The 70,715-nt window shown below is 48.5% G+C and overlaps 3 protein-coding genes across 8 annotated transcripts in view; 1 reads left to right on the forward strand and 2 right to left on the reverse strand.

Annotated features, from left to right (window-relative positions):
* The first annotated feature begins 371 nt into the window (after positions 1-371).
* atl2 (atlastin GTPase 2) lies at positions 372-15,726 on the forward strand. Of its 4 annotated transcripts, XR_007396803.1 has the most exons (15): positions 372-460; positions 6,788-7,101; positions 9,635-9,769; positions 9,855-9,959; positions 10,438-10,488; positions 10,970-11,026; positions 11,430-11,522; positions 11,979-12,117; positions 12,257-12,384; positions 12,477-12,533; positions 13,033-13,104; positions 13,183-13,614; positions 13,808-13,822; positions 13,919-14,131; positions 14,291-14,427. XR_007396803.1 is itself a non-coding variant. In XM_049007224.1 (14 exons), the coding sequence occupies exons 1-14, from the start codon at positions 388-390 to the stop codon at positions 14,027-14,029; spliced, it is 1,782 nt and encodes a 593-aa protein (XP_048863181.1). In that variant the 5' UTR covers positions 372-387; the 3' UTR covers positions 14,030-15,726. The 4 variants fall into 4 exon arrangements, 3 of the variants coding, with proteins under 3 accessions (XP_048863181.1, XP_048863183.1, XP_048863182.1); XM_049007224.1 differs by having other exon boundaries at positions 13,919-15,726; XM_049007226.1 differs by lacking the exon at positions 13,808-13,822 and having other exon boundaries at positions 13,919-15,726.
* Positions 15,727-23,431: 7,705 nt separating this feature from the next.
* Positions 23,432-45,712, reverse strand: srfb (serum response factor b). 3 transcript variants are annotated; one of them, XM_049007222.1, is made up of 8 exons: positions 44,554-45,712; positions 38,689-38,955; positions 29,277-29,526; positions 28,288-28,446; positions 27,879-27,992; positions 26,518-26,703; positions 26,214-26,269; positions 23,432-25,220 (listed from the first exon to the last, which is right to left on the reverse strand). In XM_049007222.1, the coding sequence occupies exons 1-8, from the start codon at positions 45,208-45,210 to the stop codon at positions 25,116-25,118; spliced, it is 1,794 nt and encodes a 597-aa protein (XP_048863179.1). In that variant the 5' UTR covers positions 45,211-45,712; the 3' UTR covers positions 23,432-25,115. The 3 variants fall into 3 exon arrangements, with proteins under 3 accessions (XP_048863179.1, XP_048863178.1, XP_048863180.1); XM_049007221.1 differs by having other exon boundaries at positions 29,277-29,529; positions 44,554-45,711; XM_049007223.1 differs by lacking the exons at positions 23,432-25,220; positions 26,214-26,269 and adding an exon at positions 26,276-26,409 and having other exon boundaries at positions 29,277-29,529.
* A 3,151-nt stretch (positions 45,713-48,863) lies between these two features.
* ptk7b (protein tyrosine kinase 7b) overlaps positions 48,864-70,715 on the reverse strand; it is a 24,582-nt gene continuing 2,730 nt past the window's right edge. The window contains 21 exon segments of the mRNA XM_049007753.1: positions 48,864-50,572; positions 51,123-51,301; positions 51,556-51,707; positions 51,948-52,028; positions 52,118-52,350; positions 52,694-52,846; positions 53,522-53,722; positions 54,992-55,119; positions 55,351-55,495; positions 55,971-56,117; positions 56,520-56,639; positions 57,494-57,629; positions 58,107-58,129; positions 58,132-58,242; positions 58,334-58,600; positions 60,474-60,604; positions 63,520-63,581; positions 63,583-63,671; positions 69,296-69,337; positions 69,340-69,479; positions 69,678-69,780. Of these exon segments, the coding sequence (XP_048863710.1) occupies positions 50,412-50,572; positions 51,123-51,301; positions 51,556-51,707; positions 51,948-52,028; positions 52,118-52,350; positions 52,694-52,846; positions 53,522-53,722; positions 54,992-55,119; positions 55,351-55,495; positions 55,971-56,117; positions 56,520-56,639; positions 57,494-57,629; positions 58,107-58,129; positions 58,132-58,242; positions 58,334-58,600; positions 60,474-60,604; positions 63,520-63,581; positions 63,583-63,671; positions 69,296-69,337; positions 69,340-69,479; positions 69,678-69,780 (2,804 nt within the window). The 3' untranslated portion in view covers positions 48,864-50,411.

Genomic DNA, 70,715 nt, shown 5'->3' on the forward strand with positions numbered 1-70,715 from the left:
GGGGGGGACCAGAATACCTAGAGGAAATCTCACAACAACATGGGGAGAACATGGAACCTTGGTGAAGACTTGAACATAGCATCACCATGCCATCCCATAAGGAAGGTGTTTCAAATACCACTACACCATTTGGAGCTGCATTCCATTTCAAAGTGCAAGTTAATGTATACTTCCATGTCCCCAAGCGGTTAGGTAAATAACTGATAAGCACTATAACAGATATACACGACAGTGATTATATTATTCAGTAAGGTCACACTATAACTTTTTAACTTGGCTAACTATCCATTTGGGTAGTGCTTTAGGACCCAGGAGAACGCGAAGGTCCAGCCCTGATAAAGGTAAGAAAGCGCTCCTGACGTCAGCTCGATTTTTAAACAGAACAAGATGGCGGAGAAGAGCGGGCTTCGGAATCGGAATCATTTGGAACAGAAATATAAATACGACGTTTTTGACGAAGGTATGCTTCCACATGAGGGTTTTTTGGGCTCAAAATCCCATTATAACCGGGTGATATGGTTCTTATTGACAGACTTCTCACGAAACTGCTTTTTGGTGTGTAAGGTTATGTACAATTCGGCTCTGACATAATGATAGGTGAACCTGTCTCGTTTCTGTAACAGCTCGCTTAAGTTTCACAGAGCCCTGGTCGTTCTCGTTCGGCGACCCGCATGTAATCGGCGACCCGTGGGTTTTGACGGCCATGTCGCCGACTGTTACTCGGCCTGTTCGGATATTCGGGGTTTTGGTCGCGCGGCTGAGCTCGACACGCCGTCTAACGGTCCCCCTGTAATTGCCTGGCGACAGGAGTGTGCGTGCTTTCTGCGGTCACGTGATTCCGCACTTGCTCGGGCTTCCATTTCTTTTAAATGAATGGACGCTGTATGCATCACTTTTAAAATGTATTTCATTTACGCATTATACATGCTATTCAGGCAAATGCACGCTTCTAAATGTCACGTTTCCTCTCTGATGTCGCCTTTTTAGTTGCTGTGTTGCGATTTATTGCCTGTTTGTGTCTGTGCACCTGACGTCTGTTGGTTTAAATGGTTCTGTGATTTAGGTGGAGCTAACGCTGTGTCTGGCCCCGTTTGCTGTTCTCGCAAGTGTACCGTGTAGCTAATCTGAACGTCCGGCGTGTTCGAGTTTCAGTTTACTGTGGTGTGTACTGAAGAGGTATAATTAGGAAACCACTGGCAGCTTTCGGTAGGCGCTTTCCCAGTCTTTTTTTTTTGTCACTGGGGAAATAACGTATTGAACCTGATTTCCCCAATACTGTAATGCTTTCTGACTCCTTTGGTGGGTTTAGCTAGTTATTTCACTGTTCTTGTTATCTCCGTTAGTGTAGGGCAGCACATTCCCACTAAAAGAGCTGCGATCGTTTGCTGTCCATTTGTCAAACTGGGAAAAGTACGATGAAGGTCTGAATAACTGCATGGTTGCTGGTTTTGTTTACCTGGAGGCTCCAGCTGCCACGTGTTTGGGGCAAACATCACATGTTTTGAATCCTGCCACTGACTTCCCTGTCAGGGATGACTCTAGGGCTCTGGGGCGGTGGGGATTCTCAAGGGGCTTTGCAGCCTGTGTTTTGGTGTCTGGGAGACGAACTCTTGTAAAGGCTCCAGGGTGAAGATGTACTTCCGCTCTTGGAGGGAAGAATTGTGCAGAGTTTATAACCAATAAATAAGTGGCTAAACTAATCCCCCTTTCATTCCTTTTTTAGTTTTAGTTTGAAGATAAATAAATTGTCAACCAAGTAGGGAGTGTTACACTTCAGAGAGATATTTATGTTCGTTCCTATATGTAGCTGTGAAAGACTGTCATCTTGTCTTCGGTTTACCCCAGCCTTCATAGTCTATGCTGTGGGATAGCTGCTCTGACCAGTATAAGTGGTTAGAAGATGGATTCAAATTGCATTGTAATTAGTTGGCTATGCTACACTCGAGTTGGCATATATATAAGCTTCAGAGCTGTGTTGTAAGATACTGTCTGTGGTGTTTTAGTGCATGACCTTACAGGTCTTGGCATTTTCAGTGTTGTGCTGTATTTGGGGGATATTTACAACATATTGTCCACTGCTTTTGTCTTTGTGGTTTGATGCAGCTCAGTGTTGGTAAATATTTTGTCTTTTGTCTTGACTTTTTTTTATTTTTTTTTATTCAAGGGCTTTGCAGTCCTGTAGACAGACTGGAGACCGTGGGTGTTTTTAGGGCTGGCCTACAGGCAGGGGAGAGGAGTCGCCTGCTCCTTGCAGCACAGCCGGGGGCAGTGGGATGGCGTCATCTTCTCAAGCCTTCTGCTCGATTACCATGCACCTGGCAGCAAGCATGCCAAGATGCCTTCTGCCTCCCGTTTAATCGGAAACAAACCGGGGAACCTCTGAATGTTCTATCCTGGGCTTGACTTTAGTATATGTGCACTTGACATGGACCCGAAGAACACAATTTTCTCAGCCTGCTACCATTTTATTAATGAATTTGGGATGTTTTGTGGTTAATATGGAAGACGAATGGTTATACTCTAAATCGTTTAACATTTAATTCTGTTCAGTTTCATGATTGCGTAGGTAATTGCAAGCTTGTGCGGCCTTCCTTGTGCCCTAACTGCATTAAGCAGAGTGGTGAACACTGATGGCGTGCTGGGGACCTTGAAGCATGACAGTGCTCATTTCTCTTGACTTTTGGGTCCTTTTCACTGTTTTTGTTTCGAGGGGTGTTGTCCTGTCTTGGGGCATAATGGCATGTCATGATGAGCACATGCCCTTAAGCAAGAGCATAAACGCAAGCGCGTAAAACCAAGTAAAGTTAGTTTGTAAACTTGCATGATTATTATTGGTGGAACACATGTGAAGTAGAATGACATGGAGTATTTGTGGCTTTCCCATTGGACGTTGCAGTTTATTGTATCCCCGCCCCCACGGGAGTTCATGATCATTCCTTGGACTTTGTGCTGCCTGTCATGAACCAGCTCCCCAGGTTGCTCACTATTCGGTCACGGTGGTCGGCCCCAAGTTCAGGCGCTGAGCCAGTTGCTCTGTTGTGAGTCTGCCAGCAGCTGTGCCTGTTGGGCACATTGAGGGCTGAAAATCTGCAGTTGCTGATCAGAATACGCTTGTGTGAAATGCATGAGAAGGCAGTATTCATGAGGAAATGAAATCGTGTTCCTTTGAAGACACTGGGGAAAGTGAAATTCCACTGTAGGAACATTACAGTGAATGCCTGACAATCTTCAGCACCGACTGTGTGCCGCTTTTTACTATCTGTCACACTGGAATGAGGCTTCTTTTGTTCTCATGTCATTGGCATGTGTTAACCTGCTAGACAGCGAGTGTCATGAGGTCAAATATCAGGTGACTTGAAAATGAGATTCTAACCCTGCCTACCCACCATCTTGTATGCTGTATAGTACTGTAAGAGTAAGCAAACACTTGACAAAGTAAAACTAGGTTTTGGTTTTCAGTTTGTCCTCTTCAAAATTATGTACAAATTATGCTTGGTAAACAGTGTTTTTCTGCCTCCATTTTCATGATTGTCTCAGTTGGCTGTCACCAAAGATTTACTCTGGACTAAGTTTTGCTTTCCCCTCACTGAATACCAAATCCTTTTATCAGTACTTGTATCTGCAGCTCTGTGGTTGGGAGAATCTCCATGGTCTTGGTTGAAATCCCACAGCTGGTGGAAACGTTTTTTTTTTTTTTTTTTACTTTTTTTGTGCAGTAAATCCAAAGCCATTTCAAAGTCTACAGTGTTCCCTGTGCTTCACATAAAGGAGGGTGCAGGTCTCTTGTTAGTGATGGGGTGTTCTGCTGGCTGTGAAGTCTTTGGGAGAAGGAACGATGTGTATCTAAACATTTGTCTTTTATAATGCAGAATTTCCTTGATTTTATGTAACCTGTTTCCTTTGTGAGAAACCTCTGTAAATAGAAATGCCAGTCAAATTTATTTCAGATTGTTACTTTGTATTCTGTCAGGCTTCTTCCATTGTTCTTCTGATATCTGTGGTTGGGCTAAATGATTTTTACCCATTAACCAGTTGCTTAGCATATCATTTCAGTACCCTAAGCAAACAAAAAGGTTGTTTTTTTTTTTCTGTGTTAGTTATTACTTAAGCAAGTAAACCAAGCAGTTCACCGATTTAAGGCCAGTCCAGTCTTGCATTTATGCAGATGGATGTCGTAGGGAGCTTCCAAGATGACATCTCGAATTTACAACGATCAAGTTAGTGGTTTCTCTGTAATGGATCTTGAGGTTTGATATTAAAATTTGACCATGAATCACAATTTTAAATGTTCCGCCAAGCATATTAAACAGAATAAGCGATTACGACGTAAAAATAAAATAAAAAAAATAAACCTATGTCGGTCAAATACATCTTTGTGTTTCAATTGTTAAACAGTTATTCTGAATGCTTTGTTATCCAGTGAACAGGTTGTTGGTTTGAGTTGCAGCTACTTGCAGTGTTGTGATATGACTTTCACTGCAGCAGCAGGCTTCTCTCTGTTGGTGTTTTGGGCTGCCGATGGTCTTCTGTCATTCAGAATGGCAGCCGGATTTCCACATGCTTAATGTGACATATCTGTGGGCAGTGTTTCTATTTATGAGTGTTGTGTGCTTTTTACATGTCGTTCTCCTTTAGTGGGATTAGAACCTTAAACCTGCTGGCGATGTGTGTGCGCCGTAACCGGTCCTATTTCCTTATTTCGGCGTTGGACCAGGATCGGTTTCACCAAGGTGTATTTTTAAGCTACCCGTTTAAATGGAGAGTAAAGTGCTGAATGTGGGGCAGAGTGTGGGTTTAATAATCTCCTCCTTGAGGGCCTCTCAGTCCTCAGGGGTCCTGCACGAACTGGAGCGCGTCTATTTTCGCATCGCCTTCCCACACGTGTTCGTAAGGCCGGCAGAGCTGTCCTCTGTAACCGGAGAGGGCTCTGTGTGTTCCTGGAATATACCGTCCTTGGCTTAGAGGAGATGGGGGGGGGGGGGTGGGCTTGTTGAGACGATTCATAGCTATGACGTGACCCTCTGTCCTTCCATTATCCACAGTACTGCTAGCCAAGAACTCCAAAGGCTCCTGCCCCCCCCTCCCCCCCCCCCGAATAACTCTTTTGGCGTAACTTGAAGGGGTAGCCACTTCACTCATTATTGGTCAGTAGAAAAGCTGAGTTCTTCTCTAGCTTGCTGATACAGCATCAAGGACCAGGGCTGTTCCAGCTCATGTTAAATATCGTCAGTGAACATACATAAGTGAAGGCTTTGAATATAATGATGTATGTGAAGAAATGGTCAATGATCTGCTGTGTGTCATGAGATTTTATAGGTGACATCTTTGAATTGCATGCATTAGAATGCATTTGCAAGTTGTATATGTTTAGTGTACGGTGTTTGGGGGTTTCTTGTTTAATGTTGCTAGTTATAGATAGAACTAGGTTATTACTTTCTGCATTGTAATAACAATGTTGCCTCATATATTTTTTTTCCTTCATTAAGTGATTTGTTTAGTGATCTGATTTTATTCAGGGTTGTTGATAGGACGTTTTGTAGATGCAGCTGGGGCTGTGAACATGTGCCTGGTGTCCATGTATGTAAATTTGCTTGGCCTGCAATTTGTTGGTGTCTAGGTCTAATAAGACCTTTTCTACCCTGAGGCCTGTGGCCGATTTTTTTTTTTTACATAATGGCTGTACTTTAAAAAGTGCATTATCAGGCCTCTCCCACACTCCTTAACTCAGATGTTATATAACCTCCCTCCCACGGGAAATCGATCAGGTTGTGGAGTTGGTTCTGTGGCTCTATTACTGACTTGGAGAGAAAAATCTCTGTATGTTTTCCCTATGTATTACATAAGGCAGTTTAAAATGGTTCCCTAGCAGAAAATGTTGATGTGTTGGTCCCCGGTCACTTACGCTGGTTGAGCTGATAGACCTGCTGTAGAGACAAATGGTGTTTTTCCACTGCCACCATGGAGTCGTATCTGAGCCATACTATGAACTGGCTGTTTTCCATTGTGAAGAATGCGAGCCGGACCTGAGCCGTAACTGCACTGACATGGGCCCTGCTTACTAGCAGGGATGGAAGTGTGACCAAACTGAGCTGGATGCGTTACCATCATTTTATTGACTGAAATGCATGGAGATACTGATGTTCTGCAAGTGGATTATCCGAAGGACAAAGTGCATATTCTACATATTAGTAGTCCGGCACATCGCAATGTATTGATGCATTTTTGATAACTTGGAACTTGAAAAATTCCAACCTCCTGCTTGGAAAAAGTACTATAGAACAGTTGAATGGGATGGATTCCTAATGCAAATGTACTTAATGCTAATTCCGTGGTGTTTGACACTTGCATAACACTGTGATTTTCATAGACGTGCTAGTGGAAATTAGCATGCTGTAAAAAATAATAATAATAATAATTGCACATAGTAAATCATGATGTACAGATTGTACACCGTGTGAATGGAAAATAAGTGCTTCTATGGATTTACATCACTGTCGCTCTCCAAACTCGGCAATGCCTTTACCAAGCCAACTCTGGTGCAGTGAAAAACTAAAGCAAGCTGAAACTGCATCGTAACTGGTTGGTTCCTGTATGCCAGTGGGAAAGTGTCATAAGGAAACAAACCCTTGTACTTAGGACTGCTTTTATATGCGCCCCGATAAGGATATGGCCTTCATTCCTGTTCTAATGAGTTGGTTGTTTCTCCACCACATGGGCATAAACGCAAGTTGCTGCAGATACGAGTCCTTTATTGATGAGCTCTATGGATGGATCTTCCCATTCTCAGGTCAGTATGGAGTGGAAGATGTAGCGCTACCCTGGCAAGATGAGGAACAGGAGGAAGATGATGATGAGGAAGAAGAGGAGCTGTTCCTGAATGGTGCTGAGGAGGAGGAGGAGGCAATGGTGGCTGGGCCTGTACAGGTGGTGCTGGCCCATGAGGACAGCCACCGGTTCGAGCTGGACGAGGCAGCCCTGGAGCGCATTTTGCTTCAGGAGCATGTGCGTGACCTCCACGTGGTGGTGGTGTCTGTTGCCGGAGCCTTCCGCAAGGGCAAGTCCTTCCTGCTGGACTTCATGCTGCGCTACATGTACAACCAGGTGAGGGAGGGGATCTTGGTGCCCAGTGACAACTGTATTAATGCAAGTGTTACTCCTGGGAGGACAGGCTGGGTTAGATCTCCCAAATTTATAAAGGTTTTTTTCATGCTCTTTTTAACAAAGTACAATGTATTCCTTTCCCTACATCCTCTAACTGACCTCGTCCTTCTGAGCTTGAATGACATTATGATGTGGTCATTTTTGCGTAATTCATTCAGAGGTCTGACTCCCCTGAATACCTTTTGATTGGGTTTCTTTGGTAATTTCCATCTGAGGGAGACGCGCGTGAGTTGATGGTGATGGTGATGGCTGATGGGGAAAGGCATCGGTGGATTGTGTGCGAGAAGCGTGTGACCGGTGGGCTTGGTTTACGGACCCTGCTGGACAGTTATTCTTGTCTCATCTTGGGGCTGGAGTTGAGCTTCTGCTCCTGTGGCCTTTGAAGCATCTGGCTGTGTCACACTCAACTGGATTGTGAAATGCTTTGTGTGAGTTTGCAACAGTGTTGCTTGTCAGAATCAGAATCGCGTTTATTGGCACAGTATGTGAGCGGACACATACCATCGACCGGAATCAAATGCCTTGTGTCTCTCAAGCACAACAGTATAAAACAACAATCTACAAATATGAAAATGTAACATGGATTTATATTCATAAATATAAAGGTAAATGTTAAGAAAAAATGTGTTATTTATACATATGTTTGTACTATATATATATATATATATATATATATATATATATTATACACATATATATACAGTGTATAAATGAACAATACAATATAATAAGCAATGTAAATCATATATATATATATATATATATATATATATATATATATATATATATATATATATAGAAAATACAAAGATTATAAATATGTACCACAGACTGTACACAGAGAGCAGTTGCAGTGCTGTAGGTGTTTAGCAGTGTGACAGTTCAGCTGTTTAGGAGGGAGATGGCAAGGGGAGAGAAGCTCTTCCTGTGTCAGGTGGTCCTGGTCTGCAGGCTTCTATATCGTCTGCCAGAGGGCAGCAGGTCAAAAAGTCTGTGTCCAGACTGTGTGTGCGGGATCTGTGATGATTTTCCCTGCCCTTTTCCTGGATCTTGAGAGAGACAGGTCCTGGATGGAGGGCAGGGGGGCACCGTACAGTCCGCCACAGTCTGTTCCTGTCCTGTTTGGTGGCTGCTCCATACCAGACTGTGATGGAGGAGCAGAGGACAGACTCAATGACTGCAGTGTAGAACTTCCTCAGTTGTCTCAGGAAGTACATCCTCTGCTGGGCCTTTTTGAGGATGGAGGAGATGTTGGTCTCCCACTCCAGGTCCTGGGAGATGGTGGTACCCAGGAACTTGAAGAACTCCACAGTAGACACCGGACTGTCTGATTTGGTGAGGGGGAGCAATGTTGACGGATGTCTCCTGAAGTCTACTGTCATCTCTAGTCTTGGAAAAAAAAAGTCTTGTTTGTGACTTGCTGGTTGTCAGTTTGTTCGCTTTGAATTTAGCAGGATCTGGACACCTGGCCATACTCTGAGCCCCTTTTGCGGGTGGATAAGACGCAAGGTTCCAGTCAGGGAGTGATTCTCTGCGTGCCCAGCTCTTACTCCTTGGGTATGCATGTCCTGACCCAGTAAACACTGTCTGACTGGTGGATTCTGCTGTCTGCTGTTGGGTCTTTGAGTATAAGCATCTCATTTGACGTGGTGGTTAGCATGGTAGTAATGAGCCTGTTTTCCAATAAGGCTATGAGAATAGAAGTATTAATTGTCTCAAGCATTGCAGGGCACAGGCTGTTAGTCTTGTTTCTGTTTCTGCCTGGTCACGCTCCAGCTCCTGGCAAAGATGAAGCCATTCCTGAAGTCAAGTTGGCGTGCGCTGCATTACTTTCACATGGGACCTGTGGCAATGCAGGTGGCATGAGGAACAACCGGTTTGGACTGGGCTCAGGGTGCACCGTGTATTAATTCCGCTCTAAGAACAAGTCACGCATTCTGAAACTCTGGGGGAGTTTGAAGTGGCCACTGTTAATGCCACAGGATGGCAAATTAGAGGCCTACCTAAGTGTTTGCGGATTCTCAGTGTCATTTGGATAGAGAATGGCGAGCCAGCTTTTTATCACAAGGCAAGGTGATATTTCCAGTGTGAATAATGACTTTGATTCAACCGAGTGCTGGAACATTAAAAAGCCGCAGATGATGCAGGCCTCTGAGGGTAAGGTTGCTCACTGCTGGCTTGGAAAGTGTAGATGAGGCAGCTTGGTATGGAGGCATCGATTTAATTTCATCATTGTGCACCTTGCAGTGAAACCTCTTATCACACCGTACAATGTGGCTTATCTTTAATTCCAGCAAATTGTCTGGTTGATTGAAGCTGTTGTCAGACGCCTGTGCTGGGACTGCTGATCTTTTGAGGGGAAACGTGTCAGACCACTGCCCTCTAGTGGTGATTCTGGCAAATGGTCTGTGTGGTGTTGCGCGAAACATTCCTTTCTCTCTCGTGCTGCCCTCACGCCACTTTTCTTCACCAGTCATCCAGCTTCTGGCTTGGGGGTGAAGAAGACCCCCTGACTGGCTTCACTTGGAGGGGCGGCTGTGAACGGGAGACGACGGGGATCCAGCTGTGGAGTGAGGTGTTCGTGGTGGACAGGCCTGATGGGAGCAAGGTGAGCCTCCTCCTCACTGGCACTGCCCGTGGTTTTATAGTGGCACAAGTAGAGTCCTCAATATTGCACTGTTGCTGCCCAACAGGTGGCGGTTCTTCTTGTGGACACCCAGGGAGCTTTTGATAGCCAGTCCACCATCAAGGACTGTGCCACAGTGTTTGCCCTGAGCACCATGACTAGCTCCATACAGGTCAGTTTAGAGTAAATGAGGGTTGCCTTGTCTACTCTGGTAACTGAGCTCCTCTTGGATAAAGTGGCATTTTCATTCATCTTTGGCTGGGTGGTTTCCCAGATTGCTGTGTTTGTTAAAGCATCAGCTGTAAGTGTAAATGTGTGATGACCAATGGCGTTTAAGACAGACTGGCTTGTTTATATGGTAACCGATTATAATCAGAGGAAAATCTAGCCACAGTTCGAAAAGAACTTATTTGCTTTGCTTGAAATACAACAGCAGAGGACGGGTGGTATCTCAACTATTAAATTATACTGCATAATAGGCTGCACCCTTCACCAAATGCATGACATCTTGGTAATGGAATTACTGCTGCTGTAGAATTGCCCAACTGCCGCTTCTTTAATCCTCTCACCGTTGTGTTCTGAGTAATAGTTTCTGCACTTGAGTTCTATCACGTAATATGGGACCTGAATGCGAGCTGAATGTTTTTCAGGTATACAATTTATCCCAGAATGTTCAAGAAGATGACCTTCAGCATCTTCAGGTGTGCAGAGTCTGATGTTAAAATGCATTTTTTTTTCAGTAATAGTTCAGAAATCAGCTACACTTAAAAGGTAGATCTAGTGGTTTCTATGCTGTGATTGCTGAGATTGAGGGAATGTATAGTGTATAATTATGAAATATTCAATTGAGAAACTGCTCAGTATACTAGGAATGTATAGATCTATAACCACCACTTAATGTAACTACGGTACTTAATGGGGAGCACAGTGTGCATATAATTCCATAAGGGTGCTAGTTGGAAAAGTTTAGAAATGCCTTTGAAATGCGTGATGTCAGTAGTGTTTGCTGATGTTTGTGTTTTTGTAACATTTTGAGGGAAACTGGTCGTCTAGGTAGTGAGTGATACTGAGGAGTAGCATCTCAGCAGCATGGAGAATGAGTGGCAACCAGCAGGCCTGTGGGCTTTTGTCTTCTGACAAATCACTCTTTTGCAAGTCACTGTTGTCCTTTCCTCCTCAAAGCTCTTCACCGAGTATGGACGCCTTGCCATGCAGGAGATCTACCAGAAGCCCTTCCAGGTGTGTCTCTTACTGTGTTTCTAAATTCTCAAACTCATAAATTCCAAGTTCCTAGTCCGAAATCTCGAGTGTGTTTAGCTTGTGTGTGTGTGTGTGTGTGTGTGTGTGTGTGACATCATTCTGAGTTCTGACTTCCGAGGTAACCGGAACGCAGCATTAATTAGTGCCTTTTGGTTGACCTGAATTTGTGTACTCATGACCTGGTGGTCCTATAGTAATTTTCCAGACAGTTGCGATTGAAACTAACCAACCTCTGTTAGATGACATTCATATCCTACTGAAGCTGGGAGTGACAGGCTGCACTGCCACCCTCTGAATTGTCTTTGAAGATGCTGCACTGTGCACATTGTACTGTTGTAGTTGAATAAAAATCCATCTGAAGTGCTTGTTATCCACTCCTCAGACCCTCATGTTCCTGATACGCGACTGGAGTTACCCCTATGAGCACCCATATGGTTTAGAGGGGGGAAGGAGGTTCCTGGAAAAGCGATTGCAGGTGAGCAGTCGCTGCGAGGGCTGCTGCTGAGCAGGCTACAAAGCTGTTTGATCAGAACAGGGAAAGGTCCCTCTGAGGCAGAAGTAATAGACAAGCAGCTTGAAAAGGCTGGCATTTCTAGGGTCTGCACTAATTGGTGTCTGAGTTTGGACACGGACCCTTGACAACAGTAACAGAAGGATGAATAATGAGTTCTGATAGGCCCATGTGTCTGGGTAGCAGTTCATGGTTTTAGTGTAAATGCGATGGGGGGCTGCTTGTACGTGTGGTAAGGAATATTGTTGTGCATGATATAGTTTCCTGCTCAATCCAAGCCTTGGTCAGATACATCCTTATCAAGTGAAACCGAGCATCCACAGAATCCTCTGCGCTTTGGAAGTGTTTATTGGGTTTGTACATATTAACCTGAAGAAGTAGGTGTGTATTAGTTTTGATGAGCTTTTTCACATGTGCCAGGTTAAGCAAAACCAACATGAAGAGCTGCAGAATGTCAGGAAGCACATCCACTCTTGTTTCTCAAACATAAGCTGCTTCTTGCTTCCACACCCTGGCTTGAAGGTCGCCACGAACCCCCACTTTGATGGGAGACTGAACGGTGCGTAAAGTGTTACTGTTGGGTGCTTGGGGCCTTCTTGAGAGAGGGGTGTTATTTGTGGAAATGAAAGCAGGTGTGGGGCGCAGGTTTTGACCAGACTTCTATATCGTGGATGCTTCAAGGTCTTTTTGTCTTGCAGATATCGACGATGATTTCAAGAAGGAACTGGAGAAACTCGTACCACTAGTGCTCTCCCCGGAGAACTTGGTCGTGAAGGAAATCGGTGGATCCAAGCTGACCTGTAGAGACCTCGTGGAGTACTTTAAAGTAGGAGTCTCTTGAAGAAAGTCGAAATATTGCAGCATGATTTGAGCCACACCTGTTGGAAAGTGCCTAATAGGCTGTTTGGTGTATTTTAGGCGTATATAAAAATATACCAGGGAGAAGAGCTACCTCACCCCAAATCCATGCTGCAGGTATGAGGACAGTGATGTATTTAGCTGTTGAAGGATGCATGTGTATGAGGAGTGAAGCAAGTGTTCCTGCCATCCCCAGAGTTATCAGTGATGAGCATCTGCAGGTTGTCAGCCTCCTGTCTTCAGCCTTTGATGCCCTTGATGTAACATGGCCCTGCTGTGTGTGGAGGCTGTTCTGAATGCTGATGTCTGTTGCATCATGTTAAATGGTTGCATGATGCCAGATGCAATGGCTACATTGTGCTATATTTCTGGGTGAGAGCTTTGATACCGAGGAGTGAAGATGTCCTGCACTTAGGCAGTGATCGTCATTGATATGCACATGATATGGACTGTAGGTTAACATGATGACTGCTGGGATGATAGCAGCTTATTGTGTTGTGGATCACTTGATAGCTTGGGATGGTAGTGTGTTGTGTTATGGGTCCAGCTGAGTTTAAAGCTGTTTTTATGGCCTCATATGAAAGCAACCCATTTGCATGCTGACCTGTCCGTACAGGCGACCGCCGAAGCCAACAACCTGGCTGCTGTCGCTGGAGCGAAAGACCTGTACAACAAGAACATGGAGCAGGTAAGCGAAGTGCCTCTGCTTGCCTGTAATGTCTCCAGTAGTGTGCGTGCGCCTGATGATCATCGCGTACCTCCTCAGTTCTGTGGGGGAGACAAGCCGTACATCGCTCCCGCCGACCTGGAGCGCAATCATGGAGAGCTGAAGCTGCGCTCCGTGCAGCAGTTCTGTGCCGTGAAGAAGATGGGCGGGGAAGATTTCTGCCGCCGCTACCAGGAGCAGCTGGAGTGCGAGCTGGAGGAGGTCTACGTCAACTTCGTCAAGCACAACGACAGCAAGAACATCTTCTACGCCGCGCGCACGCCCGCCACGCTCTTCGCCGTCATGTTCGCCATGTACATCATCTCGGGAGTGACTGGTTTCATCGGCCTGAACTCTATAGCTGGCCTGAGCAATCTGATTATGGGCCTGGCACTGATATCGCTCTGTGCCTGGGCCTATGTGAAATACTCGGGGGAGTACCGGGATCTCGGCACCGTCATTGACCAGGTGGCCGAAACCTTATGGGAGCAGGTAGGTGCCAGCTTGTCACCCCACATATTCACCATGCGTGTCGTGATCCGATGCCATCGTAGGTCACAAGTAGAGGAGGTCGGAGAAAAAAACGAATGACTGCCTGTTTGCAGTTCCCCTTCATAACCCAGCTGACTAACAGTGCTTGCGTGCTTCTCCTAATCTTTCTGTCTGTCTTTTCTTTCTGCCTCAGAGGGCTCCAAGAAAGGTGAGAGGAGATGCACAGCTTGTGGCTTTCCTGCTTCATTCTCCCCTGCCTTGCATCTCGCTAATGCCTTGCTAACTGGTGACACTCCCGTTTCAGGTGTTATCCAAAGTACTAGAGTCGGCAGGAAGTCGAATGCTTTGGCGCCCTCTTGTGGCAGCACAGAGGAGGAGGCTGCCCTCAAACAACAATTACAAGAAGAAGAAATAGTTGTTGCTCTTTCTGTATTTAAGGATTTTTTTTTTAGGATTGTCAGTGTGTGACTGCTGGGGGGAATAAATGTCTACCTGATTCACAACATTTAGACCACAGGTTGGCACCATTCTAAAAGTATTATATCTCTTGTATGGTGGAACGCCGTCTGCAGCTTTGCCTGTATAGCACTGAGCTGCCCTGTTCTCGTCGTCGTCTTTTGGTTTTTTTTCTCATCGTCGCCTCCATGTGCTCTTTGTCCCGTTTGTCACCCTTCAGGTACTGAAGCCCCTGAGCGATCACTTTATGGAGGATAACATTAGGCAGACTGTGGCCAACTCCCTCAAAGCCAGCCTGACTGAGCAGGGCCTGCAACACGGCAAGCTGAAGGCCAGCTAGCAGCCGGGGCCTGTGTAACCAAAGTGTCTTTGTTTTCAGCAACCCTTTCCTCACCTGATAATGTAGAAATACCAACAACCTGATGGAGATGCTTGGTATGTTGTGAGTAGCCTTTCATCTGTGCAGCCCTGTTAAGATGGGATTTGTTTAACGTGGGTATGTCATGTAATTAAAGCAATTACCAGCGAGGTCTGTAATGTTAATCTAGTTCAAATATGGCATGTCTGTAATGATTACAGCCCTCCACAGTCAAAATTCAAGAGTGAATTACCTTCTGTATTGTAGGGAATACAGACCACTTTTGGTAATAGTTCAGTCTGAATCGTCGTCTTGCTAAAGGTTGTGTGTATAAAGGCGTGCCGCTGTTTTGTAAGGTGCAAACGCCATTTATCTGCTAAAAATGGAGCTCAAATGGGGTTCTGGGCTTTTCATATCTCTACCATCACCTAGAGCCTCTTCTGTGCAAGGTTCGCAATAGTTACATAGCAGTACACAACTACTGAATAATACAGTCGGCCCTCCGTATCCACAGGTTCAACTAACGGTGGATCAGAGATCCAGAATTTTATATTTTTCCCTGCTCTGAGGCCTCTGCTGAACCTGCGCAGGTTCAGTGATGTGTAGGCATACCCTGCTGTACTGTCCTGAACCTCTACAGGCTTTATACTGTACCTAGAGAATAATCACTGTAATTAATACATAAATAATTGCTATTTACATGTGAATTATAAGTAATGTGGAGATGATTTAAAGTGTATGGGATGGTGCGTGCAGGTTATATGCAAGTACTACGCCTTTTTATCCAAGGGGCTTGAGCGTTCATGGATTTTGGTACCTGCAGGGGATCCTGGAGCCAATCCCCCCCTGGATACCGAGGGACGACTGGACCCCAATTTTTAAGCTACTGTGTGGCTGTGTTTCCGTTTCATTACTATGTTATGGGATTGGTCACCCAAAAATGAAAATGCTGTAGTTGCTTTAGATATGCTAAGAGACAAAATCTGGATGGGATTAGTATTGCTGCTATCTTTGGTAATTTGGGGACGTTACATGCATTTCTTATCCTGTCCGAATCACCCAGTCCAATCACTACATATTTAATCCTGTCCAAATAGGGTTTAAGTGTCTTGGTCTTTCTGAGAAAGGAGATGGTTGTGATGCTACGTGGTCCTACTGTCACAGTGTAGGTTTGAGCATTGCAACCTGAAGGGTCTGTGAAAGGAAACACTGTAGAAGAAAGACTGTCAAGTCTTGTACAGATTTTGTAGTCATATCAAGCAGGGCATGTATAAATAAATGATTTTGTATGAAATGGAGGGCAGCAGACTGAAGTGTGGTCATTCAATGAATTTGAGGGCAGCCATCCTGGTAATGATTAGGACCAAACTTGATAGGGCCACAAGAGTTGAGGGATGGTGTGCACCATTTTTACAGCACAGTGTCCCCCTCACTGCACTGGGGCATTGGGATGCACACAAACCCCAGGATGGACTAACCTGCTGGCCACACCAATGCCTCTTCCAGCAGCAATCCAGCTTTCCTTGTTAGTCTCCCATCCAAGTACTGACCAGGCCCAAACCTGCTTAGCTTCAGGCAGATTACCAGTCTGAACGGCAGGTGCTATGGCTGCTGCTGCCACTTTGTCTTTCATTGACGTGCTGCTGATGCAGAACCTCATGAACGTCGTACAGGTAAATAGACCTACAGTTTTAGCAAAAGAAATCAAAATGAACCCACTGGGTCAGTCAACATGCAGCAGCCCCTGGAGTTGGGGGTTACAGACCCCAACTTGCCCCCTTGAGGGCTTGTGACCAGTTTGCCAAACCCAGGGCTTGAACCGGCAACCTTCTGATCACAGGCATAGAGACTAAGGCCACCGAGCCACCCACCACTTCAACAGTTCTCCCTCCTTACATGACCAAAAACTCCTCATTACAACAGAGAACTGATGAGGGAATGATTTTACTTCTCTCTCCCCCTAAATATTGTTAATACTTGTTTGACATTATGAACCCTCATTTACAGCGAGGAGTCTGATGGAGGTGTGATGTGTGATGCTCTCCATCACAGTCCTAATAACAGAATTACAGTTACAATTAGATGGCAAGCATCTGTAAGCTAGAATGCATAGACCCCAAACTCGTGACATTACATACTGGAACTTTCTTGCCCTGAATTTAAAATACTTATTACAGAAATTAATGGTAACAGCAAAACCAACCCCAGAGGCAAAAATCGACAATGAGGATGTATAATTTGAGTCCATCTTCAAACTAATTTTAAAAATTTGATATGGTACGGTAATGAGTACGAGAGAATGACCCATATAGTTCAACTGTTTTAATTATATAGTAATTTAAGGACTGAACTGTAAAAATGTATCTTACCTTTTAATGCGAAGTGTGATTTATCCCGATTTAATCACAGAAAAGTTTTTACAAAATGTAATACAAAAATAAACCAGAACAACAATTATTTACTTACAAATAGGAACGTTTAATATTTTTGCAATGCACCCGCCCTATCATCTTCCTTAAACTGCACCGTTGTAAGTCGCTCTGGAAAAGCGCGCCTGCTAAATGCTGTAAATTTAAATTATTGCATTAAGTTCGGCTTTTCCTGTGAAGCGATGCCACGTTTAGGGTGTTTTCACTACCAGATAACCGAGTATTTCTCACTTGCACAGGTCATTGGAATCAGATACATTTCTCTACAAGGTAAGTTAAAATAGTTGCACAAGCTTAAAATAGTACAGCACACTTTTTCTTGGAAATTGGTTACTTTATGATCGGCCATTCTGTCTGTTCAGTGTGCCCGGATGGTCGTGTTCGGTCTACAGTAATTAAATTCCATCAAAGTCATGTCCAGCTTAGGCTAATATAGTGAAGCTCTGGTATCTGTCACAACTGTAAAATGTTAGGATTTTTATGCTAAAGTAAACTTTATTAATTATAAATGCGAATTAGTCATTTCTTCAAACGGGAAATTATGCTTTGTAGTTTGAACCACAAATTTCACATACAGTCATTTAAATATTACTGCAAGATAAAAGATGGAAATGTCACAGGACACAACTTTCGTCGCCATTCGAAAATAGTCATACGTGCCGGGAAAGTCGGGCTTTTGCATCCAGCCGGCACAATTTCATTTGACAGGTATCAGTTTTAGATTTACTTATTATTGGGTGGAGAGTAGAGCTTTTTTTTTGGGGGGGGGGGGGGGGTGGGGGTGAAAAACGACAGTGCTGTAGTTGGAAATATCATCTAAATAGAACGATGTTAATCATGTCAGTCAAAACGAATTGCAGCATATTTAAAATCACTGCCACCTTGTACGTCATGCCGCAACTATAGAAAGCGCAGAATGTTCTCGATGCAGGAGACCCACATGTAGAGCGCAAATGTTTAAACGTATGTCAGTCACTTAAAGGAAGTGACAACTCTTTTAAAATAGTTCTCATTATTACATTCAGACACTATTGGTCTAACACTAGCAACGCCACAGACAGGGAAGACAATTTACACAGCACTCAGTTACAGGCTAACAGAAGACAGGCATTCACGGCAAGCATTACACAGTTACGACATTTTAATATTAACAGAAATACGGGAATGCACATACTGATTTACATTATTTAAAGTGCGGTGCAAATCATGCCCGTAACAACATAATTAGTTATGCTGACCAATCCCGTAGCGATCAGACCGCGTCGTTCTGCGAACCCAAACGCTAAACCGCAAAATATAATTTCCTCCCTGATACGTTCCTTTTTAAACCATTCATTGCCCCCTACTGGATATTGTTACTGGCAACATCAGCAACACAACAGGTACCTGGTCATCACTGGACGTCGAATAAAAGGAAAGTTGTACAAATAAAGGATCTTTAACTACACAGCATATGTAAGGACAAGTAAAGAGACACAAAAAATAATATATATAACATGGATTTTAATTTGAGGGATCACACAATAAACAAATATGTTGTGGTAATTACGGGGGATGCCGAAGTCCAGGGGCGATTTTAAGACCATTGGGGTGTTTCTTTTGTTACTGTAACAATAAGTGGCTCCTTATTGCTTGCCATAAATTGAATATGGACCTTTGTTGCAAATTTCACAAATTATTGCATACTGAACTCAAATATCACAACATAAAGAATATTTGAGAGACATGCAAAATTACGAGATATGCAGATATCTCACTCAATACCAATTTCTGGCAAAAGCAGAGTTTGGAAGCCGTTTTGGATTTCACCGAGAACTTTCCACATGATTAACATCGGCCCTCCGGCGTCTATCCATCCATCCATTTTCTAAACCGCTTATCCTACTGGGTTGCGGGGGGTCCTGAGCCTATCCCGGAAGCAATGGGCACGAGACAGGGAACTACCCAGGATGGGGGGCCAGCCCATCGCAGGGCACACGCACACACCATTCAGTCACACATGCACACCTACGGGCAATTTAGCAAGTCCAATTAGCCTCGGCATGTTTTTGGACTGTGGGGGGAAACCGGAGTACCTGGAGGAAACCCCACGACGACATGGGGAGAACATGCAAACTCCAGACACATGTGACCCAGGCGGAGAGGCAACATGTGACCCAGAGGTGTGAGGCAACAGTGCTAACCACTGCACCACCATGCCGTCCCGGTTTTTTGTATTCAGTTGGTGTAATTACACAAAATTAAGCTTCCCTGATTCCCAATTTCGAAGACTCAAAAATATGAGGGGGAAAAGTGGTAAGACTGTAGTATAAATGACAAGGGATTTTGAAACACTCAAGTTAATGTAGTAATATTTTGCAGGCAAGTATATATTTTAAAATTATATACACAACAGCATACCTCATTTATGTTTTGTTTGCACGCGTACTAACAAACTAACATCATAGGACGCTTATTACAATATACTGTGTGCATAGTAATTACCTTGAACACACAAATATTTTGTTCGCTCGGGATAATTTCTTATGCGCACAAGAAAAAAACTTTATCATCTCGGGCTCCGCAATAATTAAAGTGTCACTTGCTTTGTACACGTTCGTTGCGTTTCTGCTTGTGATTAACCTAGGTGACGTCATAGCGGCGCGACAAGGCTGTCCCTATATTTGCGTTCCAAGATTCATTGCGTGGATATTTAGGACTACAAAGGCGACAGCCCCTAAATTTGGAACACCCCTCCTTTTCCGAGAATCGCTTCTGCTATACCAAAAGGACGGAAAATGTAAACATAGTGTATCACCCTGCCGCCTTGCTGTAACAAATCCAGACACCAAGAATGAACAGGAACGTACCGCGGGGCCCGGTGGCCACGGTGACGTGACCAACAGTGTCCCGCATGCGCCTGTCCAAATCACCATAAATCCCATAATGCATTAGTTATTTGTGCAAAGAGGAAACATTTTTATAATTTAAACTACTAATGACATGCACATGAATTTAATAAGACAGCGAAATAAATCATGGAAATAACACGGGACACTGTTCTCATGAGCGTTTCAAAACCACCACTAGCTGGAACTTTAGGCTTCTGCATCGGTTCCTTGCGCACTACGTTCCGTACTGCAGATGGCGTTCCTTCAGTAATTTTCCGTGAAGGGACACAATTTTTGAGTTATCATAAATTTTTGGATGCCATACGATCGCCGTAGTGGGGCTTAAGTTAGTCAGAATCTATGAAGTAAGTCAACTGTTCATCATTCTCCTTCATTTGTACAAATGCACAATTAATATTTCTCGACATTCTACCTCATACTCTAATTTTTGCACATTAAGCTCTTTTGCACATCTTCCATTTGTACAAATGCACAATTAATATTTCTCGACATCTGCACCCTACACTTCAAAGTATTTACTATTTTTTCTATTATATTGTACCTTGGCATTTTGTGTGGACAGCAAAGACAGAATTTCACTTTTCTTCTGTACATGTGACAATAAATGCTTTGAATCTTGAATTCAGTCAGGGTCGGACTTGTATAAGTCACATCCACACCTTATGAGTCACCAAGGGCTCAATTAAGGCAGTTTCCAGAAATTACAATAATGGCTACACAATCGTTTGAATTATAGCAACATGTATATTTGCGATTTTAACGACAGTTTTCAGAATAGACAAAGTTGTTCCCCGGTCCCAGCTGTAACGGACTACTCGTACTTTGAGATTTAATACTAACCAGCTTTCTTTTCACACCGGAGTGTAGTGCATCGGCATAGCACGCCGTTTAAGCTTTAGCTCTGAGAAATAGTCAGTAATTATGCAATTAGAATTAAAAAATAAACAGATTTATAAATAATAAACATTTTCATTACAGGACGCACAAAATTTCAGAATGTTTAAAAATTCCAACTAGAAACAAGTTAGGCAAATCAGCCACTTCGTATGACAGAAGCAACATTAACTGAGCACCAGCAACGAATTTGAGACACAGCAGCTAGTCTATTAGCTCAGCATCACAGATTAAGAGAGGAAAGCAACAACAAACAACTTCGACAGTCCCTGCAGCTAAATGAAAACCGCGCATCCAAGGATAAGGTAAATCGATCAGCAGTTTACCTTTAGTCGCTTTTATTTGCTTCAGTGTTAATCATGACATTTGAAAAAACATATAATTAACGATATACTCACAGCGGGCTGCTCACAATCATTTTTACTTTCAATGTGTGTGGGTCACGGCTAGTAATTTCTTTTCTCTATTTATATCGTTTTTATTTTGATTTTAACTAAAGTTACTTCGCGTCACTTCGCGCGTACTGAATCTAGCTGCACCAAGATGGCGGCTCATTGCAGAATATTATCGCAGCCCTCCTAGTGCGCCCCTAGTGGTCTGGCGCCCCCCCGCAAATAACCAGGACTTCGCTTGGAATTAGAATTTAGTGCTTAATTGTCATTGTTGACACACCACAGTACAACTGTAGGGCGGTACCTTACTCAGGGTACCTTGCTGGTCGGGGATTCGAACCTGCAATCTTTTAATTAAAAGTGCGCTTCCTTTACCATTAAGCCACCACCGTGAACTTCTGGGCTCTTTTGTTGAGCTTTTGCTCCTGATTACAACTCACTTTACAGGAGGTTCATCGATATACTAGTCTATGTTTTCGCTTGTATTAAAGTCATATTTGACGGCGTCCTCCTTTTCCAAGAACCGCATGTGCTTTACTAAATGAACGGAAGATGCCAACAAAGTGCGTTGTTGCGGGAGGAGGAAGGACCAGGACCCGGCAAAGGCAGGACAAGATAAGCACACTCCGATTGCACCCGCGACAAAATGACAGCTTGAACCCCCCCAAACTGGAAAACAAAAAAGCTAAGCTTCCTGTTTAATCATTTATCAGAATACAAGCACATCTGCTCTGAGAATTCTGATGATTAAGAAACCACAACGGCGTTCCCCAGTCGCCTTTCCGTATCAAACACCGACAATCAACAATAACGCCGCGGTTCTTGGTGAGCAGTCATGTGACCAACAGTGGCCCACCACCGTCTATCCAAATTACCATAATTCCCAACATGCATTATTAATTTGTCCAATGGAGAAACAATTGTCGTTTGAGCTACTAATTTCATAGTCATTTAAATATTACTTCTAGATTAAACATTGAAATTTCATTGCTTCATAAATATCACAACATAAAGAATATGTTCTTTAGCAGAACATATATTTGCAATTTGTTCTCGAGTCTGGGTAACTTTCGTGAAGAGGATCAAATAGTGTAAATTTGTGGACCTTCCATTACTGTTCAGGTGGATAGTCTACGAAGTGGGATGAATCCTATGAATGGATGAATGACCCTATTCTGTTGGGCCCTTGAGCAAGGCCTGCAATTCTTTTCCTGGGTATGATATAAATCTAGGGGCGGCATGGTGGTGCAGTGGTTAGCACTGTTGGCTCACACCTCTGGGACCCGGGTTCGAGTCTCCGCCTGGGTCACATGTGTGTGGAGTTTGCATGTTCTCCCCATGTCGTCGTGGGGTTTCCTCCGGTTTCCCCCCACAGTCCAAAAACATGCCGAGGCTAATTGGACTTGCTAAATTGCCCTTAGGTGTGCATGTGTGAGTGAACAGTGTGAGTGTGCCCTGCGATGGGCTGGCCCTCCATCCTGGGTTGTTCCCTGCCTCGTGCCCATTGCTTCCGGGATAGGCTCCGGACCCCCCGCGACCCAGTACGATAAGCGGTGGAAGATGGATGGGATATAAATCTACATCCAGCCCTGTAAGATCCAAAAACATACAGGGAAGTTTCTCATCCCCAAGGTGGTTCGTCATGTGGTGGCTGCAGTCTCATGCTGTAATCAGCGCACGCCCCTATAAAGTGGATGGTCTCTGCTGAAACGCGACCTGTTCTTCCATGAGTACTATTTATTTATTACTAGTTGGTTAAATTCCACAGTATCACCTACATAATCAAAGTAAATTCAGTCAGGGGTGAGGTTCCTGTTTAATGTCTGGTTTCCAACAGACGACAAGATGTCATTTTAGAACTTGCCGCACCGTACCGTTTTTGCCAATTTCGACATACAGGTTCGTATGTCGAAATAGACGTCTTTTGGAAGGGAACCCAGTCGTAAATCGGGGACACTCTGCACTCTGTTACTGGTTCAAGCAGTACCGGGAAAAGTACTGTACTGGCTCCACTCCTCAGCACCGTTTCACACTTCTTCCACAAAGGAATGAACGTTGATCTTAAAGCACAGATTATTCTCATATTAACAAGCGAGTGTCAGGCCGAAGCAATACGGAGATATAACGGGGTGGTGGAACAGCTGGTATCCACCAATAGACCTGGTAAGAATGATCTGAGGGCTTTAGTGTCTGAAGGACAGGTAGGCAAATCAGTGTTAAATCTAAGGTGACCATTTTAGCCAAAACGTATTCATCAGTCAACACACCACAGCCAGAATCCTACCATGCTGGAGTAGGTCACTCGCACGCATGGGATGCCTGCTGCAGCCCGATCAAGTTCCTCCCAAAGCACTTCGCACAAAGACCGTAAAATATCATGTGCCTAGTAAAGTGAGCAGATGTTCAACAGTCTTTAATAATAATAATAAAAAAAAAACTCAACAGACAAGGGTTAACAGTCGAGAGTCCTTTTCTGGTATGATGTCTGAGCAGAGGGTGATCTGATCGATCAAACAGCCGGCCGAGGACAGCGCTGACCTTCCAGAGCAGCCTCTGGCTCTACTCAACAAATTACATCGGTACGGCGGCACCTCCCACACCTGCTTCCTGGGGCCCTCCTGATATATTATCACAAGCTTCTCTATAAACAAGCTGATGACCACAAAGATCAGCAACCACGAACAGAAGCTGAGACTAACGGTGTGTGGAGGAGCAGCCGGTGCCCAAGGAGCAGCTGGTCCTTCAGAGGATCACCTCCACACTGACTGGGGTGCATTTAGTAACAGAAAGTGGGGAAGTGTTCCTTTGCATCGGAAGGCTCTGGAAAGCCACACACAGCGTGGAGCTTTCCAGTAACTGCAAAGAACACTACCTTTACAGTATGTCCAAGGCATATGCACAGAATACATGACAAAAATGGCTTTCCTGAGTTGCTCAGCAATTATTCGTGATACATTTTCTACAATTTTGCATCCTTTAGCCCAGCCGGGGTCCCCCAGAGTCAGCCCAGAGGCCGGAGCAGAGGATGAGTGCGCCATAAGCTGCTGTAGAGTTGCATCAGGTCTCAGTATAACGCCTGGGGATTCCTGCAGCAACACACTCCTGGGAAAGTATTCCATGACGGGGCTGAAGAGTAAAAGGCACAGGGACCAGATGCCCACATGAACATTACCTGCTGAGAACATTAACAGAACGTGCCGTACCGAAAGACAGCTGCAGAAGCGCCTGCGGACTGGCGAGGGCAGGATGCCGACGCTGCAGCCACAGGAAGAGCAGGTCCACGCTATATTACCCAGGCGCCTTTCCTGTCACCCGAAATGCCACCGTAATGCCAGTGCCGGAACTGCGGGCAGACCTTTGACGGTGCCTGTGTGTTCATACAGCTCTCAGTGTAGAGACGGTGAATGGGTGTGTGTGCGTGCGTACACACAAACACACACAGAAATGGATGAAGCCGAGTCAGAGAAAACATTTTGGCACAAAGTTTCACCCAAATTCAAGAGGCAAAGGGGAGAGAGAGAGAAAAAAAAATTGGCTTGACATTGTCTTCTCTCCCCATTAACACGCTGCTCAACATAATATAGAAATATATTACATTCAATTTACATACCTGTGTAAATTACATAGAAATGAGTCACGTACATACAAAAACATTAAAAACTGCCACATGCCATTGCACAGCGTGCTAAAAATACCAAATCTTTCAATAAAAAAAAAAAAAATGTACATTTCTACATTACACTGGATCTGAAACTTCCCTCCGCATCCAATCTTTCCCCGTACATAACACACAAACACACACACACACACACCCACACACACACAGAAAAACAAACAAAAAAAAGTCTCTTTGGCTAAAGCCACAGCACCTGCAGTGTGCATGTCTCAAGTCCAAAAAGTTCTAGGTGGACAAGAACAGATCCACAGAAGGTAGAAACATCCATCTTACTTCTATGCTGCAGTGTTTCTATACTCGTCTAAATAAGGTGTTTAAAACGAAAGGAACTGTTGAAAAAAGTGGCGATGAAAGAGCAGCGGCAGCCTATTCTGCGGCCGCCACCTTTCCTGGCCTCGCCGTCCATCAGTCACTCTTTGCATTGTGGGGCGGGCCGTCCAGGTTGACGACCTGCAGCTCCGTCAGGTTACTGCTGCTGCCCCCGCCGCTTGCCTGCTGCCCAATCACCATCTGGGGCAGAGAGGGGAATGCTGGGAAACCGAGGATTTTGCTGCTTTTAAAGAATCACTGAGTACAGCTCAGGTTCTCTTCTACGAAGTTAGTTTCGGAACATGACTTGACAAGGCCTCTAACATCTCAGGGTAAAATGAGCGAGGAAATGCTCGGGCACTGAGCACGAGTTCTGTTTGTTTTTGCGACAAGCAGACTGGCACAGCCTCACACACAATGGGTGAATCGCAACACCAAGAACGCAAAGACCGTACTTGTGGTCTCGGCAAGACCAGTCTTGTGAACTTGCCTTGAAAGGTCACGAGGACAGAGAACGCACCAATTGTGCACTGAAACAGATTGGTACTTGTGTACTTGCGGTTCCACTATTCTGTACACCCCGCCGTAATTTTTATCGTAGTCTTTAATAAATAACAATATCAAAATGTCCAGTCTAAATGAATTATTCCTGGGATAATTATCACTAAAAGTTTACACTTAAAATGTTTGCACAGAACTGAAATAAACACATCTACATCTACATCTAACATCTACACGTGGGTGTTAACCATTCAAGCTCAGCAGTGTCACAAGCCAAAGTGACAAACAGCGAGAAAATACTGAGAGGGACGATGGAAACGTTACTCCAATTAAGGTAGTACAGGCATAGTTCCTGCCTTCTTCCTTTGCCATCATAAAAGCACACAATGAATCGTGGGATGGTTCTCATTTGGCAAGGCTGCACCCGATGCAGACTTGACGTTTGGGGTGGAGCAAGACCAGCATCTGCGGGTTTTTACCATCCTCTGATCTTGTGACCTTAGCATTGGAGCTGGTCTTCAGCAACGGAAGATGACATGAAACAGGTGCGCGAGAACACAAGTACGGTCAAGTACGCATAATGAGATTCAAGCCAGACACTGAAGTGATGTCATACGGGTTAGGAAAGCAGCACAACATGCATTAGCAGACGATCGCATTTAAGGAACAGAGGTGAGACAGATCTTGCCGTACTGGGTGGATCTGCACTGCGGAGACTGGCGCTGTGAGGAACACATGAGGTACAGCTCCTGGAAGAAGTGACAGAACACAGCACGTCCCTCATCCACTCCAAGGCTTCAGCAACACTGCACTGCGGTGACCGGTGGCAGGGCTACCAAGACTCAGGCTCGATATTAACAGGCTGATGAAGGGACTCGTCAAGCAAAGCCTGTGTGCGCAGTTGCATCATCATTTCTGAAATCTAGCTTCCTGTAGCCAGTCACAAAATCCACCCCTGCAGTATTAGCCAAGCAGGCTCCCCAGTTACAGGCCTTACCAGCATCCTGACCCTGCGTGGAGACCTGCATGGCGGAGGATCCCTGCGGGAAGGCATTCAGCACCGCGAGGCTGCCGTCAGCCAGCGCGGGCGTGGAGGCGTACATCACCGTGTGGGGGCTCGGGTATATGTGCCCCGCCATGGACGTGGGCACCGGGGTGGTGACAATGGTGGCTGGGAGACTCACTGGGGGGAGCGGGAGAGCAAGAAAATTAAAAGCAGATTCTTCAAAAGATTCAGGACACGCCGCACTGCTAATGTGAACATGCTATTGTGCTAATGCCTGCAGTGTGACTGAAAGGACACTAGATGGCACTGCAGCTCCAGCTGCCATGCAGGGGAACCTGTAACTCTTCAGAGAGAATGCCTGGCTGTGCTGCAGCCCATTCTGCAGAAAGACCAGCAGCTTTGCAGAGTGCTTATCGTGTGAGGTTGTGTCCCGAAGGCCTGATGGCAGCTTACGGCCACTACAGCAGCATTCCAGGGCAGAATGGCGTTCCCTCCTCCCCGATACCTCACCGGCTTCCCAGCTTTTGAGGGGAATCCCTGCACAGGTGCGAGGGCCTCTGCGGCAGTCTGCTCAGCCATATGCAACTTTAAAAACGCAACAGCACATACATGCCTGTGGCAGAATGTGAACCGCAGGGCGCTCAGCATCCCGGAACACACCAAGGACTGTCGCTAGTGCCTGGTTCATCGAGAACACGTACCTTACGACCAGGGGCTATGCAGAAGGGAAACCTAGCACTTTATAAAACATACTCCTCTCTACCATGCAGTTCACCTGCATTTGAGATTAAATGACAAGTCAATGTGCGTAAGCCTTCCAAGGCAACCAACTGCTTTGACTTCTGCCTGGTTTCCTGACACACCGCAGAGAAGCTCACTGGCCTGAATGCTGCATGGCCACGTACAAGAGTATGGTGGAGAGGAGGGCTATTAGGCCACAGTTTCGGGGGGGGGGGGGGGGGGGGGTTTCTCCCCTACATGACGGGCACCTTTTGGTGTGGTACGGTGAACAGACCTACTGCATTACACATCTGCTCCGCTGTCATTTTAAATTGCACGCTTCACTTGAGCGTGCTGCGATGCAGGTTGCGGCGCATTTCACGATGTCGTCAGGTGCTTTTATTACACCTGACAGCCGGAGCCCCCTGGAGGCTGGGCTGCCAAACAGCCGCCACACAGTCGACGGGAATCCATCCCCAAGCTGAATATGCCCTACATCTGCATTCATACCGACGTGTTATGTAGGCAGCGTGTGTGTGGGACGAGATGGCAAATTGCCGCAGGGCTGCACGCAATTTAAAAGCTGGCACGAGGCGACAGAAGAGACCGCGCCAAAAGGTGCGAGCGGGTACCTGTGGCGCTTGTAGAAGCCTGGGAGATCTCCGGGCTGCCGTCGCTGTGGTTGCCACTCTGCTGCGCAGTTGGATGCACCTGGATGGCCTGCAGCTGCTGGGTCATACCAGCCCCTAAGCCAATGAGATGCAGGCTTCATTTCATTCAAAATCGCCAGCCATGACATCATCCGACTAAAGAGCCATCAAACCGCTCACTGGCAAACCAGTCCAATAGGAAGTGTGCAGGGCAGCAAACAGGCATGTACTGCGTCTATCACACATCCACAGCTCCACCTCCTCAGCTCAAAAGGCAACCCAATCCACAAGACACAAACTTTGGTGCATAAAAAAGTAATACCGCTAGTTGCCTTTTAGCCATCCCAGGGAATGCAGCCACTGGAGTAGCTGCGGTGGGGGCCACACTCACCGGCGAGGGAGACCGTGGTAGGGAAGCGGAAGACAGCCTGCTGGTTCTGCTGCATGGGCACGGTGGGGATGGACTGGGTATGCTGCCCCTGGATGGCCAGCGAGTGCTGCTGCAGCTGGCCCAGCGGAATGGTAGGGGTACCGGGCGCCAGTGAAGTCCCTGTCGAGGATGGGGGTGGGGTGGGTATGGACAATTATAGAACTGGGAGGGGAGGCAAAAAGATGCCACTGATAAAGTCAATGTGAGTAAATGACATCTGATACTCAAGGGGCTGGAATGCGAGATGCTGGGCACAGGGATGCAGGTTATCCCTCCCGAAAGCATCTCTGTATTATATGGATGGTGAGAAGGTGAGCAGGCAGGCACCTCCTCCTGATGGTGCAAGTTACTTTTGCTCAGCTAAACGTTCTAGTTCTTCACTTCTAGTTCCTACTGTTGCGTGTCTCGGGGAGGAGGGGGGGTACGTCCCCCTTAGCGACTTCGGATGTCAGAGGAAGCACCATGGCTTGTTTCCTGTCCTTCCCCGAGCTGGAAGCCCATGAAGCATTGCTCAAAATGATCAATTTTGCTGCAAGCCCGAGAGCCTTCATTTAATATTCATTACTAATTATAAGGCATACTTGACAGGGCTCTCCACAGCACCCATTGTGTAGGCCTGTCTGATTATTCCTCCCCTACAAAGACAACAGCAGAAAGATTTCTGGTGGAGCACAGCTTCCACCCTGGACCACTGCTTTTGTAGAACTTGACAGGTGACGTTGTCCTGAACAGCATTTAACGTAAAATTACACAGGAAGCAGACGACGAACTGGCTGCTCCATAGCCGTGAAAAAACAGACACTCGCAGTGGCCGTTTCTATGTGCAAAGCAGCAGACTTGAAACCAACGGACATCAAAAAACACACAATCATCTCGCACTGGATAATTGCGGAATACATCTACAGACACAGCAAGAGATGCAGGGTCTCCATAGTGACCCCACTACCTACCGGGCATGAAGGTGAAGCCGCTGGGCAGCTGCATAACACCGGCTGAGGCCGCCGAAGTCTTGAGCACGGTCCCGTTGGCGCTGGTGATGCTGTTGGCGCTGCTGCTGGCAGAAACTGGCGCCAGGTAGTTGGTGATGGGGAAGGACGGGCCGCTGCTGACCTGCATGGTCGTGGACGTGGTAGGCACCGTGGCCTGCGTGCTGGAGGTCCCTGGCAAGTTGGCTACCGTGAAGGCTGGCTTCAATGTGTCCTGCTGAGAGAACACAGGCCTGTGAGGACCACAGGAGAGCCCACAGATAGCGGAACGGTGGCTAAGGCACGTGCTGCAAATTTTAGCGGATAGCCATTAGCGAGTCGGGGTCGAGTTGAGTTACACATAGAGCCTCAGGGAGAGCATACAATAAGCAGCTAGTGCAAACTGTCATTATAAGGGACTGATTTTACAGCAAGCGGCACAGATACCCATCACGACCCTGGGGGGGGAATCTGCAAGTCACTTTAAAGAGTCATAAACCTATAAAAATTATTCCTGAAGGACGAGTAATATTTGACTGTCCTTCAGCACAGCCCTGTAAAACGCACTAACCAGAAGCAATTTCTCAACTGACAGAGAGATCCATGATGGGTCAAGCCCTGCAGAGACCAACGATTAATACTCAAAAGAAAGATGGATTGTTTAACAGCCTCGTCAGAAACGGGAGGAAGAGAGAAACCAAAATATTTCACCGTGGTTTCCATGACAACCGGCATCACGACAAGACAAAAGTACAAAGAACCAATAATCTGTTCGTCTGAAGTGACTAACTTCATTCTCCCTCCGAGTCTCTGAATAGAGCATTTAGACAATCTTACTACTTTGTCAAAGAAAGCTGCCGGAAAAGTGACAAGGTGAGGCTCAGTAGCACGTTACAGGACCACAGGGGTGCCACCTGCTGGAAGGGTCAGGCATCACATGCGCCACATGTCACGGAGATTCCCCGCACGCATCAAAAGGACTACCAGCAGAGGCCAAAATCCAGAGCCGTGCATCATTCCTGCCCAGGAAGTGCGTCTGAGAATCAAGAGGAGCAGAAGCGCGAGTTAAGAGGAATGGAGAACCGTGCGGCTCAAGGAGTGACAGAATGTGGGGGGCAGCTGTGGGGGCGAGGACAGGGTGGTGGGGGCTGGGGAAAACCTTTGTACCAAAAAAGGTAAAGTGCGCGTGACAAAGCCAGCACACGACACGCCTCCAAAAACAGGCGAAAGGCCAGGACTCCCATCCCCGGCACCTTCGCTCTGCGGCTGAAGCTGACATTCACTGCCGACTGGCGCTACTAGCTGAAACACCAGCGCTCCATACTCAAAGAACCATAACATTGACATGTCCGAGGAGGGGGGGGGGGGGGGACGACGACCGGCTGGACCCCACGCTCATATTTTTAAGGGTCAGTGGCAGCTTTATACGTGACCGATTCAGTGGGTTAGAGGTAACTGCTGTCTCACGCAAAGCTACAGAACCCCCCCCCCCCCCCCCCCAGACCAGGGAACACACACAGAGTCCTGCTGATAAGGGCTGGAGTGTCCCCGCTCCCCCTCCCCCACCAAACTTCTGCAAACCTTAGACAGGAAATAGGGTGGGGGCACGCAACACACCATTTACCGAGGTTAAGTCGTCACGACAGTACTTGGCAGAGGCTTGAGGTCATTATGCAAAACAAAGGAAGATGGCGATGTGTGTGTGTGTGGCGTCCCACATCAAGCCTGTCACCGCCTGATGGGCCACAGCCCACGGACTTCGATCACCTCAGCAGAACCGGCTCTGGGAACGTGCACAATCACCACTGTCCCACGCCTGGCAGCAGCCTAGTGGTCAAGAGCCCCCCACCCTAAATAGTCCTCAGGCACAATGAGGCTGGGACAGAGGGACAGGACGCACGAACAGCTGAAGCACCAGACAGCTGGGGGGGGGGGGGGGGAGCAATCTTAACCCACTGTTAGCTGGCTGGGGCAGGCTCCACTCATCTACACCACACAGACCGACAATGGTGAACAGCCCGGTGTGGGCCCTCACCTCAGCCCCTCACCAGAGTGTGGAAGATCGCCGGTGTGAGCCCGGGCCTCAGCAGGACAGTCACGTCCGTGGGCAAATGAGCAAAAACCCTTACGGCCCCACCTCTAAGAGCGCTGCACGCTAGTTCACCCTGCGCTGTGACCTCAAAGCTTGCTCTCACCTGCAAGTGTTTGTGTGTCACACGAAGAGCAAGATGGGGTAGGTGAAAAGAATTCCCCCACAGTGATTACGTCTCTTCTACCTGGGTGATTACTCCGTTCAGATGTTGCTGGCCCCAAAAGGGGAGGAAATTAAAAAAAAAAAAATTAAAAACCAACACACTATGCACAGCAACGCAGAGGCAGCCCATGACTCAGCCAGCTAACTGGGCTCAGCGGCCCCCACCCAGGGGTAAGTGCAGACACACTCAGGCCGCCGATTACTTACAGGCCCAGCAAACCTACTTGCCTCACAATAAGCGGGTGATCAGCAGCCTGGTTAGGAAGCAAACCATTCCTCACCCCTATAAACACTGCCCAGAGGAGCATGGCCACACCGGGATTCTGGAGACCGACTGAGCAACAGCATCTCCGCCTTTCACCATTTTTGCATGAATTTTATTTGGGGGGGGGGGTGTAAAAACACTCTGCAGAAACCAATCACTTTCATTGGTGCAGTGGGAAACAGGATACTGCTTTACTCAGATGCTACTGCTGTCCTCTGCCCTGTGGTTTCTGCAGCCCAAATCTCTCATGGACCCAAAGCTAAGAAACACAGAAGTGACACAGAAATCAATGCTCTGCTGAAAAAGGGGAACCACAGTTCCAAAGACAAATGCTTACATTTGTTGTAAAACATCTGAATGCCATTATGATAATTAGCTGAGAAAGTATTAGGCACAATCAAACCACAATCACTGTACCAGCCAGATACCCAGCTTGTATTCCAAGACTAAAACCAGCCTTTGAACAGAAAGTCAAACATTTTGCACCATAAAGGGTTAATGAGTCAGGGGAGAGACTGCCCCCTCCCCTCACCCCCAGGTACTTGAGCCACCACACTGCCTGCTGGTCCCTGTCGTAGCCATTTGCTGGCTCTCTTCTCCCACTTTGTCACCCTGCCAACCATATGGAATTCACAGCTCCATTTGGGACTTCTAAAAAAGGCAAGGCAGCCCAATTTGAAGCAGCAGCCAATAGCAAGCACCCTGCCCACTTACCCACAAGCCCCTTCACTGGGCACCTCCGCTCCCCACCTTCCGTCACTCCCCGTTCTTTGTGTGCCATTTCCAGCAGACCGTAAGATTAGGGGCAACTTTGTGATAAGGACACGTAAATGGAGCAAATTAACTTTCCATTATCTCAATGACACTCACTAGTATTTTGCCTAGCCCCCCCATTCATCCCATCACCCCCCCCCTCCCCAAGCAGTTAAGCAGCCCACCTTGTTCCCAGAAGGAAGCAGAAGTGTAGAATCACAGAGCAGGATTAACCAGCAATGGCGAAGGCAATGATTATTTATATATAAAATCCAAATTACAGGTAAGATGTGCTGCATTACGGTTTCACAAGAACCAACACTGCAAACAAACAGGCTGTGTACATTCCTCCAAAGCAAGGGCACGTTTCAGCACAAGTGACTAAGCCGCCTCGCCAAAGTAAACAATCCCACAACACGGCTACTCTGCTCCCTCGGCCCAGTTCCTGACACGGCGGGCTTCACGCTCCGCCTGGCTGCATTTTTACAGTTTGTTACTAGGAACAAGTGTAACCCAGAGGGCTCAATGTTTGGGCCTTGACAGAGCAGATTCCAGTGCATACAGTTCTAGTATGAGGCTCAGAGCACCACAGACAGGAAGCCAATCCATTTCAACAAGGACCAAGCCAGCAACTGCAAGGATCATTTCAAGACGAAAATGGCCCTAATCCATAAGCCACTTTTACTTCCCTAATATTTCTGGTCTACTTGGCTTTAAAGAGGGATGGCGTAGAACAGCAAGTTAGGAAACAAACTCCACACTGCGTTGGATTACTCGAGAGCAACTTCTCCATTGCAGACGTGGAAAGTGCAGGTCCAAAAAAGTATAAACTTGGTCTGGATTTGTACTTCTTGGACCTGAACCTTCCACCTTCATCCTTAAGGGATTGCTTTTGAGTAACTTCCCCCACACAATATACTGGAACAATGGCTGAAGCCACAAAAGGGCCGTCGCCATCAGAGAGATACTGGCCACTCCAAAGCTGAGAAGAGGAGCACGAGATGGACCTGAAACCGCCCACTGTTTGCAGAGTCACCACCTAGGAAAAGAGTTGTGCCTTGAATTCAGCAGTACAAAAGCACAGCACCTAGCCAGTCTTACAAGAAAACGGGCATTACACTTCAACTGAGATGCTATGCTGCATGTCTCCTGGTAGCCCAGAGGTGAAGAGGAAATCCATTTCATGGTGACTGAAGACAGTAAGAACCACACACACACACACACACACACGTACAAAAAGACTGTAGCTGCCACATACCAAGGGCCCCCTGGCACCTTGCCATCAATTTTTTTTTTGTTGAATACTTTAGTCACAATCAGTAGAGCGCTTTCATGATTAATCAGAAACACTGTCCATGCGGCGAAATAAAAATCTACCGCACTTAATTCAGCAGACTAAAATCGCAGCAGGATTCTGGCTAATCTCACGTTACCAAGCACCTGACCAGAAGGTAATGGGTGAGAACGAACGGCTATACAATCTTCTTTGCACAAGAGGTTCGAAGTAAGTGATGGTGCTGTAATCAAGACCGCAGCTACTCACTGAATAAATGTTGTTAACCCCTGACACCGCAAGCCCCCCAATCCCAGCCGGAGCCCACTATCTACAGCTGTTTAGCACACAGACTTGGCAGAAGCACAGTCCAAACCTTGCGACAGGGAGGCCGGGAACAAGCTTTGGGACGCAGCCCAGAGGGACCGGAGGAGAGATTACATCCAATGGTATGTTTGAGCCAAATGTGGCCCATTTGTCCTCTCTGATTTCTACCATTGGCCAGGTTTTGTTGCTCCCCCCACCCTAGCTTATCTCCCCCACACCCCACCCCTTTACTTTTGGGGGGGGGGGTGGGGGTGAAGTAAAATTTAGCCAATACGAAATCACAGGACTCCAAAGACAGACAGCTGCAGCTAATAAGGAATGCAGAGGAGGCCCCCGGCAGGATGGCGAGCATGGAGACCATACCATATATGGTCATGGAGGCAGAATCTATGTTCTTTTCTTTAAATCAAAGGCGGGATCCTGCTTGAGTGCGTCTTGGCTGGCAGGATCTAACCCCCGAAGGCCGGCGCCATCCACAAAGTGTGCAGAAGGTCACCTCTCGTGTGGGTTTATGACGTGACATTTGGCCAACCAGAGAAGTGTGAGGCAGCAGACCAGCAAACGTTATGTGATCTTCAGTAATAAGAACCCAAACCCTTATTTCAGAAAGCAGTCCTTTGAGGATGGGGGCCTACACTGCACTTTGAGGACAAGAATCGGAGCTCAAAAACTGAGTGAGGGGGGGGAATTATTGATACTTAGGAGAATGTGGAATTCCACAGACAGGGAGACACGCCCTAGAAGGCCTCGGTCACCAAAGCTGAAGAGCGTACAAGGCCGAGAATCTTAGGAGAATAAAACGTCAGATTAATTTCAAGCTTAAAAGACAGCAAGTGTATGTTATGCAGGACAGGACATATGAACATGAGGTTGGGAGAAGCAGGGCCAAATTCAGGGAATTCTGCATAAATGGAAAATGGAGATTCTCACATTAGTTGAAACAGGCGCATCCAACAAAAGAATGGTCCATAAGGATGCCAAGATTATGAACTGTGGCTCAAGGTGACAATTGTCATGGATGCTGAGGGAAACAACGAAATTTAAGGGTGGCTTTAGGGCCAAAGGACATGGTCAGTTTTAATGCTGATGTGGAACACAGATTCATCTATCTAGTGATGAATACAAGCATAAACATAACACTGGAACAGACAAATGAGGAGGATATATAAATTTTAAGGACAGTGGGCCAAGAAGAGAGCCTTGGGGGACCCCTGGGTGACTGCAGAGGGAGAGTAGCTATAAATGCCAAGGTCATGTCCAGAGGATATAGGATACTGTGCCAAAGGCTGGGCGCAAGCTGAGAACGAGGACTTTAAGGGTTCTGCAGTCAGCAGATGAGAATCAAATACTTTAGTTAAGACTACACTAGATGTTTAGAGATAGCCACAGCAAGGCCGAGAGGTCAAGCGACAGATTAAGGAAAGAGATGGATACCTTTGTTAGACTGACGGGGGCAAAACGAACAGAATGGCCGTATAAATCAGAGAAACCGAGTATCTTCAGACTAGATTGAGAAGGTGACCTTTGAGGTGTGTGGGGAAGCTAACATTATGGGAGAGACGAAAGCAGTCAAATGAATAGGAGGGGGGAATAAATAAAAATCAATAAATCATGGTAAAGTTAAGGTTCATAAAGATAGTGAAAGTGTGACATGGCAGCAGATGTGAGGAAAACGAGACAAGAGGCAAGCAGCAGCGACAGGAGGAAAAAAAAAAAAAAAAAGTTTGCTGCTGAATTGTCCCAAGCCAGAGGCACAGGGTAGCGGAAAGGCAAGGGACTCAAACAGGCATTTATGCAGAACTAAGCATTGGTTTGGGTGGAATCATTACATTATTCTTTGAGATTTCAGCACAAATTACTTTTAAACTGTCAGATGGGTGAAGTGTCTGCACAGGTGTTGCCTAGAATGTGCATTTGGGCTCAAGGGGTGCCGTGTTACTTACTGGGGGCGGGGGGGTAATATTGAATTTTATTATACATTACAGCAAGATCCCAGTCTCACTCAGAGGAAGACTGTTTACATAGGTAAGAAAAGCTGGGGGAGGGGATTCGGCAGGCCGTTGAGTTGAGTTAATATTGAGAAAATCCAGTAACAAGATCACAAAAAAGGAGAGATAGGAAGGTGGCTGGAGATTGTTACTTCTGGAGCTGTGGTGGATAGACACAGAGCACCCACTCAACATGCAATTAAGCCGGCCAAATTCAGTCGAGGACGACGCTGGAGAGAAGCAGAGTGCCAAGAGAACAAGGCAAGGCAGATGCACGGGTCCCTTTCAAGAGTACGACACTCTTCTAGTCTGTATGATCAAAATGTCCCCCAGAGACTTGGTTGCCAGCTCACACAACACTATACCTCTCCACTGATGAAACCCAACAGGACTGAAAGTAACCCAGGATCAGAGAAGAAAGAGACCCAGGCTCACTAGTTCTGATGGCACGGGTCCGAAACTCCTTAATGGAGCATCAGAAGGGTAAAAATGGTGTAGGTGTGAAAGAAGCACTGCAAGGTTAACAGTGACAGACTGGATTCCAAACATGTGCAGTACAGAAATAAGTTACTGGCAGGCAGCGGGCACAACAAGCAGGGGGGGGGACATCAAAATAACTGGAAAGTAGCTTGGGGGGGGGGGGTGGGATTTCAAAACGAACAAGCTAGGCTAGCAGGCGAAGTAAAATGAAAACAGAGTCAGGAGGCAAGAGAGACTAAAGCAGCGGAAGGCAGCAGGACGTCAGCAGTGCCCTCCCAGCAGTGACGTCATGTTTGTTTCAGCGCCCAGAGGAGGATGGGGTCCACTTCCGAGTCTAGGTTCCTCTGACGGTTTTTCCTTTAACGTGTCGCCTCAGGCTTGCATGCTGGGGGTTCAGGCCGGTTATATGTAGAGGGCTTTCTGACAATGACTCTTGTTAAAAGTGCCATATAAATTAAATTGGTTTCAAAAAGCTGTAAAGGAATGAGGAAATAAACCCTCTATGGAAAGTTAACCACATTCGCTTTACAGAGGAGAATCCTCAGGCCCTCAAACACACTGGGTCCCAAAGCTGCCAGTCACGCTACAGCTGCGGGCTCGGCGCTGAACTTCAGCTAGGTTTGCACGCATGCTAAAGTTCACGCAAAGTTCAACCCCTGGCACGCTCAGACCGAGACTGGGGCCCTTACAAAATTTGAGGTTTTGCTGTGCCGTTCATCTGACAAGCAGCCCCTAATCTTTTCTTGGTGGTCGTGGTTAAGGGGGGGGATGATGGGGGTCGGTGGAACCATTTCAAGTACTGGTAGATTTTTCCCAGCGAGGCAGAGACTAGAACACTAAATGCTGAAGAATGTCTTTAAAGCAGGTAAGCAGGGCTGAAGTATCATGGGAAACCAGCTTCTGCTACCTGAAGATGGAATTAGGACAGCCGTGGATATTCCAATCAGCAAGAAAGTGACATGCGCCCCACAATAGGTTTGTTCCAGCTATTGTGTGGAACAGCGTGGAACCTGTGCATGAAGAGTGACTAGGGTGGCAATGTAGACAAAATCTGCACTATCCAAAGGGGAACCTTCATGACCTGCTGTGTGCAGAAGATCCTACAAGTGGTCCCATACGGGTTCACAGTGGTCAGTGATGAAATCACAAGAGGCTAGGTTGTGATGGCACAGGATATGGATAGGGACTGGCGACGGTACCGGAAACGCCAGACCTCCAGTACCTAGCCTGTATGTCTCAGCATGGGACCGGGTGACATTCTTACTTATACGACCCATTTACATCCAAGGCGCAGCATCGGAAACACTTCCAGCAACACACTGATCCACTGGCACACTTTCCTCGCCTTTTGTTTAGCTCGACCCTATAAGCATGTGCTAAACAGAAAAGGACCAACGAGGACTGACATGACTATATGGTTTTACGCAGCGGGTAGCTTCCAGAGAACTCCGACGGCCCAGCATGTAGCAGAATACACTGCAGCCAATCAGTGTAAGCAGGTGGGTTAACGGTAACCGTCAGCAGTTGGCACAAGTACAGGATCCAACCACCTATCTTGCGGCAGCTCACCCATTCATGGCACACTGGCATCACCCAGCTGTTTTAAAATCACAGAAGTAGTAGACGATTCGGTGAGTGCGGCGAGTGATCCCCCAGCGCACAGGTCCAAAGTCATCTCAGTCAGTCCTTTATAAACACCCAAGCAATCATGTAATTTGTTGGAAAACACTGCCTCTGCTACTGAATACAAGGGGGAAGATGACATGGTGACCACAGCATTAATTTGCGTCACCTATGTGGTAGTCAGCTGCTTTAGTTTGAGATCAGCCAGACCTTCCTGCTCATCGAACACCCCCACACAGAGAAGCTTAACTCCCACTGACCAAAAACACCATTAAGACAAAAACACCAGGTGGGGGCACTTTGGTTTCCCTCCAAAAAGAGGGCCAGAGATGCCAAGAGCAAGATCTTTACTTTCCCTCTACCCAACTGCATGGTAAGCTGCTACAATTATGAAAATCACACGGACACCGCCGCATGTCACATGCGCTGCTCACCTTGGTCTCCCCGCAGCTGTCCGACTCAGACACCTGGTAGGTGAGGTCAGTCTCCTCGAAGCCCGTGGCGCTCATGCGCTGGTCACAGGTGGGGTCGGAGCGCGGCGGCGAGTCGGGCGAGTTCAGGCACGTCTGGATGAGGGCCTTGCCCGTCTCGCTGGTGATCATGGGCTGCAGCTTGCGTGTGGCGAACGTGTACACATGGCCCGTCTCGCTGGCCACCAGAAGGAGGACCTGCGTGCCCGTCAGCGTGGACAGCTCATAGGCCTGCGGGCAGAGGAAGGCGTCAGAAGGCATGGCAACCCCAGCAGGAACACCTGTCCTTCATTTCCCCTCGCATATCAAAAACATTCCCCCAAAGAAAAAGCCCTCAAGTAGGACTTACGCTGTTAGGTTTCTCATCAAAACAAAGTTTAAAAAACTACAGCTATGTAACAGTTTATTAAATTAGACAACACTACTGAAACACACAGATGGTCTTCTTCATTACACAGAAAAATATTCATAGCAGGACTCATAGCTGAGAAATGGTGGTCAAATTAAATCCAAAAGTGCGTAAAATCATCCACTGGAGAGACTGATGTGCATCGGCTTAGCCGCTAGCGGGCAAGAGTAGGGGGTGTACCCTCAGCAAGCTGTGGGGGGGGGGGGGGGGAGAGAAGACACCCACCAAAAATAGGGATCCCAACCCGAGCTACACATGACAGCAACACCGGAGATCGAAGCTTGGCTGCCGTCTGTCTCTGTGGAGGCGTCCCAGGATGCATCACTGCAGACAGGAGTGGAGGCGTACGATGGGCGCGCTCCTGACAGGAACACGGCCAGCCCAGATTACTGCGGACGACCGCAAAAGCTGTGGCAAGGCAAGATCGCGTGCTACAGAGATATCCATGGAGGGTCTCACCCTCTCTGCGTGGCCCGTGCCAATGGCAGCCTTTCGACAGGTAACCGTGCCTGCAGCCACTATTGCCGCTCCTGCCATCAAGAGTCAAAGTGCCTGAGAAACTGTCTGCCGGCAGACGGTCTGTGGGAGGAAGCATGGCAGCCGAGAAGAGCCGCGTTTATACAACGCAAGCTCAGGAGAAAGCAAGCTGAAGCTTTACTCTGTCCGTCGTAGGGTGCCATCTCAGTCGAGCCGTGGAGGAATGCTGAATGCACAGCACCCCTGCTGGCCAAAGGGTGGAATGGATCAGAGAGATGCTGATCTTAACCAAGCAGCTTGATAAAGACACCAAGAATTACACAGGAAATGCAACTCAATAAAGGGCTTTAAAGTTTGTTTTCAGATCCTATCTGGACCCATCCTTCACAATTCAAATACATACTGTCCTCAACATACGATCTACAACCCAACCTGACGAGAGACGCTCAGCAGTAGGAAAGAAAACTGAGCAGTGCGAGCTACCACTGCGTGGGAGATCGACTATTGGTTTCTTTCACTACTCCGATTAGGTTTAAAGTAGAACAAAAAAAAAAAAAGTGTGCCATCCCCACACACACACACACACACACAGGACTTAAAAGCAGAAATCACTTCTTTTAGGACTGGAAACCTTCTGCTTGAGAATAACTAAAGACTAAGGGGTGGGGGACATAGACAGGGCAGGTATTGCAAATGACCCAGAGAGACAAAATGTAGGTCACAGCATCAGGAGGAAGGTGTCGCAGAAGTGATTAAAATCCACCGGCTACAATAATTACGAGCAGAAATGACAAGCCGCAGTTCTCTAGTACACCTCGCACATGCCAGCTTCCTCTGTCAGGTGGGGGAAAAGTCACTCTCACCCAGTGGATGACAGCACCTTCTGCCGCACGCCTGGACTATGGGCCACTCTGTGCTTTCAGCAGTCCTGGGGAGTCATGTGCTGCAGTAGAGGTGCGAGGAGCCCATCAGAACAAATCCCATTGGCAGTGTAAACGCCGCTGTAAATTGCGTACCCCGCCCCAATTCTGCTAGACAACTGGCACTTGTGGCTGAATTAATCTGTGCTGACGATGCATAATTTCACAAGGTTATACACCAAGCTGTGAATTTCCTGTCAGAAAAAAAAACCCAAAGCGAACAAGCCCGAAAAGCGTTACTGGCCAACATGTTTGCGGGTTACCAGCATGCTCACCATGCAGAGAAGCATGACAGCATAAGAATTAGAAAATGTAGGCAGTGTCATCCCGTTTACACCAGCAGCGACGCCCGTAATAAGCCAGGCCTGGGGAGACTACTGATCACGACCCCCCACTTTTTGCGACTGCTTGTGGATCCTGTAGAGGCAGGCCGGGCTCAGAAAACACTGCAGACATCCAGCGCAGTGAACAGACGTAAACAGGGCCTGATGTCTTCCTCCTCTAACATCAGGAGAGGGGTGGAACAAAAGTAGATATTTTATTAAAAGTAGCAGTCACCGCTCAGCGTCATTTGTAGACACCAATTACAATTGATGAAGAAGCCATCACATCAGAAACAAGAGTAGGGCTGGGCGGTGTGGCCTAAAAACTTTATCATGGTATAATTTAAAAAGTACTGGCAGCAACGGCAAATCACATTAAGAAACGACGATACCGCGATAAAGTTCCAATACGCTTCTGAAGGTGTAGATCACAGGCATGGCAACTGTGACAGTGATTACTATAATATTAACTGTATTACTATAATATTTCACAGCACACTGGCATTTTAAGACGTGCAAAACAAAAACGCAATAAAAAAAACTTGTTCAAGTAACTTAAAAAAAAAAAAAAAAAAAAAAAAAAAAATCAAGTTATGATCTATGACCCAACCTGACAAGAAAAAAAAATTAGCGGTAGGAAAGAAAATAGGACGGTGTGGGCTACCAACGTATGGGAAACTATGACTTTTGGTTTCTTTACCATTTCGATTAGGTTAAAGATTTAAAAACAACAACAACCAAAACAACAACCAACCAAAATTTTTATTATAAAAAATTTTGTTTGTGTTGTGCAACATCTTTTTGAAGCCTGGGAACCTATTTTATTTTTCCTGTTGGAAATTGGTCCACTGCACTGCCCACACCGGTTCATTTCAACATATGACTTAGGGAAGGAACTCAGTCGCAAGTCGGAGACCGACCACAGCGGTTTGTGCCGAGCGGCTCTAGAGGCAGATTTTTGTCCAGTTGCATGACCATACAGGTCATGAAAAAACCCCACTTTCTACCCTCCCGACTGGCAGCAACCAATCAGTAAACCCCCCACAGCACTCAAAACGTAGGAGTTAATTAGTCATACGACTGGAAAGTAACGCAGAGAAGGACGTGCTGGAGTGACAAAGTATAGAGGCTGACATGCTTAATTGCTTTACAGAAGCTAACCAAATTACAGTGAAGGACAGACAAGTCAATCACACTCGATTCCATTTAACAAATCAGCACTAATGGAATCAATCCCGGTCTCCTTTTCTTGAGATAATTAAGAAGCTGCGAGCCCTGAATGAAAAACATACACAGCATGACCTTCATGGTCTTTCGGTAAGAACGGCAGCGATCACACTGGAAGCGGAACCTCCGTATATCAAGGCGTAATTACTTCTGACGCCGGATGGGGCTACAGATCAGTAGGGATGCACATCGGCGGTAGCAAACCAAAACAACTTTGAAGCCGAGTGCCAAGTAAACCTAGAGCAAGTCTTTCAAAGCAGTCTAACTCCATCTCTTAAGTGGCTATGAACCATTCTTCTTATCTGTATTTTATAAAGATGACATTTGAGTTGCAAGAGAATACTTAAAGTTCTGGTTTGACTCCACTACAAACAAGACTTTCAAGAGCAGGAAGCCCCCTTTGCCGTCTGTTAAAGACTGAAGATATTACATTTTATTCAAAACCTGGCTGCGTGACAACTTGGAGTAAAAGTATATTCTATCCTACATGTTGCACATAAAAAAAGCGTCTGAAGTTTCCAGCACAATAGCCTGACAGTTCCAGCAAGAGAACGGACACAGGACAGTCTATAACGACAGGAGCGTCCTGGGAGAGGTTCAGTAGTGACACACACACACACCAAAAAACCCAAACACACACATTCAAGGCAAGATAATCTTCACTAAGGGCAACTGATTAGCAATTCTGAACAAAAAGATGCCGACCGACCCGGCCAGAAAACTTGAGATCCCCAATATTATTTTTAATTACCAGCTATGATTAATTACCCCCATATCATCTCAAGTACAGGTACAGTCTTAGACACGGAGACGGGACAGTACAAGTAAGGGACCAGTGAAGGCCCATGTACAGATTTTAATGGGATTTTAATCAGACACTTGATCACACCAGCATGTACTTCTGCAAGGCAGCTGATGGTCGAAAAGGTCAGGAAGCCAAGAACAGGCCAAAAGTCCCCCTTCATCCCCAAAATACCTGTAATTTGCTGCTGTAACCCACCGTAAGAAAGGAAATGAATCAGCTGTACGAATGCATAAAAAGGTACATTTCAAACAAAGTTAAATTTAAATCAACGGGGCTCATTCTTTCTACCAGATGGAAAGGAGAGAGTGAGAAATCAATGCAGGAACATCTAGCCTCTGTGGACCCAAAAGAAAATCACCTGCCCAGCTAGAAGAAAGTCCACAGACTCAGTTGAGCACAGACTCAACTTGGGCCAGCGTCACCAGCACCAGAACATCCAGGGCATTGTGGGAGCTGCCTTTTAAAACCACACAACACAAGCTGAGCATGATGAATATGGATAATATTTGTACAAACAGACACTACAGGGGATCATGGGAAATAAAAAGCAAAGGTTAGCGTCAAGTCCTAGCATGTCAGAACAATCATTTTACGATGTTATAGCAAGTGGCTCATGCTCTGAAGGCAATGCATTTTGTAAACGATACCATAAACACTAGTTATTTTTAAAATTATGAGTGCCAACGTTTCTATCCCACCCATATACAGGTAACCAGATGTTTAAGGAGTAGCAGACAAATCAGAGTTCTATTTTCAGTACTGTAAAAATTAGTGGCAGATAACAGGATACAAGATAACATCTACCAGGTCCCTCAGAGGGTTGCACTCTTGCAGAGTTTAGGCTGCAGGCATGCATGCATGCATGCTCTAGGCCTAGTAGTGAGAACCTGACACGTGTTGCGGCTGGTGAACCAGGCAGATATTTATGGAGGATACATCTGGTCTTTTCAGGTAGATATTGCAAACAGTACCACACCTATCAAGCGAATCTAACAGAGCAAACTAAGTTTTCGTGCAACGTTTAAGCGACCATTAACATCCTACACATTTGATATATACAGTAACAGTGCTGCTGGGGAAGCGAAAGTATCCATGACTGATTAAAACAAAGGGCAAAATGCAAAACCCTGAAACACACACACACACACACACAGCCGGGTCTGGCCACGTTACAAACATCTGACACATGCGATCCCATGGCCTTCCGCAGATTAAGGTGTGCACAGAGTACCATACGGCAGAGCTCCGCCTCAAGGTGCCGTCTGCCATGTGTCCCCTGCTGCGGCTCGCGGGAGGCGGGGGGTCCCTCCGTGACACCCAAACAGCGCACGTGCACAGACCCTCCTCCTCGCGCTTGTAAACAGTCACGCGGTTTTTTACGCTAAGATCCCGGGTTCCCCGCAATAACGTTAGTATTTATGAAGAACTATTAATTATACCCACGGTGTAATCTCCTCCTTCAGTAGAGCTGTCACTGCGACTGAGAAAATGCCTGCACGCTGCCAATACGAACGCCCTTTGATAAATGCAGTTACTAAATGAGCTTTGCGATCTCGCACGAATTAAACGAACGAGCGGTCCGAAACCGTTACAGAAACTGTTAGGTGACACTCACATTCCATTATGTAACGAAATTCTTAAAAACACACGAGGTGGAAGAACACTCACCTTCTTCATTATACCAGTCTTCCTCTTGCTGAAAGTTGTGTAGCGCCGCAGCTTATTGTCGATAAACTCCATTTTAATCTTCACTCTGCCACGGGTCTTCTTCCCAGGCTTGGCCCCGGTGACGCTCCCCGAGGCTACGCCGTAGCCAGGCTGCATGCCGGGCTCCTGTCCCGCGGACGCCGCCGCTTCCATCTCCGCCCTCTCTCGCTTCACCGCTCTGCGGCTGTCCCCGACTGAACCCATCGGGTCATCGTCATCTCCCGAGTCCGAGTCGGCTTCGGAGCCGCTACACACCTGCTGTGCGCTCTCTCTGTCCATGTCATACCTGGCGCCGCCGGGCACGCCGACTCCTACACTCATACCGCCGATACCCGCCTGGCTGGCGTTCTGCAGCCCGGTTAGTCCCGCTCCGTTCCCCGGCCTTGCCCCACCTCTGGAACCAACGCCTGCCCCGTTTCCCCCCAGCATCCCCGATGCGTCCCTCTGGCGCCCGACCGCCCTGCCGGCGTTGTCGCTAAGCCCAGTCACTATAAACCCAGTCCTCACCGAGCTGGCGCGGTTCCCACTTCCGACCACCACTGTGCCGTGACCTGCGTTGTCGCCGTCGGACGCTGACCCGCTTCCTATCGGTGGCGAGCCAGCCTGGCTAGGTAGCATTATATTCAGAGACAACCGATGCCTCTGAACGCCAGCCAAGCGCCTGTGTCCACTATATACTAGTCAGCCGCAGATAAATGAACAAGAAGAACTAGCAGTCAGGGTGCGAAGGGAGGAAAAAAATGCCCCAGGTCCCCCTATAACTAGTGAGTCAAGTTTCAGAAGTGGCAAGTTCCCCCCTCAAAAGCCTTCACCTTAGTTCAGTCAAGCTCAACCTCTCCAATTTCCAAAACTCGCTGCACTTCTCCAAAAGGAAAACGCGCACAACCACCTTCCGATCGCTCCGCCATGTTATGTAGTTCACCTAGTAAACCTGTAAAATGTCGACGACTTGCCTCTTAGAGGCAACCTCGCCGCACCGCACTGTTTAGATATATCATTAGGCTGCAGTACAGTGCTGTATGTTGATACATATACTCCGCTTTTTAGAAATAATTACCTGACCGTGGATTGATATACCGACACGAGATCTACTTTCCTCCTTATAAAGAGTTCCAATGTTTCCTTTTATGGCGGTCTATCTCCTTATTTGGTGAGTCACAGCGTCGCACTTTGATTCGTCGCTGAACGTGTGAGCTAGGCCGCCATTCGTCAAAACCAAAATGCTAATTATAATAAATACCAAAATGGTTGCGCTCATCCCTACGTCACCCCGAGAAGAGAAAAAAAAAACTAAGTGATAGTGTAGCACACGCTAGTTTGTAAAGGTTATGTGCACGGAGTATGCAGTGCGAGTGAAGCTTTGTTTGATCATATTGAGAAACAAGTTTCGTATTAATTCAGTGGTGATTCAGATTCCATGCTGGGTGCTATATTTTAATTATTTAATTTCACCAAAATAGTCGCATGCTTTATATTAATTTTTAAAATCAGCAACTTACATGTCGGTGTTCTACCATCCATCTTATACTATGGCTTAACATTTTATCGTCGCCCTTTACCCAAAACCACCAAATATGAACATGGTTATGGTGAGTTTGTGTGTAATTTAAACAGCGCAGAAATGCATATGATAAGCAATTGCAGTTGTGTTCCAGTGTAAAAGAAGTGTAGCAGCTATGCTCAATTATCCATCAGTCACAAAGTGCATGGTTGCGGTGGGCAGGCCTGGAACCTGTCCGAGGTGGCATAAATTCCAAGGATTGGGCACACCGTACCTGGGATGCCAGTCCATTGCAGGGCACATACATTATGGACAATTTAGAATCTCTGATTCACTTAACTGCAGACCTCTGGACTGCAAAAGGAAGCACATCTGGAAAACGCATAACAACTGGACAGTGCCAGCGGGATGTGAACTACCAGTCCTAGAGGCAGTGGGCTCTATTCCACCCCAGATAAATGTACATTAGTTTAAATACTGTATTCTCGATCATTTTCATTAAAATCAGACCTCCCCCCCAGCAAAGACTTAGCCACCAGCTATTCATGCATCTCCAGTGACACTAACCTAGAGCAAAAAAAAATGCAACAATCACAACGCATTCTCATTAAATGTAGCATGACGATGGCATAGAAACAAACGGAGTAAATTACAGAAATCAATAGTGCCAGTATGTACCTCTTAGAGAGGTACTTGTGTAACAAGACATATGGTAAGTTCTTATGTAACACAGCATAATATAAGTTGCTGATCGTTCCTCTGAGGGATTCAAGTGCACAAATCACTGCAGAGCTACTTGGGCAAACACAGACGAGAGACAAATCATATCCACAGATTCAGAGCTGTCTGAATGTTCTGTAGCTTTTCTATACCATGTATTACAGCAGGCAGCGCCGTTTCCATAGAAACAGCTTGAAGGTGATGCCATGTTAATTTGATTGGACCCGGAGTCAAGGTGGAAGGTTTCTAGCGACATGGAGCAAAATCCCTCGGACAAGAAAGTTGTACTGCCTATAACACTCTTAATAACAATATGCCAGGCATTTTATGTCTGTTACTACACTCCGTTAAGAACTTTGAAGCGTGTGACCCTGCTCAGCGAAGCTAAGACTGTGAGTGTTTCCCCGGCATCTATTCTTTAAAAATATGTATCGTATTCTGATTCTGGCAAACAGGCATTTACAAAATCCAGCTACTGCCATTAGCCGCGGCTAAACATTTCCTGGCACACGCGATAGCCGAGACGCAGACGGCGCACAAGCTGTTAGAAGCTCCGCGAAGCAAACACGGTGAGCAACAGCGGCTGTGAGCGCGCGACCAGGCCTCATAGGAAGGCCCGCGTGTCAGAACCACGGATCCGCCTTGCTTACAGAATTTAGTTGCTCCTTCTGACGGCAGGACCATGCATGAGAATTCCTCAAGTCGCCATATTTTTTTAATGTAAATCAGACCACTTACTTTAATGGCCTAGATAGATAGATAGATAGATAGATAGATAGATAGATAGATAGATAGATAGATAGATAGATAGGTGCCCAATTGTCATTGTAAGTACAATGAGATTTAGTTCGGAACACGCCAGCAGATTAACAGTATATTTACAGTTAAATAGATTCTGAGGCATAAATAGAATGGGAGCGTATGTACAGACACTATATATGTACAAGATACACACACACACACACACACAATAAGATGCTGGTAAGTAAGTTCACAGAGGTAGAGATTTCAAGTGGACTAAATGCACATAAATATGGAAATTGCACATGTGGGGTATTGCTTCAGAATGTTCGAGATCAGTGCTGAGAGTTCAGAAGTATAAGGAATAAGTTTTAAACCACCGGCTAGTGTGTTAGACCAGTGAGTAGCTGAACTGGCACTATGTAATCCTGTGGTGTGAATCCCTCTGCTTGGGTGTGATAGTATATAAAATTAAATGAATTCTGACGTGATCCACCCTCCTAAGATGCCATGGGGTAGACTGACTACGGGCTAAAAGGCCTCACTTGTTCCGCATTTAACGAAACGATCCAGCCGAGATGTGGCAAATGTAGCCACCTCTGAGGCCAAAGGCCGTGTGCATCAACAGCTTCCTGGCACAAGGTAGCAGCTACAGCAGAGAGGCAAACGGAAAACACTGTGCCTTCGACTTTCACGTAGATATTAAATCTCCACGAGAACTTTGCAAGTGGAGAAGCTGACCCGGATAGCCGGTGGTCCTGGGGTGGCGAGATGTTTGGGGAGATGGCCTGGTATGTGGGTGGCTCAGGTTTTGGAGGGGGGGGGGGCAATAAGAACACGCCAACATAGCACATTTACCGTAATAATTTGACCACCATTTCCTCTGTGCTCAGCCCTGAGACAAGCGTACGCCTTCAGTTTGAGAGCAGGCATGTCAAACCACAAGGAGGTCTTGGAGGACAAGACACTTGAAAATATATTTTTTTATTTTGTGGGTCTAAGGTACTCAGAAGAGGTGTGTAAATCAAAGAAAAGCTTCTGTTATACTGTGGGAAAAAATAAAAGCCCAGAGTCCCCAATCAAATTAGTTTCCTATAATTAAAAAATACCGGTACTGAAGTCATTAAATAGCTGAAATTTGCCCCAAAATAAATGTTGTTAGTTTGACCACTTTCATTCTAAATGTAAAGCGCCACCTAGTGACCACATGGTGTAAATGACGATAAACCAACATCTCACTGAAAGCAACTCAAAGCGACAATCGTTAGCGTTTCAGACGGGACAACCTCAGCAAATCAATGGCAGTCAGTGGGGAATAAAAGCGAAGCTTTATTGAGAGATTCCTGTTTACATGTGGGCTGCTGTAACCACGTGCAGAAGCAGATCAAAAACCACCGCGTGAGGCTTTTGTAAAATAAACGCAGATAAAAAGCTATCCAATTAAATTAGCCATATTTTTTAAAAAAGAAACAAACGTCATTCATAGTGAAAATTTCAAATACAAAATTGTTGCTAAAAACAGAAGGCAGTTTGTTCAGATATTGTACAAAAATAATGGTGAAATCCTTCATTTAACAGGCACTTAATAGTTAGTGGTAACAGTGATATCCATACTCTCACCTTTCCCAGGTTTATACACATATAGCTATTTTGTCCTGGCTCTGTTTACCAAACATGATGAGGATAATGAAGGATTATAAAATGCTGAATACATATACATCCATAAAAAAAACAAACAAAAAAATTAAATGGTACCATTATGGAACAAATAAATGATAAGTCAGGTCCCTCTTAAATAAATACAGGTTCCTGTAAATCCTTCTAGAACATTACAGAAAAGTGGAGACCAAGTATGGTCAGTGCACATTCACCACATAGCACGCAGACCTGCGGACGGGTCGGTCTAGCCTGCTGCCTGGTAGGTTCCGATTGGATCAGTTCAGGGAGGGGAAATGGGGCCAGCTGAGGTGAGGCATCCTAGTGGCAACACCGTGCCAGGTCGTGACCTCTGCAGTCCGGCTTCCAGAACCACCGAGTCGGGCATATGGTGGAGGTGTCACCCCCAAGAGCCCCGGAGGAATAAAAAAATAAAAATAAATCCGCTATGTGCCTTTAGATATCTCCAAAAACACAACATTCACACAGCAACCAAGGGGACTGTTCATAATAATAATAATAATAATAGCTTCTATGAACCGTACTTTATAGAACTGGCATCTTGTTAATCAAGATGATCCAAGTACTTTTTTTTAAATAGAGGATTCCAGGTCTCGGGACCACAAGTAACAGACTAGACCTTCAGAAATAGTTTTTTCAAACTTGTGCCCTTCAAATGATGCTCTTTCATAGCAGAAGGACACCCTAACCGTGACAGTATTTCATTACTCGGTCAAACAAAAATATGTTCACTTTCTGACATCGAATGTACTGTGGTCCCAGACAGGGGAATACAAGCAACAGCGCCACCCTCAGCCTGGGCAAGCTCACTGCAGACATCTTCTTATTTCTTTCAATATGTTGTTACTTCCTTCCCTGGATCTGGTAGAGGAGTAAGGCCAAGCAAAGTGTCTCGCAGAGGTAGATCCCAGGAGCCTGTGCATCAGTGCTGAGGAGCATCATACCCCAGCAGGGGCAGTTTAAGGCAGGTGACCTCTGACCTCTTCATTTGACATCCACATCAAATAAAAAGTCCTATTAATTTAGTTACATTTACAGCCTCCTCCCATCCATCTCTCTAATGAAAGGTTGCAAGCTTGCTGGGGGGGGGGGGTCAAAGTTCATAGTCTGAGGGAGTGTGCTGGAATGGGGAGCCCCCACCTGACAATCCTCCCCCTCCCCAACCCTGCTGCCTGCTGCATCAGACCTTGGTGTCAGAGGGCAGCTCGCTCAGTACGCTGACAATCTCACTGAAGGAGAGCCGATCCTTTAATGTGGTGGTCCAGCACCGCGCCATCAGCTTGTAGACTCTGGATGGGCAGTTTTCGGGCACGGGCAGTTTCAGCTTACCCTCCCGGAGGCCTGCCAGGGGAACAGTAATGCATCAGGGAGGGCAACGGTAAACGGCGGTAAACACTGCTGACTCGTGGTAATGTGACCAGGTGCAGATACATAAACCCACTAACTGCGGAGATTGTGAGATAAACGGGAGAATCACATGCTGTTTATCTGCTGAAAGGACCTTCAGCATTAAGTAGCGGCAGATCCCTGGCATATGAAATCTCACCCTTTTTTGTAAAGAGGGAGGGGGGGGGGGAAACAGGCTTGATGCAAGTCAGTAACTCTGGAAAAACTTTCATCAGTCCATCCATTAATAGAGATAGAGCTTTTACATTAATTTAGGAAACACTTAAATGGCAAAGTGATGTATTTTTTCAGACAATTCCGGGAGTAATTGTGGGTTAAAAGCCTCACTCAGGGCCTTAATGGTGAAATCACTCTGTCATCCCTGGGATTTGAACCAACACCCTTCGGGTCACAGATGCTGGATCCTAACTTGTTGAGCCACGCATCTGTACATAGCTACCAATTAACGCTTTGTGAGTGGTACTGTATCCAGGTGAGCCCTCACCTCCCAAAACATCGTCGTCACTCAGCTTGCTGTAGGGCAACTCCCCATGGCTGAAAACCTCCCACATCAGCACTCCGAACGACCACACGTCCGACTTGGCGGAGAAGTCGTCCTCAAAGACAGACTCTGCCGGCAGCCAGCGCAGTGGGATCCACGCCTGCCGGTAGTGGTAATACTCACTGCAGGCAGACAGATAATGGGAATTGAGAAGCATTAACAGCATCCTGCATCATTAATTGACTGAGTCTCTGTACGGTGTGGCAAGTGTAGTTAAATAACTTGGCCACAAGGTGGAGGCAGAGTACCAATCCTACTTGTAGCAAAAGTGTGGCGCATGTAAGAGGCCAAGAAATTGAGTTAACAATTAAGGAAATGTTAGCAAACTTAGTGAATGTTGTAGTAGGGAATGAGTAAGTATAAATCATGTCCTTACCTGTTGTAGACGTCCTTGCTTAAGCTGAGAGAGGACACTTTGACGTGCCGCTGACTGCTGACCAGGCAGTTACGGGCAGCCAGGTCCTTGTGGACAAAACGGTGGTTGGTCAGATGTTCCATGCCCTGGGCCACCTGGTGGCAGATGGACACCTGGGGGGGGGGAGTGGGGCTGAGCGTTAGGGGTGTGTGAGTGTGTGTTTGGGGGCAGGGGGGCAGCACTGGTGATGAAGTGACAACGGACACACGCGATCCTGGGTAGCGTAGGAAACCAAGCCCTTCCTGCACTGCCAGTTCTGCTGCTGTGAAAGTAAAAAATTGGCCACCTGCAAAAATAACAGGACCCCCCCCCCCGCCACCAGAGAAACGGAAAAGGAAGCTCCATGTTCTAACCTTCTGCTTGGTGCTCAGTGGTTGAGGCTTGATCTTTTCCTCCTTGCTCTTGGAGATCCTCAGGAACTGCTTCAGATCTCCCTGGGAGGGGGGGGGGGATAAAAAAGGCAGGAAATCGTTAAACAGTGTGATGGGTGGTAGATGCTGCGGCTGGGCGGTGGGGGCCTTACCAGGTCCACGTACTCCAGGATCATGTAGTGGGGCTCCGCCTCCCGGCACAGGCCCAGCAGACGCACCACGTTGGGGTGGCTCAGCTTGCTGAACATCTCGACCTCGCGCCGGAAGTCCAGCTGCAGCTGCTCGTCACGTGCCTGCAGGCTCTTCACCAGCACCACCGTTTCCGCCTCGCCCTCCTCCACGCCCTTGGCCTTCGCCAGCAGCACCTCCCCGAACTCACCCCTCCCTGTGCGGTCGGCATGCACACAGATGACGTCGATGCTGCTCATATTCCCGATTCTAAATAACATGAATATCTATCCATCTATATCTAGTCAAGCACCCATCCATCCACCCATTGCGATTCTAAGCAGGTGCGATTCTAGGAATTGTTGGTGGGGGGGGGGGGGGGTATAAGAGGGGCTATAATTCATACTGAGGGGCCAACCTTATCATTGGTCAATGATAAGTTCTGAGTCGGTGAGTGACAGATAAGGAGGCATTCAGGAAGCCAATCAGCTTTCAGGCCGACTCGGCCGCTGTGGTCCCGCCCCCTGAGCACACCTCTGATCCAATGATGTCTGTCTTACCCAGTGTTGTGATGGTGTGCAGGTCAGCCCGGGGAAAATGCAGTTTGTTGTTGCTGCTCTGATGCTTGTTTGTTACGGTGGTGCCCAGGCTGCTCAAGGCCACCTCTTCCGGAATCTCCGCCGGGACCTGGCCGTTTTCCTGCACGGCGCCCCCTAGTGGACAGCACAGTCGTCATGCCACGCCACCATCAGTGATGCGGATAGCATAACCCCCATCCCTTGGCTCGCGGCACGGTGGGCTTCGCCCTATCGATCGGCAAGACGCCATCTCTGCCGTCAGCCAGTGGAAAGAAGCAAGGAACGTTTGGCAGCTTCTCCAGCTCTGCCTACGCTCTGTCACATTATAAACAGCAAGACTCAACACGTTTGAGGAACGAGGCAGACTCTATAAAGTGCAGATGTTCTGTGTTCCTCAGCGGGTTCCTCAATCCTTAAAGAGCAGTTACTTTTAAAGGCTGGGGAAAAAAAATCACGTTTCAAAATAATATTGGTGAACTAACACTTCCCAAAAACAATAATCTGTAATACTGGCTCCTTCACCATGAATTTTAGGGGTGTCATAGATCAACAAATCACTGGTGGGTGTCACAGAATGACGGATGTGCATTTTAGCGTAAAGCCAGGATTTGCAAGGACAGCAGCTGAACAGAAACAAGTAGTTCCCCGACCGAAACACAGTAACTGGGCTCAGCAGCTGACAGTGTTGGCAACTAATGTTGCGGTAGCTATGGGAGTGCAATGCAAGTCGTGCGATACCCCAGGTGGCCAGAGGAGGGCAGTATGAAGCACAAGCTGACTGCAAAGCGAGTCTGGCATTCCCACACTGACCGTTCAGACCCTCCATCTCTGCTTCCTCTGCCTCCGTGTTTTTCTGCAGCCTCTTGGCGTTGCGCCGCTTCTTGCAGTAGAACATGAGGCCCAGCACGACGATGATGTAGGCCACGGCCGCACCCACCGACAGCCCGATGGTCTGGATCATCTTGTAGGGAGCCTTCTCTTCATTATCCATGATCTTTGGCTCCGGCTTCTCTGCAGGACCCAAAAGACACGAGTGCCTTTTGCTTAAGCAGCTGGACGGTGGAGGCACGTTTCTAGGGCGTGCGAAGGTTTTATTTATAATGAGGTCGGCAGCTGACAGGGAGCTTGACAGCTAGTGGTTCTAAGACCTTACGCTGCGGACAGCTGAGCTCCGCTGAACCAGAGGAGCGTATCTGACATGACAGGGACAGATGGGAGTGGAGAGGATCTCCAGGCCCGCTGACCAGCCTCCGGTTTGGCCTGAGATCACGCGCCTTCTGCAGCAGCGATGGGACATCACCGCCTGCCGATGACAATGACCCCGACCTCGGAGATAAGGCCTGGGGGTTGCCATGACAGCATCCTCACCCCTCCCCCCCCCTCCAGCCCATCACCATCCTCCCCCAAGCACTGAAGACACAATAACCTCCAAGGAGACTCAGTAGCTATCAAACCACCCTTAATGTCAATCCCCGCTTGGACAACTGGGGCCTTTACAGCACAGAAAGGAGCTTATTACATTACAGTCTCTGGAAAGTCCCAGTCCTTAATAACAGACACTTGTATCCGGAGTAACTGACAGAAGGGTGTGATTACATTCCCCTCCCATTTTGCTTGTTCGGGGGGGGGGGATTCCGTATACGCTCCCCCCAGCAATGAGTTCTACAGCTGTCTCAGCTCTATTGCCCACATTCTCGCGTAGCTCAACACCCTACACCCCCCCCAACCTGGAGGAGCTACACTTTAGGCACTCCAGTCGACTAACGGGCTCACTTTGCTCATCTTTTATTGTCTGTGACCGCCAGTGACCTACCGCCAGTGACCTACCGCCAGTGACCTACCGCCAGTGACCTACCGCCAGTGACCTACCGCCAGTGACCTACCGCCAGGCTTCCTCGTCGTATGTTACAGTATCGGGAATCATAACACACTCAGTCCTCATGGAATCCAATGAAATACTTTTCGTTAAATTTCTTTCTTGAAAACGTATCACGTGGATTGAATGAGTTTTGGACATTTGCTCTTCCGTTTGGGGTCATTTTTAAATCAGGTCTTTCCTAGTACAGCTATCCCAAAGTGCTTTGCATGACACAAAGACTCAAAACAATTAGCATCACTAATTACAGGTGGGCAATCAGGGTAACATGACAGGGAGCTGTGAGACTAGCTGGCTTGTTACCCTCACTGGGCATCTTCATCATGTATGACCTCAGGGCTGTGCTTAAACCCCAAACGCCTGAACTGGCACTGCAGGGCCGCAGTCACTGCACGGAGGCTCACCTACGACGTAGAGCTGTGCCGTGCTGTGGCGGATGGTGCAGGCGTTGCCGGCGATGCAAGTGTACTTCCCGGTGTCCTCCATGCCAACGCTGGTGATGACCAGTGTGCCGTTGGGCATCTCCTGGAACCTGCAGGGAGGGGTAGTGCGTCATGGCTAACGGGGAGAGGTAACATCAGACCGTACTGGTGATACGATAGAGTCGACCACCTAGTGTCACTGGAGGTGGCTGGAGGGTTAGATTACCTTCAAACCAGGAATTACATGCAAAGTCACAACCTCAAGGTTCCTATGAGAATGCATGAGCAGACAAACCCCCTCCCCCCACCACCACCACATCACGCCCACAACAAACTCAGACCTTCTCCAGCTGGGGTCCAGAAGCTTGTCCTTGGCCATCCACTGGATGCTGGGCTCAGGTTCCCCGGTGGCCTGACAGTGCAGGACAGCCATGTGCCCCTGGTACACCGTGGCGTTCTCCGGCTCCAGCTTGAACACGGGGTAAACTGTGGGGGTCGACGGCGTCAGGTCGGACACCGAACACTGCGCTTCTGCCACGACGCGCTATTTATCAAAGGTGTAATGACTAGCACTGCCCTTTGGTGGCAGCATTGGGCGACTCGTAGTGATATTCACTGGCCCTATGATTCAACAAATGAAGATACATCACCCAGCCCCCAGGGAGCCTCAGACAGAGATTCATAAATCATGTATTATACTTCAGGCAGAGCTTCATAGAACGAAATGAAAAACCGTAACATCTATTAAACGCTAACATTGCGTTACTGGATGTGTCATGCGATCAGACCGAAAAGGAGCGTATCCTTATTTGGGTGTGTCAGCTGAAGGAGGGGTGCAAACGGAACTGGCATGTAAGAAGGCACTGGAAAGGCACTAGTGTAGTCTGACCTGACGGCCGTTACGGACAAACAGCATATATGTTCAGTGGTAATACCGGACAGGCAAGGTAGAGGGCGCTACCTGCCACAGTGAGGTGCACCGTGGCGCGGATCTCCCCCTGCTTGTTGGAGGCCAGGCAGGTGTAGCTGCCCGCGTCGCCGCGTGTCACCCCGGAGAAGAGCAGCGTCCCACTTCGCTGAGTGACGTGGCCGGGGATCTCGCTGCCGTCTGCAGAGGGCGCCAGAGAGGCCCGGTCACAGTTACCTCCACTTTCCCTTTCAGCCATTCCAGGAGTAAAACAAGCTCATCCAGACATGAATATAATTTATTAGTGTGACCTGTTTTACTGACGTGTCTAAAACTCCAGAATAGAACAAAAGAATCAGTTTAAAAGCTTCGCTGGCATCATAACCTGGATTAGCTGTACAATATAATTATCAACAGTCAACCTCTGAGGTCTGGGGGGGGGGGGGGGGCAAATGTTTCTTTTAAACAGGCGGCTTTATGCTCCCCCAGCACCAGCATGAAGCTTTGAAGAATGTGTGTGTATCTGTCCCTCCCCTCCCACAATGGCCCCCTTTGTGATGGTGTCGGCTGGGCGGAGGGGGGGAGGGGGGAGTTATCGCCCACCTGTCTTCATCCACTGGATGTGGGGAGCTTCCCGCCTGTGGCGGAACACAGGACGCTGCTGTCCCTTATGCAGCTCCAGGCACTGGCCCGGCTGGGGCACGGGCGTGAATTTCAGCCGCTCTGCGAGGCATCAGACACACGTGCGGGGACGGGGACGGGGGGGGGGGGGATGGAGGAGGGGTGCCACGCAAACATACAATAAGAGAGACAGAAATTTTGATTTGACGCACTTGGGCGTTTTGTAGACATATGGGCCTTTTCCACTGGCAAACAGGAACCGACCCGTACCGCGAAGAGAGACTAGTTGCAGGGCGGTTCCGGCTCGTTTCGGTTTTACCCTGCAGAAGGGTCGGCTCAGTAAAGGCGGCGCCGGGTTTGAGGAGTGACAGCGGCGTAAAACCGAAGGGAGGCTTATTTGCTGTTCACACATTGTACATATTTATTTATCACATCCAATTCCCGCTGGCACGCCTGTGAGAACCACCGCGATGTTATCATCAGATTTTCACGTTCTGAGTTATCGTGAATGCATAAGTACAAGGATATGTGCAATATATTAATAATGAATAATATATCAAATATGTCCCTTTTTCTTTCAGATAATCCATGCATCTCCGTGTATTTTGACCAATCAGATGATGGTGACGCAACCAGCTCAGTTGGGTCACGCTTTCGGTTCTGCTAGTAAGCAGGTTAGTGCCAGCACAGGTACCGCTCCAGTTCTTGGTATCAGAGGAAAAGCACCAGTAATGGGCTTGAGAAAATTTGGTTTAACACAGAAAAAAAAAAAATCACTGTTCACTACAGAGGTCGCAAGTCGGAATGATGTCGCAAGTTTGATGACTCTTAAATGTTGTTAATGTCGCGTAAAGTTACAAGCCGCAACTGTTGTAAAACAAGAAGCATCTGTACTGAGAAAGAGGAACATTATATCAGAGTAGGTGGGACCGGGAAGAGGAGGGGGCGGGGCTTACCCAAGACAGTAACACGCGCCTGTGCCTTCAGCGTGCCCCCCACCGACTCGCTCTGGCAAATGTACAGCAGACCGTCGTACACCTCCACGCTGTTAATGCGCAGGGTCCCATTGGGGAATACCTCAAAGCGGGAGTCCTAAGAGAGAGGGAGAGAGAGAGAGAGGGAGAGAGAGAGGGAGAGTGGGAGGGGAGAGAGAGAGAGAGAGGGAGAGAGGGAGGGAGAGAGAGAGAGGGGAGAGAGAGTGGGAGAGAGAGAGAGAGGAGAGAGAGTGGGAGGGAGAGAGAGAGGGAGAGAGAGAGGGAGAGAGAGTGGGAGGGAGAGAGAGAGGGAGAGAGAGTGGGAAGGGAGAGAGAGAGGGAGAGAGAGAGAGGGAGAGAGAGAGAGAAAGAGAGAGGGAGAGAGAGAGAGCGCGCCAAATGTAACAGAAGTGTGGACATGGACAACCATTAAAAAATGGTGAGTACAAGCAGGCCAGTGGGGGGGCAAAAATGTTCTCAGAGGACCCAAGGGGGGGGGGTCCTGTTAGCAATCAGCCTCTTGTTTTTACAGAAATATTATTATTGCATATGATGACATTTATAATTTAGAGATAAATAGACGTGAGACACTAACCTCTGGGCTGATGGGCACCTGACCCGCTGCCATGTAACCTGAGGCTCTGGGGCGGCACGGGCGTGGCAGTGCAGGTACCCAGAATGCCCCTCTTCCATGTCAGTGTCCACTGGCTTGGTGACCCACACCGGGGGGGCTGGGATAAATGTACATGGCTGGGGTTACTGCAGGTTGACCCAGAGAGACCTGGAGCTGGAGATGATTGGGGGGGGGGGGGGGGTCCTTACTGGCTACCGTGACGATCAGGTCCTGCTTCCGCTGCCCCGCCTTGTTCTGAGCGACGCAGGTGTAGGTGCCGGAGTCACCGGCCTCGGTGGGGCTGAACACCAGCTCGGTGCCCTCATGCCGCACCCTGCCCTGTGGGGGCACGCGTACCCCAGACCTCTCCCACCACACCTGGGGCTCGGGGTGGCCGTGTGGGGGGCGGCAGGCCTCGCGCTGCACGCTGTCCACCACAAACACCCGTGACAAGGCCGGCCCCATGTCCTCGATCCCTGCGGGGGTGTTCATCATGGTTACAAGCAAATATCAGGAAGCTCTGGTTGGTGGACGCAAAGGTCAGTGCTTGGGTCTAATTGGTCCACATCGTACACGTGGAAAAATGAAACTTAAAAATGGAATATAATTAGACATTTTTTATAAGGTAACATGTCATACATGTTGGATAAAATACCTTTTACTATCAGAGGCCATTGGTCGATGGAGGTAGAGGAGGTTTTTGATTTATTTTATTGTAATTTAAAAACACATATTGCAGTTTTGTAAAATGCATTATATTCTTGCTGCCTCGAATTTTGTAAACCCCAGCTGAAACGGCTTATTAAGTACAGTAAATTTAGAATTGGGTGATGCATGGTTTGTCAGTGTCTTTATGTGAATTTTTATAAAAAAAATTGGAGAGATTTCTCACTGGGCCAATGCTGCCATCAGGCGAGTACCTCAGCCACGCGGGAACGACGCCCTGTAACGCGGCGGCCATGTGGGGACGATGCCCCGGTACTCGGTGGCCACATCGGAAAGACGCCCCGTAACGCGGTGGTCACGCGGGAATGACGCCCCGTAACGCGGTGGTCACGCGGGAATGACGCCCCGTAACGCGGTGGTCACGCGGGAAAGACCGCCCCGCCACGCCGCGGTCAGGCGGGAACGACGCCCCGTAACGCGGCGGTCACGTGGGAAATGACGCCCCGCCACGCGGCGGTCAGGCGGGAACGACGCCCCGTAACGCGGCGGTCAGGCGGGGAACGACGCCCCGTAAACGTGGCGGTCACGCGGGGAACGACGCCCCGTAACGCGGCGGTCACGCGGGAATGACGCCCTGTTAACGCGGCGGCCATGTGGGGACGATGCCCTGTAACGCGGCGGCCATGTGGGGACAATGCCCCGGTACTCGGTGGCCACATCGGAAAGACGCCCCGTAACGCGGTGGTCAGGTGGGAACGACGCCCCGTAACGCGGTGGTCTGGTGGGAACGACGCCCCGTAACGCGGTGGTCAGGTGGGAACGACGCCCCGTAACGCGGTGGTCAGGTGGGAACGACGCCCCGTAACGCGGTGGTCACGCGGGAATGACGCCCCGTAACGCGGTGGTCAGGTGGGAACGACGCCCCGTAACGCGGTGGTCAGGTGGGAACGACGCCCCGTAACGCGGTGGTCAGGTGGGAACGACGCCCCGTAACGCGGTGGTCACGCGGGAATGGACACCCCGTAACGCGGTGGTCAGGTGGGAACGACGCCCCGGTAACGCTGGTGGTCAGGTGGGGAACGACGCCCCGTAACGCGGTGGTCAGGTGGGAACGACGCCCCGTAACGCGGTGGTCACGCGGGAATGACACCCCGTAACGCGGCGGTCACCCTGGGAACAACGTCCCATCACACGGAGGTCAACATCTGAGGAAACTGAGGAAACATCTATAATGCAGGGCACCAACCCTCTTGTCTGGGATTAAAGGTGGGTGGTGCCACTTGTGACCTGCTGGAGGCGGGCAAGGACCAGCGAAAATCGTTTAAAAACCGCTCCTCAAGCGCGACGCAATCCTGTTTAATGCTGTAACGGATTAGCGACAGATTTGGGGACTTAATGCAATTAAATGGGCCGGTGGGTCTGAGGGGTGTGAATATGGTAGTAGGATTTGTGTCCTGGGGGAGGAGGATCCCGGCTAGGTGGAGCTGGCTACTCCAACCCAGGGGGGTCACTAGCCACTGCATGCGAGCCATGGGATGCGGAAGAATGTAGGAAGATTCTGGTGGAATCCATAAGACGGCCTTTATCTCTCTGTGGATTTGTGCTGGTAGGTGCAATTTCCTCTATCCACCATTAGGGGGCATCACACATGCTCTGGTCTTATTGTGTGAATGAGGCACTTACCTGCCAGCCACAGGTGAGCCTGCAGGGTGACGTTAGGGCTCCGGGACCCACGGGCCACACACTGGTACAGGCCGGTGTTACGACTCTTCACCTGGGTGATGTGGAGAGTGCCGTTGCTGTACAGGAGCACCCTGAGGAGAGAGGGAGAATCAGACACCGCTTAGGCCCACAGGGGGCACTCATGTGCTCACAACTCCCACACCCATCCTGGAATTTCTCCCCCAGCCATGTAGCTTTATTCAACTGGATGGGGGGGAGGGGATGCTGTTTGACAGTTTCAGGACAATGACCCAGTGATCTGTCAGCAGGCAGTTAGGACACGGAATTGTCAGGAAGGTTTGTACCGTCACTCTCTCCTCACCACGTGGCAGGAATTCACAGCGAGCACTAACACGCGTGGTGAGGAACTCCCTAGGTTACAATGCTATGCCTGTGATTTGAAGGTTGTGGGTTTGAATCCCAGGGCTGCAGAGTGATTTCACTGCTGCTGAGCCAGGCTCTTAACCCCTACTTGCTCTGGGGACTGTTTGACTGCCTTTCCAACTCTGCACAGCTTTGGATAAAAGCTTTCTGCATGTAAATACAATGCAGTGAAGTGTGATGCTGGGCAGGTCAGACGGCAGCATTTCTATTCATTCTGTTACTTGCCAAGCTTGCCAATGCACTCCCCACCTCCACCACTGGGGGTGCCATTCCTCACATACATGCCAGCCCATTGTAACCACCAGGGGTAGGGGCCACATCCATCATCCATTCACACCATCCAGGCTGGGTTACAGGGCTCTCTGCCCTCCAGCACGTTTTGGATACACTAAAGGACGGGTATAATTCCTCAAGTCAAGCAGAAAAACACCAAAATCTCACTAAATACTCCATGGATTGACACCCTGCTCAGCGGGATTAAGCTTTGGGCTGCTGTCATGCAGCAGTTTGTGTCAGTGAGATGGACAGAGAAAACTATTCTTAGATTCTACTTTCACACATCAAAAATAATTTCAGAAGCCCCCCCCCCCCCCATCTTAATACCCACCCCAACACCCCCTTTTCTCCATGACAGACTTCTCTGCTGTCGCTGTTTTTGGTAAGTGGCTGTGAGGCGGCTCCCCCCATCCTGCACCTGAAGACGGCTGACGGGGGGGGGGGACGACGGGTGCCCCCTGCGAGTGACGGGCTGATGGCAGCTCCGGCCGTGGTGGATTAGTGCTCCCCCCCCCCCACCTAACAAGCCTGATGTACAGAAGCCGACCTCATCGTACCTGTCAGCGATGCTGGACTGAGTTCAGAGGAAAGCAGCCGTCTCACAGCAGCAGGAAGAAAAGCCGAGGACTCAATCAAGGATTTAATCGGCGTTCTGGAAGAGCGGGCTGGACTAATACAATGTAAGTGACTGGCAGTTTGCTTCAATGCAGACGTGAAACAGAATTTAATTCAAATTCCAACATTAAGTAAAACAACCATAAACCAAACACCAGCTGCTGCAGCAAGAACCCTAATTCTAAAAGTCACGGCCTGCCCTGCCCCTAACCCTAAACCTAACCCTAACCCTAAACCTAACCCTGCTGAGAAAACCCAATATCAAATTCTTAGACCTAATGCCAACCATAACCAGAATTTCATAATGTTATGTTGCACTTGGAGGCCATTTTCAGCAGCAGTAAGGACTGACCACTGACTCCGATCAGGAGAAATCTGTTTATTGGGAAGGAAAAGTCGTATCTCTTTGAATATCTCCATATCTCCTGCGTGACGCAGGACCAGACATATGTAATCAGTGGTCTGTGTTTCTCCTGATTCTGACAATAACTGTGGGGCTCACAGTCAGCTGCACCAATGCCAAGCGGAGCATCTCCAGGTCTCCTCTGAGGAAACAGCAGCCTGGGCGTCTGGAACCTTCTACCGCACAAAGTCTGCCTCTCAGCACAAGCCAAAAGTCGAACGCAAGTCAGAGCACCGCAGCGCTGTCCGTTCCTGTCCAAAAGCACGCGGACAGCGGGCGGCCGAGAGGGATGGAGGACTCGGCACCGCAGCTGCCCAGGACACAAACTCTTTAAAAACTAAAGTTTTTACCTGGAAACTGTGATGGGAACAAAAGCCCCAAAAACGCATAGCAAGCCGAGTAGATTTACCCAATTCGGATTAAACCGCTCCTGCACCCCCCAGGTGAGCTCACCGGTGTGATATCAGAAGTGCTGTTTTCACGTTCGCTTCCTAACCCCCCCCCCCTCCCCAGAACAACGCCCCCCCCTTTGTTCAGGTTCATTTGTTGTCGATGCAGGCCCCAAGGGGCACCCTGCTCAATGTGAATGCGTCTGAATTAGTTCTCGATGCTTGCAGGAAGCTACCACGCATCCTGTCCCAGTTCTATACAGGCGGCAGCACTGCAGGCCCCCCCCCCCACGTCACACATGCTTGAATATACCCCAGGCTCCGCCCCCAGCATCATGCTCCTCACCGGGAAACACCAGCCATCAAAGGCTGTGGAGCAAAAAGATGTTTGTATTATGGGGGGGGGGGGTGTTATTTCTCAACTACTTCAGACACTCAAGGGAACTTAAGTTCCCCAACAGAACTCAGAGTTTGCAAGTGCGGCTGCAGGAAGACTATAGTCTCCAGAGTGTTTGTGTAAACAAGTATTATTTCAGATTCAAAATCATCTCAATATGCCATCAGCAACCAAGACTACTGTAAAAAAAAAAAGTAACATGCCCCCGTCCCCCACCAAATCCCTCAAATTCAGAAATTCCTGCTTTCTCCAGGTGTATCGCAGAGAAACACGCAAGTCGCTGGCTGGTGAATTATGGGATGTGAGGCAACTGAGGTATCCTGCTGCTCGATTCCAAACCAGAGGTGAGACGGCGCTCCTGTGAGATCAAACTGCATCGCCGTGGCGAGGAGGAGGACCCTCCAAAGGGTGTGATTTCCTCTTAGTGGGATGGAGACACACGGGAATCATGGGAAGGCTTGGCAGTGAGGTAATTATCGCCACCCCCCCGATTCCTCACTCCGGCCTGAGAGCGATACCAAAGGCCAGTGGGGTGACAGGCACCTACTGGGATCGGTTGACGAGGAGCTTGTGCCATGGTACCACTCAATGGTGGGGGCCGGCACCCGCGGTGAACTGGCAGTGGAAGACGGCATCCTCGTTCCTCAGCACCACCTGGTCCTGGGGTGTGATGAGCGGCCGGGGGAAGCTCTTATCTGGAGATAGGGATGGGAGGGGCCATTGGGTTAGAGTCAGCATAGAAAATATATACCTCAAAGTTAAGCTGTAAAGAAGATCTACTTTCTGTAGAAGGGGCCAAGATCCAACAATCATGCCAACACATGTAACACTCATCACCGTAACCACTTAATCCCTACTGGGGTTGTGGAGGGGACCCGGAGCCTATCCGAGAACAATGGGTGCACGCAGGAACCAACCCTGGGAGGGTGCCAACACACTGCAGGGCACACACACTCACACACACACTCACACACACACAGGACCAACTTAGAGTTGCCAATCAACCTACCCTGCACACCTTTAGACTGTGGGAGGAAACTGGAGCCCCCGGCGGAAATCCACGTGAACACGGGGGAGGGCATGCGAACTCCACACAGAAAGGTCCTACACCCGACCTGAGGCCCGAACCCAGGACATTCTTGCTGGGAGGCAGCAGCGCTAACCACTGCGCCACCGCGCCGCCCCACATGCAACATCCGAGACTAAATTATGGAATGTTAACAGGCCCCTGAAGTGAGCTTGAGGCAAATAAGTCCAGTTTCTCTCATGAGCAGAAGCACAGCTCAAAAAATGTCACCCAGATCATCCCAGGAAATGCTGTGTCAGAAATCCTGAACCTGGCACTATAGTAACGGTCCTGATGACAGCAGAATTTTTGCACCCTCAAGCACCGCAACAGATCAACGGGTGGGGGGGGGGGGGGCATATTGCAGAGTGAAACGAGGCAGGCTAAAGCTGGGGGAAGAGGGGGTGCCATGAGGTGGGGGGGCTGAAAATGAACTCAGAACGCAGCACACCTGGGCTGCCTCCCAGTCCAGGGGAGGCGATTGAAAATCACAGATATTTTCCAAGTGCTGATGAATGCAGCCAGGCTGATAGGTATGTATAAGCAGCAATCTATATTTTCAAGCCAAGAAGGGGGGTGGTGGGGGGGGGAACACCCCCAGCTGTCAGTGGCTTCCGCCTGGAGCCGGGGGAATGTGGGAAACGTTGCACGGCAGAGAAAGCTGGCAGCCGTTATGTTCTCGTCTTTTGTCAAGACGTCTTTCCTTCTCCCAAGGTGCTAATCCGCCCCCCCCTGTCTATAAATGAAGCAGGTGACTAATTGAGGAGGAGGAGAGGTGCTGGGTTTCCTGGGGGGGGGGGGCTACTCCCCATCTCTGCCATGAATCGGCAGGGAGGCACGCATGTGCACACGCACGAGGCATGTACAGAGAATATCACACCTAACACACACACACACACACACACACACACACACACACACACACACACACACAGCACCACGCGCACATATACAAACAGCGTGACATGACAAGGGCTCCAAAACACTACTGACACTTTATATACACACATATATAAAGATATGCGGTATACAGTGTAATTTCTCAGAAGAAAAAATGCCATTTAAAAATGGATACATGAAATACAATTATGCAGGAAGTCAACAAAAACATGGATATGTTGGATGGTTACTGTATATACAAGGATGCCAAAGCTAAAACGCTTTAAAAGACAATATCATAGTTTTATGCCAATGTGCCGATATTCACTAACTTTCACAGAATTTGGCACAGTACTGTATATAAACATATACACCAATTGAACCTTTGATCACGTCCCACACTGACGGGTCTCGGCGGTTTGTGGTTTCTCCCTCCTGGACCATACATAGGTACATATCACGGCCCACCATTAGCATCCGTAACGCCTTGCAGTTTCAAGATGCTCTAACCCAACAATTAACTGCTAACAATTTGGCCCTTTCAGAAACACTCTTCATTGCTTCTGCATGTTGAATACTAGTATTGAATGAATTTAGTGATTAATTGTCATTGTAGAAACACCACAGCAGACAACAACGAAATGCGTCCTCTGCATTTAACCCATATGTGACATAGCAGGGGGCACCTAATTCAACACCCGGGGAGCAGTGCTTGGGAGCGGTACCTTGCTCAGGGAAGTGCTTTTGCTGGTCAGGGATTTGAACCTGCAATCTTTGAATTACAAGTGCGCTTCCCTGACCATTAAGCCAGCACTGCCCACAAACAGGTGAGGCTGGCTTTGAAACCCATGACTGCAGGGCCTGCAGCCTGTACACTCAGCCCCATGAGCTATGTAGCAGTCCTAGAATGCTAGTTTACCATCTAATATACAGGATAGTTAATATTATTCAAGTCACATGGGGGTGGTCATAGTGTATATATGCCCCCCCCCCCCACACACACACACACACACACACACACAGGGTGTTATTGGATACACCTGCTCCCCAAACAGCCAATCATGTGGCTGCACCTGAAGCCATACAGCCCACTGAGAAGGCCAGGAGGTTCTGTTCTTCTGGCGGTCCTGCATTAGATCAGGCCGTGCTGATTGATTTTACGCGGGGTGTGACAGTGAGTGCCAGACCTGGCGGGCTCCAGCATCTCAGAAACACCTCCTGGGATTTTCACCTGCTGCACAGTTTATAGACAATTGCCCAAGAACAAAAAAAAAAACCCCATCCTATCAGCAGCGGTTCTCTTAATATTTAATTTGTTAATGAGAGAGAGTTCAGAAGAAATCCATTAAAAATTACAGAAAGGCAGCAAGAATAAAAATAGAAGCTTGGTGCAGCATTATTGTGCTCAGTGCCAGTCAACCCATTAGGAAGGGGTAGGTGGTGGCGAGAGGAGCGGGCGGGGGAGAGCCAATGTGAGGGGAGCGGACGGTCAGGAGAACAGGCGGGCGAGGGGAGCCAGTGTGAGGGGAGCGGAGGGTGAGGGGAACAGGTGGCGAGGGGAGCCAGTATGAGGGGAGCAGACGGTGAGGGGAGCGGGAGGCGAGGGGAGCCAGTGTGAGGAAAGTGGAAAGTGAGGGGAGCGGGAGGCGAGAGGAGCCCAGTGTGAGGGGACCAGAGGGTGAGGGAACAGGTGGCAAGGGGGAGCCAGTGTGAGGGGAGCAGACAGTGAGGGGAGCGGGAGGTGAGAGGAGCCAGTGTGAGGGGAGCAGAGGGTGAGGGGAACAGGTGGTGAGGGGAGCCAGTGTGAGGGGGAGCGGGAAGCGAGAGGAGCCAGTGTGAGGGGAGCAGAGGGTGAGGGGAACAGGTTGCGAGGGGAACAGGTTGCGAGGGGAAGCCAGTGTGAGGGAGCGGAGGGTGAGGGGAACAGGTGGCGAGGGGAGCCAGTATGAGGGGAGCAGACGGTGAGGGGAGCGGGAGGCGAGGGGAGCCAGTGTGAGGAAAGTGGAAAGTGAGGGAGCGGGAGGCGAGAGGAGCCAGTGTGAGGGGACCAGAGGGTGAGGGGAACAGGTGGCAAAGGGGAGCCAGTGTGAGGGGAGCAGACAGTGAGGGGAGCGGGAGGTGAGAGGAGCCAGTGTGAGGGGAGCAGAGGGTGAGGGGAACAGGTGGGTGAGGGGGAGCCAGTGTGAGGGGAGCGGGAAGCGAGAGGAGCCAGTGTGAGGGGACCAGAGGGTGAGGGGAACAGGTGGCAAGGGGAGCCAGTGTGAGGGGAGCAGACAGTGAGGGGAGCGGGAGGTGAGAGGAGCCAGTGTGAGGGGAAACGGTGGTGAGGGGAGCCAGTGTGAGGGGAGCGGGAAGCGAGAGGAGCCAGTGTGAGGGGAGCAGAGGGTGAGGGGAACAGGTTGCGAGGGGAGCCAGTGTGAGGGGAGCAGACGGTGAGGAGAACAGGCGGTGAGGGAAGCCAGGTGTGAGGGAAGCGGAGGGTGAGGGGAGCCAGTGTGGGGGGAGCGGACGGTGAGGAGAACAGGCGGCAAGGGGAGCCAGTGTGAGGGAAGCGGAGGGTGAGGGGAGCCAGTGTGAGGTGAGCGGGTGTGAGGGGAACAGGCGGCGAGGGGAGCCAGTGTGAGGGAAGCGGAGGGTGAGGGGAGCGGACGGTGAGGGGAAGAGGCGGCGAGGGAAGCCAGTGTGAGGAGAGCGGATGGGGAGAGGAATGGAAGGCGAGGGGAGCCAATGTGAGGGGAGCGGACGGTGAGGAGAACAGGCGGTGAGGGAAGCCAGGTGTGAGGGAAAGCGGAGGGTGAGGGGAGCCAGTGTGGGGGGGAGCGGACGGTGAGGAGAACAGGCGGCGAGGGGAGCCAGTGTGAGGGAAGCGGAGGGTGAGGGGAGCCAGTGTGAGGTGAGCGGGTGTGAGGGGAACAGGCGGCGAGGGGAGCCAGTGTGAGGGAAGCGGAGGGTGAGGTGAGCGGGGTGTGAGGGGAACAGGCGGCTGAGGGGAGCCAGTGTGAGGGAAGCGGAGGGTGAGGGGAACAGGCGGCGAGGGAAGCCAGTGTGAGGAGAGCGGACGGGGAGAGGAATGGAAGGCCGAGGGGAGCCAATGTGAGGGGAGCGGACGGTGAGGAGAACAGGCGGCGAGGGGAGCGGACGGTGAGGGGAACAGGTGGCGAGGGGAACCAGTGTGAGGAGAGCGGACGATGAGGGGAGTGGGAGCAAGAGGAGCCAGTTTGAGGGGAGCAGACGGTGAGGGGAGTGGAGGTGAGAGGAGCCAGTGAGAGGGGAGCGGACGGTGAGGGGACTGGGAGGCGAGGGGAACCAGTGTGAGGGGGGTGGACGGTGAGGGGAGTGGGAGGTGAGGAGAGCCAGTGAGAGGGGATCGAACGGTGAGGGGAATCATGCCTATAGATCTACATGGTTTTGAACCGGGCCTGAGTGTACAGGAGTACAGCTGTTAGACAGTTAAACTGACTGGAGTTAATTAGCTGGCTGAGAGAGCAACAGGAAGAGAGAGGCCAGCGAGAGAGAGAGAGAGAAAGAAAGCGAGAGAGGGACCTTCCAGGTATATTCCTCAAAAAAGAGGAGAAATGCCCTGAGTGAGGGGGGGGGGAGTTCTCAAGGGAGGGGCCACGCATCAGGCTGCATCAGCACACAACCAGCCTTCAGACCATTCAGCATGTAACCAAACCCAGAAGGCATTCATCGTAGCTGGAAAAATGCCAGGTAACTAGAGCTGGCACCACCCACACAGCCGGGCCCCTGCGTGACAGGACTGAAAGGACTGGGCCAGGCCGAGCCGCACTGGGCTGCGTGTTTCTCATTCAGCATCCCCAGTAATCACGTCACGGGGCCTGGCGTTCACAGCCGCTTTCCCAGAGCCAAGCCTCTCTTCTCATTTCAGAACAGAGGTGACAGCTGGCGGTTCTTGCGACGGGGGGGGGGGGGGGAGGGGGAGATGTGCCAGTTACGCCGTCACAAATCTGTGGCACGACCGCTGACCAGTAGGGGGGAGCGTAATCCAAATCAATGGGACAGACGGTAAGGCCGGCATGTGGGGAAGCCAACGAGCAAGAGGAGTTAATAGAACATCTCTACAGAGCTACAGACAGACAGGAACAGACAGATGTGAACATAGAGACAGACAGATAATCACAGACAAGCAGGTAGAGACAGACACTTTGGAGAAGGTGTGGGGAAGCCAGTGAGACAGAATAAGACAGACAGGTTCAAACAGACAGACAGAGACACAGGTACAGACAGACAGTCAAGCAGACAGGTATAGAGAGACAGTCAGACAGCCAGACAGGTACAGAAAAACAGACACGTACAGACAGTCAGGCAGACATTCAGGCAGACAGGTACAGGCAGAGAGACAGGCGGACGCACCAGTGATGCTGAGTGTGAAGTTGTTGCTGCTGCACACTTGTCGGCTGCGTTCCTGCCGCAGCAGTAATAGACGCCGTTGTCGTCGGGGTTGGCACTGCTCAGTATTAGTGTGCGCTCCTTATTGTTGACCAGGTGGTGGCGCTCCGGCAGCCTGCTGCCGTCCTTAAACCATTGGCATGTGGGCCTGCAGTCAGGGGGAATGGGGTACAGTCTTAATCATGGCAGCCTGACTAAGGACTCCAACCAACAACTTTAAGATCCAGGGAACTGCTGTTGTACCCTAGAGTCTGTCAATTAACTAAAAGAAATCCTTCAATAAAATGGATTGTATTAACAGGTCATAATTTTGGCATCTGATGTATTTGGTGTCGGTGCGTCTTACCCGGGGTGTCCGTCTATATGGCAACGCAACGTGACTGGGGCGGAGCTCTCTATCTCTGCCTCTGTGGCTGGTTCTAGCAGGGTCACGCTTCCACTCTCCAGCCCTGGAAAGACGGAGATGCAGAAAGCAGGGACCTTACAGACCAAAAATCCCCCACCCTGCGATCCTGAAGGTATCTTTAGATCACCTCTGACACCTCATTATGAACTTCCACCCCCACCTTCTGTCCCTAGTCACTGACAGCGTTGTTTGTCCTGTCAGCATCTCACAGAAGCACTGACATTAAGGAATTTACCCCTCGATAATGAACACATTCCTCTGCTCTAACACCTAAGCAATGGGGGGGGGGTGGGGGGGGTGTGTTAGACCCCCCAGGAGCGAAATCTAAGTAGACTTCAGGACAGATGTACTCCAGTAAGTTACTTTTGTAGCATAGGATACTGACAAATACATACAATACACCTATTAGCAACCCTAACTCTAAACCTAACCCTAAACCTAACCCTAAACCTAACCCTAGCTGTAACTCTGACAGCGACCAAATGTCCTTATGCCAAAGTCAGCAAACAATTAAAATGCTAACTGGGAGAAGAACCTGTTTGTGCTGTTGGGAAGGTTTCCATCCCAGCTTGATCATGTGACACTGGTGGACCTATATGATGTCCCCCCCCCCCCCCCCCCCAACCATCCCGCCCAAATCTTTCATCAAGATTTACAATTTAATGAGTGACATGCGGATCTAAGCACTGTAACCAGCTGACGAGAGCACCGTCTGAGTGTAAATCAGGGTGGGGGGTCTTGGGCTTTCTGACTTGTCAGCACCTCCCCGGAGGTCTCCACACCCAAGTGGCTCTCAAACTTCAAACCCCCCCCGTTATGAGTGAGTTATTTCTTCTGCGGTTCTATAAACTCCCCCTGCCTACAGTGTCCCAGGGAGGGGGTGTTAATGCCCGGCTCTCTCCCGCACCCATTAAAGCCTGAACCTCCCACTTATGATTCCCTGTTTTGTTATAATGCGGTCACATACTTCGTATTAAT

Source organism: Brienomyrus brachyistius, chromosome 3, assembly GCF_023856365.1.
Source record: "Brienomyrus brachyistius isolate T26 chromosome 3, BBRACH_0.4, whole genome shotgun sequence".
NCBI classification, from domain to species: domain Eukaryota; kingdom Metazoa; phylum Chordata; class Actinopteri; order Osteoglossiformes; family Mormyridae; genus Brienomyrus; species Brienomyrus brachyistius.

Bases quoted from the DNA above. Each gene is read 5' to 3' on its own strand.
- atl2 (XM_049007224.1), top strand. From the start codon at position 388: ATGGCGGAGAAGAGCGGGCTTCGGAATCGGAATCATTTGGAACAGAAA. The intron at 11,027-11,429 runs GTGTGTCTCTTA...TCCACTCCTCAG, and splicing joins TCTACCAGAAGCCCTTCCAG to ACCCTCATGTTCCTGATACG. The intron at 12,534-13,032 runs GTATGAGGACAG...CTGTCCGTACAG, and splicing joins ACCCCAAATCCATGCTGCAG to GCGACCGCCGAAGCCAACAA.
- srfb (XM_049007221.1), bottom strand. From the start codon at position 45,210: ATGCTACCTAGCCAGGCTGGCTCGCCACCGATAGGAAGCGGGTCAGCG. The intron at 38,956-44,553 runs GTGAGTGTTCTT...CTCTGCCCGCAG, and splicing joins AGACTGGTATAATGAAGAAG to GCCTATGAGCTGTCCACGCT. The intron at 26,270-26,517 runs GTAAGGCCTGTA...CACTTCTTCCAG, and splicing joins CACGCAGGGTCAGGATGCTG to GAGCTGTACCTCATGTGTTC.